Genomic DNA, 60,987 nt, shown 5'->3' with positions numbered 1-60,987 from the left:
TTCCATGAAGGATTTCGAATATTAGCAATGTGAATTTGGTGTAATATATCTTTTTATCAAGAATTGTGCAAGAGCTTTATAGTAGTGAAGTTAATGCCACTTGTTGCTTTTAGAATTGTCTTTTTTGAATACAAATATCTTCAAACAATTTTTTGTTACCATAAATTCATAAGATAATTTTGTGGATGAGCACGTCTTTGGATAAACCAAATAATAATTGTCATTTGGTTGTGGACTTGTGGACTTGTGGGTCATTGACTAGTTTATTGATGATAAGATTTGCCTTGTAACGATAGTGACTCATAGAAAATGGTCATCAATTTTTGAGATAATGTACTAGGAGGCAACCGAAGTATTAGTTTCATTTACGGTATTCATTGAACCGTTCAAACTGGCTAATTCTTGAATTGTTAAGTTTAATTCAATGTTTTAAATTTTGAGAACTCAAGTTATTTGGTTCGGCTATGATTTAAGTTAAGAAATACCGTTAAAACCATACATGTAATGGGGAACCCTATCCCCGATACCACAATTGAAAGGTGTGTGTTTATCAAAACAGATTTTATTTTTGTGAAAAATAAATATGAAAAAGTGAGAACTAATCCACTGATAGCATTAAAACATGATATAAAAAATTCTTCCTTTGTTAACAATCTATCACTTTTGGTTTAGAATGAACCCATATACAACTGCAAAAGATACAAATATTTTGGTTTGTAGTGCATTGTAATCTGCAATGGATACAAATGTTTTTGGTTTGTAGTGTGTGTTAAGTTTCTTTTTGACACAATCTGAGACACGAATACATAAGATTATATAGAAAAACCACTTAAGTGGTCAATTGGCCCGAAGGTCCTTTTGAAAGAAGTGTTGAAGGGCTATTGACTTAGAGACCCACGATTCAATCTTAATTCATTGTGGTTTCGGACATTTGCTTCTTGAACATATAGGCATACGTGTTATCACTCATGTTGTACAAACTTCGAACTTCCAGAAGATTGCCCACATCAAATGTCATTGTTAGAATTCTAATTATTAACATCTAACCCTCGTTTCAATATATATATATATATACACACGCGCGCGCGCATAGGGTAGGGTTAACGTAAGAACCACAAATATGGAGAGAACCATCAGTTTTCCTCCCTCTTTCTTCTTTTTTTTGTGTGGTTTTTTATTTTTTTAATTTTTATCTTTCATTTTTTTAATACTTTTTTTTGTTTTTTATTTTCTTTTAATAAAAATCCATTCCAAAAAAAATCTTTTTTTTATAAAAAATCATATGGGTTACATACTTACATGTTGAGAAAATGTATGAATACGGTACGGGCGTTGCCCTCATCCGTTCTAAAAGGGTTGTCACTGGACGCATATGGGAATGGTATGGATTTAATGGGCGGCGATCCAAAAGATGGTGACAGTTGTTACGGTACGGACGTAACCCTTAATTCTAAGGGAGCAAAGCCCTTAGAGATAATTTTTTAATGGTTCTCACGGTTTTCACCGTATATGTTGATTCTCACTTAAACCTTTCAATATATATATATATATATATGAAAAAAAGGGTCAAAACCGTCCAACAAACCGAATTACATGGTTTGGTCAAATCTGGTCAAATATAATACTTGATCTTATCTGGTTTGATACATGTTGACCAAGAAAGTCAGTTTATTTTGAAATGTAGTCAAAAACAGTAACAACCAGCCGTGTGAACTAGATTTAGAAAGCCCAAACATATTTAGCCGTTGAAAAAGAAGCCCAAACATATGCATCTAAAGACTCGTCCAAAAGAAAGAGCTAATAACTTTAGAAAATGTTTGATATATTTATTAAATCTAATTCACAACCAATGAACCACATGATCTCAAGTCATTAAGATCGTTTTTGTAATCCTTCCTACTCGATAAAGTTTGATGCAATTAATCCGAGTATCCACAAAACCCAACTCACTCACTATTATTTTCAACCATAGGAGTGGCAGCCAGTGTATTTCAGCATCTACATAAGCAAGAAACAAAAGAAGAAAACAACCACATACCCTAAGGAAATTTGCAGCCGTAAACCAGATAATAAAGCTGCATTTTATCAGATCCCCAACAAGACATCACAAACATGGTAGAATTAAATTCAACATACATCACGAGTAAGTAAAAGCACTCAAGGTTCACGGCCCAAACAGAATAGTCAACAATAGTAAAAAGTGCAGACGATGGCAGCTTGCTAGTATAACAGAAAAAATTCTGCTGATGAAGAAAAGAGTTTACAAGGATGATACTACTTGGGGCCAATATCCTTGAGAGCACAAATCTGCTCCTCCCCCATTGCAGACATCACACTCACGACCAGGTCCTTTCCCTCTGCAAATCCATCCTTGATCTGCATTCACACGTTCAGTTAGGATTTAAACAGTAGCTTCTTGAAGGTCAAAAAGGTCAATTTCATTGTGTATTCATCTACAATCATTATCGCATATAGAAGTGATTTGAATAAGAAAATATTTGGTGTCTTGTCTTATCTCTGACATGTTGTCGTTAATATATATAACTACTAAAGACGATATTTCCACAATAAGATGTAGAAAAGTTGATGTAGGAGACGCAACTGTATGTTCCCCGTAACACCGTGACAAATATAATGGGATTTCTCTTTATATTTTACAAAAAAAAATAAGAAGCTAAATCACATAAGCAACACAATAAAACATCATAGATTGTAGCAATTCATCTATATTATATATACTGTACCACAAGAAATGCAAGATAAAGTTGTAAGGCGTGACACGTACCTGGGTCAGGAGAGCATCATCAGTTGGGAGCTTCAGGTCATCCTTGGTGTTGCCATTTTCAGTCAACAGACTCACCTGAAATACAACAATTATAATTAATTTCGATAAATAATTTGAATACTACGAAAATAAGTCACAAATAAACTAAATAAAACATACAAATCCATCCTCGGAAATATCAATTAGTTGGTAGTCGGTACGGTTGACATGAGGAACCTGAAAACAGATGATAATAATAAAAAAAAGAAGTTAAATATAAACTGAACCCGTAACGAGAAATGAAACAAGACAAGAGAAAAACATGGACTTTACATACATCACAATTGTGGGAAGAGGGCACAATATCTTCAAGCTTTTTCCCATTAAAGATGTCAATTGCAACAAAGTGACACTTAGCATGACCATGCTTGCCTGTCTTGGAGGTAGAAACTTCCACAACCTGCAAGGTACGTAAATCCCCATGCATAAGTCAATTGTCAATGTAATCCATTCAACAACATACAAACCATTTAGTGCATCTATCAAAAACATGTGATGCAACGAAATTAAAAAAAAAAAAATGTAACAAGAGAGCAGACCTAGATCAATATTCACCCATATATATAAAATCATTGCACATCCAAGAATTAGAATATCAAGTAAGCATAGGAGAGGATTACCCACAAATTACAAATGAGCAATCAATTATCGCAACTAATATCAACGCACCCCACAATATCTCATACCAACATTAACGAGAGGATCCAAATTACGTATGTGATCCTTACACCCAAAAGATTTAGCTTGATCATAAACACCACAAGAATAGCAATAACATATCAGAAAGTCATTCACTTCGGGAGCGTTTGGAATTGGTTATTTTAAAGAACATATTCCTTTTAAAATTAGCACATTAGCAGTTTTCAGGAGAGTGTTTAAGATTAGTTATCCGCCTAAAAGCATATAAACACTTGAATAAGTTATGCTCGGAGTTCTAAGGTTGTAGATTTAAACTCATTATTCTGGTCTAATAAACTTGTAACATGCTTGTCAAGTAAAAATAACCAAATTCATCCTTTCATCAAGCTCAAATCTCGTGTCTTGGGTCACCGTAAGTGGCGCGAGTTTTTTTCCCACTCCTTTTGTAATCCTCGCAGGTAATGTTTCGGGATGAGTCTAGATTTTGTCGTTTGTTGTAACTTCTAGATTTATATGTATTTGTACTCTTTGGTTCTAGCACCTTGCCAGATAATTATTAATAAAACTTCTGCTGTTTTAAAAAAAAATCTTTCTGCCTTAACATTTGGTCACAAAGCTAAGTTGACAAAAAAATAATTCGTTTTTAGTTATCATACTGCGCTTCTTACCCAAATTGTTGACATAAACAAATTACATATTATTTTATATTTTAATTTTAAGACTATATATGAAATCTATACATACAAAACAAAAAAACTAACGAATAATAATAATCCTAACTTCAAAAGTCAACACAAAATCATCATCAAATCAAATCAAAGGGAAATGATAATAATAATAATTATAATTATTATTATAATAAACCTTGCAAGCGCGGTTTTTGATAACGATGTGACCGCCTTTACGGATAGTACCAGCTTGCTGAGGGTAGGTTTTGGAGGCGCCGGCATCGGCTTTTGATTCAAACTGATGCTCTTCGTCCGACATGTTTTTCCGATCTCCGATTTATTATTATTTGATGGATTTCAAAAGGAGAGCAGAAGCTGTGTAGTGTGTGTGTTTATGTTAATTTTGGGATTTTATATTTTATTTTAATTTTTTAAAAATAATATAAGATATAGATATAGGATATATCAAGAACGGGCTGTATGCCTGTATGTATAGTCAGTATAGACGTGCCACTGGGCCGGTTAGCGTTTGTTTTAAGCTGAGTTTAAGTGAGTTGCCCACATACGTTTTTATTTTTATTTATAAAGAAAAAAAAAAAAACTAAAGAATATCATCAATTTTCATTTGTTTATCATGATTTTAATTTTGATAAGGTTATCATGATTTTAATTGTCACATCATATTTTTTTAAATTCTTGAAATTCTTTTATTTTACTTCCTCTCATATAAAAATCCTTTCATATTCTTATTTCATATACAAATAAAAGATATTTATTCTATAAAAAAACGTGTTCTTAGCATATATACCCTATGAATGAGCAAAGAAGGACATGATTCAATGATATGAAGAAGGAAAGACAAACAAAGATACGGAAAGACATGTACAAACATTACCATTAGAAATAGCCTAATGAGTCTGGCAACTTGTGAGAGATGGTCAGATGGCATGAGATACATCCCATACCATATGAGAACATCACTGCCGATCCCGTGGTGAGATGTGGTATGGAGTAAGGCAGTATGTCGTGTGAGAGAAAGAGAAGATGACTCTTGCAATAATTATCTTTTATGGAAACTAGTCCGTTAGTCGGTTTTATGATTCATTAATTATATTTAGCTATTCAGGTATAAAATGAATATGATATGACATTGTCTAACAAATTTATAGCAAGAGATGAAATTGAAGTTGAAAATGATGTAGACAGTCTTAACACCCTCTAAGTAAGCACCTAATGTTGTCTTCCACGAGATTTAAGTCGTAATACCTCGACAGTGTATGGGTAAGGTTAAGATGATTGTAGACAGTCTTACCAATATAATGTCGGGTTACAGAAGCTGCTGCTTTCAGATATAACTAAGATCGAAAAGAATACCCGGTCTTGCAAGACATAAGGATAGATCACTGCTCTATCTCCAGAGACAAGGGGCAAAGATGACCACTTATCCAACCTTGTTGGTTTCGCCACCACCACCGTCACTCACCAACAAAAGTTATCTCCATCACATCATCTTGCATGCTATAAAATAGAGTAAATTATAGACGTCGTATAGCACTGGGACCAAACTAGTTTTTTGATGTTTGCGACTATTTATGCATATGATGAATAACCTTTGATATATATTCGATTCACAACTAATTAATGAACATCTAAATTCAGTAAAATTACTTTTGTAATACGTCCTACTCGATAAACTTTGATGCAACTAATCTGAGTACCTACAAAGCCCAACTGACCCACTTTATTATCAACCACAGGAGTGCCAGCCAGTGTATTTAAACATTTTCATAAACAAAAATCAAAATGAAGAATACAACATAATACCATAAGGAAATTTACAGCCGTAAACCAAATAATCAGCTGCATTTTATCAGATCCCAAGAAAACATCACAAACATGGTAGAATTAAATTCAGCATACATCGAGAGCAAGTAAAAGTACTTTATGTTCATGACCCAAACAGAAAAGTCAACAATAGCATGAACTGTAGATGATGGCAAATTGCTAGTAGTATTACAACAGAAAAAGTTCTGCTGATAAAGCAAAGAGTTTATGAGGAGAATACTACTTGGGGCCGATATCCTTGAGAGCACAAATCTGCTCCTCCCCCATTGCAGACATCACACTCACGACCAGGTCCTTTCCCTCTGCAAATCCATCCTTGATCTGCATTCGCACAAACAGTTAGGATTTAACACTAGCATCTTGAAGGTCAAAAAGGTCAATTTCATTGTCTATTCAGCTACAATCATCATCGCATATAAATTGATTTGAATAAGAAAATATTTGGTGTCTTCACCAACAGTCTTATCTCTGAAATGTTGTCGCTAATAAGTATAACTACTAAAGATGGTATTTCCACAATGAGATGTAGAAAAAGTGATGTGGGAGACGCACATATATGTTTCCTCAAAAAACCGTGACATATATAATGGAGATCTCTGTTATAAACGCTGTTTTATAACGATTCTATCGAATACCTCTAAAATGTTGTCACTAATAAATATAACTAATATATCCACAATAAGATATGGAAAAACTGATATGAGAGAAGCACATATACCTTCCCCATAACACCAAGACATATGAAATGGGATTTCTCATAAATTTTGAAAAGAAAAAAGAAAGAAGCTAAATCATATAAGCAACACCATAAGACATCATAGATCGGATTACTATGGTAGCATTTATCTATATTGTACCCGACATGACATACCTGAGTCAGAAGAGCATCATCAGTTGGGAGCTTCAGGTCATCCTTGGTGTTGCCATTTTCAGTCAACAGACTCACCTGAAATACAACAATAATACTCAATCTCAAATATATAATTGTAATACCACAAAATTATTTTACCAGTATTAAACTGAATAAAACACCAGTATTAAACTGAATAAAACATACAAATCCATCCTCAGAAATATCAATCAGCTGGTAGTCTACTCGGTTGACATGAGGGACCTGAAAACAGATAATAATAACAAAAAAAATTAACTTTATAAAGTGAAAGGGTAAAATGAAACAAGACAAGAGAAAAACATGGACTTTACATACATCACAATTGTGAGATGAGGGCACAATATCTTCAAGCTTTTTCCCATTAAAGATGTCAATTGCAACAAAGTGACACTTAGCATGACCATGCTTGCCGGTCTTAGAGGTAGAAACTTCTACAACCTGCAAGGAAAATCCCCATGCATAAGGCAACGTAATCCATTCAACAGCATACAACTATTTAGTGCATAAACAAAAACATGTGATGCAGCAAAAAAAAAAACAAGACAGTAGACCTAGTTATATTCACCCGTATCTATAAAATCATTGCACATCCAAAAATTAAAATATCAGGTAAGCAAATGAAAGGATTACACACAAATTACTAATGAGCAATCAATTATTCCAGTACAATTACCCAGGCATGCTGCTATAAAAATATATGTGATCCTTTCACCTATAAGATTTAGCTTGATCATAAGCACCACAAGAATAGCAATAACATATCAGAAAGTCATTCACTTAGGGAGCGTTTTATATTAAAGAAAATATTTCTTGTACTGTTAGCACATAAGCAGTTTTTAGAAGAATGTTTAGGATTGGTTATCCGCTAAGTAACGAGCAACAATTAAATAAGTAATTCCCAAAGACCCTCTAAAGCAAAAAAGAAAAACACTTGAATAAGTTATGCTCAGAGTTCAAAGGTTGTAGATTTATACTCATTATTCTGGTCTGATTAACTTATAACATATTGACATGCTTATGTACTAACATTTGGTCCAAATCTTTCTGCCTTAACATTTGGTCCCAATTCCCAAAAGGACATATTCAGATCTACGTCAGATCAGCTCCCATCTAAAAATAACTTATTAGCATTTTCAAACTGGTTATCACACCTTAAATATAAGATTAATTATAAAGTAAATTCAACAAATAATTTTTTAAATAATCAGTGTTTAGTCATCTACCTGTGCTTTTTATCCAAATTATATATTAATAGATTAAAATCAAATATTTTATATATAAAAACCTATAGATACACAAAAATCTAACAAATAATAATATATAATAATAACCATCAGAACCCTGGCTCTAATCCTAACTTCAAAAGTCAACACAAAATCATCATCAAATCAAAAGAATAATAATAATAATAATAATAATAATAAACCTTGCAAGCTCGGTTTTTGATAACGATGTGACCGCCTTTACGGATAGTACCGGCTTGCTGAGGGTAGGTTTTGGAAGCGCCGGCATCGGCCTTCGATTCAAACTGATGCTCTTCGTCCGACATAATTTTCCGATCTCCGATTTACTTGATGGATTTCAACTGGAGAGCAGAAGCCGTGTGTGTGTGTTAGGTGTTAATATTAGGGTTTTGTAAAACACTAGATATAGATATATCGATAACGGAGTGTATGTAGAGAGGTGTGGGGAGTGGGGACTGTGGAGCCGGTTCGACCGTCTGTTTGGATATACTTTATTTTTACATTATTATTAGCGTTTGTTGTAAGCCACAGTTAAAGGCATTATTACATGCACTAATTTGAGATGCTATAGCACTCACAGCGACCATACGTCCGTACCAAACGACCCATTAGTCCATTACTAATTTTTTTATGTGTTCAATTTATTGTATATAAAAAGATACTTGCATAATACGGTGGTGATACGGTGGTGATAGTGACAACAACATATGGTAGTAATACTGTAATTGGTAACTATGTAATTATTAATCTAAAAATAATTTATGTCATGGATAGTATAGTTATTTTATAGGTTAAGAGATATATGTTATAAATAATTTCATTTAAGAGTATGTTAAATGAAAATATTTTAATTAATGAATAAAAAAGGAATAGTCTGTATAGATTCTGTTGGATTATATATTAAGGATATTTTGATAGATTTAATGTGCAGGTTGAACATTTATTGAAAATTAAAGTTATTTTGAGTTTTATAAAGATAAAAAGTTGAAAAATGAGATAACTTTTTTATGAAGGAGTAGAAGAAGAAGAGAGGGGGGGGGGGGGGGGGGGGACAAATGGACTATGAGTCGGGGTCTAAAGCCTATTGGTGTTGGCTCGTGGTCATAAGAATAATGAGTTCACAAGGACGTTGTATTAACACTTTCACACTTTAATATTTAATTGCTCAAAAAAATTATAAAAATTTTAACACCTTCCATCTTTAAAAATAGTTACATATGAAATTACTGATAATAAACACTTATCATAAAAAAAGATTTAATAAAATATCAAATTTGTTCTTAATGAGTTAATTTACACTTTAAACCTTTATTTTAATATTTAACACTTGAAACCTTTATCTTCTAAAAAATTCCACTATCACAATTACATTTAACTACACCACTTGACACCGCTGCTAGTATCATCACCGACACCACTAGACCACCGTCAGCGCATTGCGCGGGTGCCATGCTCGTATACTATTATATTTTTCATTTTACCCAGACTATTAAAGAAAAACGAATTTAGTTTTAAAAATAAAAGGATATATTACCGTTTAGTTAACTTTCACGAATTTAAGTATATGCTTCTTTATTTGTTCAAATACATATTACGAATTTAAATAAAATTGTTAATATTTCCAAATTCTCCTTGATAAAAATCATTATGCAGCATACTAGTATACTGCTAAACAATAGCCATAAGCATAAGAGTGCCAGACTGTCGGTGTATTTAAACACCTTCATAAGAAAGAATCAAGAAAAGAATACAACCACATACCATAAAGAAAGTTGCATACCGAACCAGATAATAAGCTGCATTTTTATCAGATGCCCAACAAAACATCACAAACATATGGTAGAATTATATTCAACGTACATCAAGAGCAAGTAAAAGGTACTATATGTTCATGGCCCAAATAGAATAGTCAACGATAGTACAAAGTGCAGATGATGCCAGATTGCTAGTCGTATTCCAACAGAGAAAACTCTGCTGATGAGGCAAGGAATTTAAGAGGATACTACTACTTGGGGCCGATATCCTTGAGAGCACAAATCTGCTCCTCCCCCATTGCAGACATCACACTCACGACCAGGTCCTTTCCCTCTGCAAATCCATCCTTGATCTGCATTTACATAAACAGTCAACATTATAAAACTATTATCTTGAAAGTCAAAAAGGTCAATTTCATTGTCTATTCGTCAACAATCATCACTACACGTATTTGAATAAAAACATATATTGCGTCTTCGCTAATAGTCTTACTTAGAGCTACGAAAGATGATATATCCACAAAAAGATATAGAAAAATTGATGTGAGCAAAAAAAGGAGGCAAATCATATAAGCAACACTATAAAATATCATAGATAGTGCGTTCATCTATCCAATGTGAGATAAAGTCAAATGACATGACATACCTGAGTCAGGAGAGCATCATCGGTTGGGAGCTTGAGGTCATCCTTGGTGTTGCCATTTTCAGTCAACAGACTCACCTGAAATACAACAATTATAATCAATCTCGAATATATAATTTTAAATATGATAAAATTAATTCACCAATATAAAACTGAATTCAACATACAAATCCATCCTCAGAAATATCAATCAGCTGGTAGTCAGTACGGTTGACATGAGGGACCTGAAAACAGATAATAAAATTAAAAAAAAAAAAAGAAAGTTAACTATATGAAGTGAATGGGTAATGGGAAATGAAACAAGACGAGAAAAACATGGATTTTGCATACATCACAATTGTGGGATGAGGGCACAATATCTTCAAGCTTTTTCCCATTGAAGATGTCAATTGCAACAAAGTGACACTTAGCATGACCATGCTTGCCGGTCTTGGAGGTAGAAACTTCTACAACCTGCAAGGTACGTAAATCCCCATGTATAAGCTAGTCGACGTAATCCATTCAACAACATACAACCATGTAGTGCATCTATCGAAAACAAAACATGTGATGCAACAAGTAACATTTATAACAAGATAGCAGACTTAATTCAATAGTCACCCGTATATATAAAATCATTGACTATCCAGGATTAGAATATCAAGTAAGCAAGGGAGAGGATTACACACAAATTACAAATGAGCAATCAATTATTGCAACTAATATCAACGCACCACATGATATTTCATACCAAAATTAATGAGAGGATCCAGCATTACACATGCATGCTGTTAAATTCATTATTTTTGTCTGATAAACTTATATATCTCTACTACATTATAAAGCATTTGTTCCTTCAAAAATTTCAACTTTCAACTTTTCAACCAGTCATTTTCATCTCTCTCCTTAAATCTCAACCACTCATTTTTTTTCTCTCTCCTCCATAAATCATTTTATTCTTCTAACTCATTTAAAATCTTTTATCTCAAAAACCGTACATCGATAAATTATAAAAATTATATGGGTGTTCTTAAAATTTCATGGTCTTTCATTAGAGAGGTCATTCGATATACTTTCGACGAATTTTTAAATCCGAGGGAGGAGCCCATACGGCTAAGGCATTTGACTATCACACTCTATGACCTATCACCTCCTATGTGCTATCAAACTCTATAACCTATCACCCCCACCATCTTACCACCGCAACGTGCGGATACTTTATAAGTATATATAATTGGGACATGCTTGTAAAAGTAGAAAAAGCAACCAAATTCATCCATTTGTGAGTTCAAATCTTTCAGCCTTAACTTTTGATCCAAAGCAACCAAATTCATCATTTGTGAGCTCAAATTAATAGATCTAGGTCAGATCAACTACCATCTTAAAAAGGCTTATTAGCATTTTCAAACTGGTTATCAAATTGTATACACAAGAAGCTAACAAATTATAACAACAATAATAATAATCAGAATCCTAACCCAAATCCTAAAAAACTTAACACAAATCATCATCAAACAAAGAAAAATGTATCAAAGAGAGATAATGAAAATAAAAACCTTGCAAGCGCGGTTTTTGATAACGATGTGACCGCCTTTACGGATAGTACCAGCTTGCTGCGGGTAGGTTTTGGAAGCGCCGGCATCGGCTTTTGATTCAAACTGGTGCTCTTCGTCCGACATAATTTTCCGATCTCCGATTTACTTGATGGATTTCAATTGGAGAGCAGAAGCCGTGTGTGTGTGTTTGTGTTAGGTGTTCTTGGGTTAATTTTGGGGTATTTTTTTTTTTATAAATATATACTAAAATGATTAGATATCGATAGATGTCATATGTCCTGGGCTGTCCGGCTGTATGCATCGATGTGTGTGGGGACGGGGAGTCGCCGGTTCGACCGTCTCGTTGGAAGATTGAGATACCCAACTTTATAATTAAAAGTTGATCCAACTTTAAATTTAACTTTAAATTTAGAAAATTTTAATCCTGTCTAGATTATTTTACGGTTTACATTATTTATCTATTTATGTGAGATAATGGTTAATTTTGTTAACAAAGCACCTTAAAAATGCTCTTAATTTACATTATTAAATAAATGGAAAAGAATAGTCAATTTCGAAAAATAAAGAGTTGTGATTAACAGATAAGTTATTAGAGCAAATATGTTTTAGTATAATAACAAAAAATTGTATAAAATATTCTTAATAATTAAATTACGCTACCAGTCATTTATTTTTTAAAGTATCTTCATTAACTCTTTACATCAATTACTTTTACATCAATTATCAACATCACTCGACGCCCTTTCCAGTCTTCACCTCCACACCGTCGCCGTCATGACCACCGTCGCATTGTCTGGGTACCGTGCTAGTTATAAAATAATGACACGTGTTAAAATCAAAATATAATTAGAAAAAATAATTAGTATAATCCACATGTCATAAATTTATAGGTTAAGAGAATTTTTTTCTAACTTTTAGGTGGATATATCATTTCTCTTTTATTATTATTAACTATTTTTATCAAAAGAAAATTTTTTTCCCCTTTTTGAACGGCATTGTCAAAGATAATATATGTATCTCAATTACAACTTATTAACAAGAAACTCATATGTTACGATAGCGATGTCACTTTACATCGCTATACTCATTGTTTGTAATTTACCCATTCTATACATTGTATAATACTTTTGTTAGTTTTTTTTATTCATATAAACCGATTAGCAATAATTTTGAAACTGTGTTGTGATACACTCATAAACCTTTCCTCATTTCGTATAAACAATGATTATTGTTAGTAGTTTACCCATTCCCTTATGATACACTGTATAATACCTTACATCAGTATATGACTTAAAGTCTGATTGACAGGTCAATTGCAAAAAAAATGTCTTAACCTCCCTCCTGCATAATCCATGGTTAATACTCTCAAATCCATAGTAGGGATTTGATCTATAAAAATTATCTACATGATATTTTCAAATTTTAGGAACTCATTTAAACCATATTTAACTCGCTTTCGCTGAAAACACAATTTTTCCCTAATTCACACATTTATCAACATTGTTATTTAAAATAACCCCTCCCATCATTCTCGCCAAGTTCCCCCATTTTTTTACTTCAACGGTTCAAGCTGGAACACGAGATCAATTATAAGAATTTCCAAATCTTTTCATAACCTTGCAGAACTCGTTACTAGCGTGACACTTTTTCTACTTATCTCGTTTGAACAAATTCGAGCATACCTTTTTCAGTGGCTCATCACAAACCCAAAGGTCAATCCAAAATCATAATATTTGACTTTTATACCATTTGATACCAACTTAAACGTCATACAAATTCAATTACATCCGAAAAGAGGTTTTACTTTGTTTGGTATACTATACATACTAGCTAATCAACCCGGGTGACTACCCGGGCATGATTAGAAAAATATTGATAAAGCTTTCTATATATGATTATACTTAAACCAATTACAACTTATTATCTAATCTAAATCTTGTAAGTTAAAAATTGTAATAGTTACAGTCGCAAATATTGATATTAACTCATAAAGGTGGTTTAAGTTGACCAATAAAATGAAGTTCCACATATACTTAGCTTCAAAGTCTACAATAAATTCATTTGATAATCGAACTGACGAAACAATGAAGATCAGATAAAAAGATTGCAAAATCACAACTATGAAAGACCAAGTAATTCTAGTAAGGAACTTTGAATGCTGTCAAAAAATGAATAATAATAAAATAAACAACTATGAATGACCAAGCCATTCTAATAACAGATTTTAAACAAAGTTAAAAAACAAAAAATTATCAAAACAAAATTGAAAAATACATTCATAATCCAATTCATGTACATCCTAAATTTTGTGGCTATGTACCTTTAAAAGAATTATAACAAACTCAACATCTAAATTTTAAAGCATTAAAAAATGTAAAAGATTAATAAGTCGTCTTTTATTGAAGATCATATGGCAACACAACATGGAAATAAAAGCACAAATATCGATGGGTGGTTTGATGATATGCCTACTGAGAGGCAAGAGCCATGTTATTCTAATGGGTGTCTTCCAAGGACATACTTATAAAGGTACTTAACTCATCCAACTTGGTTGAACCATTTAACATTCATGCGTTATTGATGTCTTTTAGGAGGTGTTAAGCAACCACATACCTTTCTCTCTCCCTTTCCCTTTCACACACAGAGAGAAAGACATGTGGTTGTTTGACACCTCGAACTTGGGAAACCATGGCTTCCAAGTTTCCTTCCTTCTAACAAAATCATCGGCCTCCTCCTCCACCGAGAACGTGAGTAATGCATCGAGGCCACCCATATATCTCAACTCCACCTTATCAACTCCTACCCCCTAGCTTCGATTTCAGTTATAGAGCGAATCAAAATCCACGCACTTCGCAACTAACGCCCTTCCATGGAATGAAGGGAACGCCGCAACTTCTTGATCAACCACTAAGCTCCTGAACACACTATCGTCACCCTGGGCCTTTCACAATGTCAGCGAATGATTTATTCCCCTGATCTGTACCCCATCTGGTCGTTACAAACCTTCTTGGTAGAATCTGGGGATTAGATTTGAACCCGCTTTTCTTCTCTAAACCCACCGAATCAACGTTTTCCAACGCAAACTTGGCAACATTAATTTGTAGGTTATACCTTCCCAATTTCGCCTTCCTTAGGTCGAACTGCAATGCTTTCCAATCTTTGACTCCTTTGAAACTTACAAATCCGAACCTGAGGCCTTCCTTGTTTCTTTTCCTCGCTATATAGACTCCCGTTATCTCCACGAAACCTTTAAGGCAGGATTCCAGATCCCATTTCTGCAACCCTCGGGCAGATTTAAGACGAAAAACTTGATAATCTTATTGCCTTGTACCTTGATGTTGTCGTTGCTGTTCTTCCCATCTTTGTCTTTGTAGCCTTTTTGTCTTGTGACTTCTTCCCACCCAGAATCAAACGGGACAGAAGCCCATTAGCATCTTCAGCGTCGAGTCTCTTCCCACTGCTACAAATTCTATATGTACTGTTTTGTAATGGGGTCGCTTGTGCTTTGCAAGGACCAATGTGAAATCTGAATATCTTATTTTTCAAAAAAAAAACCTAAAAAAAGAAGGCATACTTATTATTAGTTACTTATTCATCTAAAAAGTATCAAACATATTTATCAAATACCAGATTTTGTGACTTCACATCCATTGGAGACAAGCATCATGTAACTGTAAATCAAAAATTTCTAACCTTGAAATATTGAACATACTTCATTGTGGCTCGTGACTGGGAAGGAGTATATAAAAATAAGTGAAGTAGTACACAATATAAAGGAAATTGCAGACAAGCTTCTGCCACACACCAAAAAAATTGCATACAAGTTAACTATAAAAAACAAAAATTGTTATTTGTAAACCAAGCCAGTTAGCAATGACGACTTGGACACCCACACAAGGATGATACTTAATCAACTTGTTAGCCTCCATGGCAGCTTGACTTGCTGTCTTTCTAGTAGGGCATACGAAAAGGACTAAAATTTTACTACTACATATATGATACATGACTGAAAAAGCAAATTCATTATTACCATTACATATATGACAAAATGAAGAATCAAAGGCTCAAAGCCCTTTATATTACACATGTGCACCAACTATTATGCTCTACTTTAGGAAGGTTTGGTATGGTATCGGTAATCGTACCAAAAACGAGAAATACTGACACCAAATATATTAAAATCCAAATCCCGATATCATACCGAATCCACTATTTTCGTACCAAGAATTTCAGTATTGTACCTGTCTGTACCCAATTTTAAGATTTAGATAACCAAAATGACACAAGAGTCGATTATGCCTTTTGTACTAACTTGATCTAAAGCCCCATGAAAATGAAAAATGACTTTGGTGAATAATCGAATGATGGTACAATAACTCTAAAATCAGTTCATAGCATATCTATATATATAAGTACTTACAACCATTAGTTCGATGATATAAACCAGCTCGAAAAATTTTTATGCATATAATTTGGAGTTTAGCTTGGAGTGATAGATTAGCAATTTGCGGCAGACTCATGTATATAACACAAACCAATTTATATGCATTCGAGGCAGCCTTCGTATACACAAACCAAAAAAGTTGATGCATTTAATTTGGAGTTCAGCCTCCAATTCATATACTCAGTCATAACACAAATTCATATGCATTTAAGCCTGCCTCCATGTATATAACAGGAAAAAAAACCCTTTAAGCAAACATTCGAGTGTATATGATAGCATGACAGTAGGGAGTGTGATACATATTTAAAAAACCCCACCATTTCGCTCATCCCTACTCTCTTTCACACAAAAGTTATTTATCAAACTTTCTTTAATGGTTGATGAGAATGTGTCTCATTGTTTAATGGCTATTGATATGAAATAAGCACATACTGAACTACTAAACTATTTAGACTACTAACAGCTAACAAACACAAACCTTTGAGAATGATATAAATTGTTGCTTCCAGCACATCAATCATCTTTCATAGTCAACATCCTTAATTTTTTTTAGGGAGTGAGGAAACCTCACATTGATCAAACCTACACTAAACTCAGTTGCATTTACTTAAAGAAAAAACACTAACTTGGCTCAACCCGAGTCTTTGGTAGTTCTAAATATAACAAAATTTATAAAATCAAGTACTTCTAACATCAAAAGTCATAACTTTCAAACTCTTTTTGTACATACAGGAGTGCTTTGCATTCATGAAGTTCTATCTTTAACATCCATGTCGAAACTACTATGGATTGTTAACAAAATTATCCAATTTTCATCTATGAAGTATGAACCATTGCATGTCAACCCTGATCCCCTTTTTTATATACGACGAAAAAAGTAAAAGTAAACTAACAGAAAACTAAAACATAATCTAGGTCACTTCATTATATATCACCAAAATGAAACTTACAATTTCAAAAAGTAGATCCAAATATTAGGGTTTCATTTTTCTTTCCACTGAAATGAACTGACACAAATAATAATAATAATAATAATAATAATAAACCAAAAAATCAATTAAATTTCAGGATATCATAACTGTAAACCTAATTCATCCATGAAAGTACATATTCGCATTGAACCTGTAATTCAACTTTCGACAAGTGTTGGCCGTCTTTGACCTTTGATAGACACAGATCCAAATCCGTATGGTGTATGGAAAACATACCCTCAATTCTGTGTGTACAACATCGATGCATACGAAAAAGGAATCATAATAACTATTTTATCTTCATAAAAGTAATTGTTTGATTTCATATTCATATAAAAAAAAGATCGTTCCAAAAAGAAATAAGAATAAAAGAAATAGAAAGAAATTATACGAAAGAACCGTAGTTGAAAAAATGTTAGAGGGGTTTTTTTGAAACACAGGGAACAACTGCCAGGTGGCAAAATTGTGAAGATAGTTTGTTTTTGGGATCCTCTTTTATTAGAAATGAAGAAGAGTACATTTTCTTTATTTAGTATATTTAGAATTCTATAATATATATTTTGTTTATGCTCAAAATATAATATCTTTTTGTTAACAAGGTCATCATATATAGTCGATCGATATATATATATATATATATGTATTAAAAATAATACCCCCTCCGTCCCATTTTAAATGTCATATTTTGACTTTTTAAGTCTTTTTCTTTAGACTTTGACCGTAAATATATTAGTTGATAGAATCTATATCAATGAAAAATATATTTAAAACTCAATCCCTTCATATATTTTATAGCACGTGTTATGAAATACAAACAAAAATATATAGAGTCAAAATTGAAGACGGAAGATTTGACAAGTCAAATTCGGATAATTAAAATGAGACGAAAAGAGTAATCTATCTACTATAGTACTATATATATATATATATAAGTAAAAGAAGATTTTGCTTACATCATTATTTATAAAAAGAAACTTAGTAGGCATTGTTAAAAAATTTCTTATAAATTTTTTCATTTTTACTAATTAAATGATTTATGACATCATTTATTAGTTAATTTTTTAATTTTTTAGTTTTTTCATTAATATAAAAGAAATTGGATATAGCTAGTTAGTATATATGCATTATTTACTAAGGTTAATTATAATACGTTTTACATACATCATACATAATTTCTTTGTTAGCTGTTCAAAGAAAAAAATTCATATTTACTAATCCAACATAAAATATGTAAAATTTTAAGAAATAGCAAGTAATTTCATTTTAAAAATATTTTAATGTTAATACTTATAAGATGTATAATATTTATTATGTACATATTTAGAATGATAAAATGACGAAAATTATTTTCTCATTAAAAATATAAAAAGTTTTATACATTTTAATTTTAATTTATGTTGTTATGCATTTGTAAAAACATGACATTTAGTATTATAGACAAAGCTGTATAACTTTTTGAAGCTTTTCTTTAAACTTTCTTATTTTTAATAAATTATCATTATACAGAGTATTATTTAAATGATTTATCATTATATTATTTTAATGAAATATTCTATAATAGATTTACAAATATTTAAATTCAATGATGAAAAAATGCTTCAATATTTTAAAAAGCAAACAATTTATGAGTTGGCTATATTAATAAATACGCAAATAAGTTACATGTTTTCTTTTTAGTCATATATTTCTGTTATTATTACATTATATGACATATAACAAACATTTTTCAATATATCAAAATAATTTTTTTTTTATTTGCCCGGGTTACTAGGGATAAAGTCCAAAATGCTAACGTATCTTTTACTTTGGACCATAATTGTACCATAAACTTTTTTTATTGCCCAAGTTTCTCAATAAACTTTCCATTTGTATTTATACCATATCGTATCTTTTCTATTAACATCAAACCTTCAAATTGTTCTGATATAGTCATATAGTCATTATACTTTCAAGTTTTGTACGAATATGATTATTAGATAAATCAAAGTTTTGATGACCATGTGAACAAATTTTGAAGGCGTATGGCTGTTTTTTAAACAAATTTTGAACGAGTTTTGATTGACCAAATTTATCAATATATCTCTTTATCTTTATCTTTACTCTTTTATAAAGCATTTTGGGTTTTTATTTATGGTATGGCTTAAAAAATTAAACATATTTGTTTTTTACCAAAAAAAAACCCTTTCAGCATATCCGTGGTTCTCAAAATGCCCCTTCACACAGTACAACACTAAATTATCATATCTACCCTTATAACAAATTGTCACTCCTAAAACAAAATCATGTCGCAACGCACGAGTATTATGCTCGTATATATATAACAAAGTCATAAATTCATTCTTAAACGAATAAGAACTCTTAGATTAATTCTATCTAAATATCTATGTGATAATTTACTAATACAGTTTTAATGGAAATTTAAAAAACCATCTATAAATAATTAGAGTTTTTTAAACATAAAAACATTTTTATACAAAAATTACATCATAAACAATAAAAATAAAAATATATTAAATTTTAGAAAAAAAGTATTTATGACATCATAGGTAAGTTAAACAAAAAAAAATTAAGCTTTATGAAAAAATGTAAAGGTGACACATAAACTATTTTTGTAAAATTTTTTTTTATTATATATAGAGATAAGATACGGAGTATAAGGTAAGATATAGTTGTTCCAAAAAAACATTACATTAGATATACATGTACAATGAATCAAATAATTAACACACGAAACATGAAATTAAATATTAGTTGTGCAAATGGCCGTACACTCATTGTTTGTCAAACATGTTTATTTGCCAGCCAAACCCCTTTTTCTGCTTTCTTTCCTTTCAAATATTCTATTTTTTTGCCTCTAGAAAACAATGTAATGACAGTTCACACATAACCTTTTCTCCCAATATTTCCCAACAAAACGAAAGTTCCTTCCAAGGCATATATGATCAGATTCTTATATAAACGATCATCATATCAAGTATCACCACATTCATCACAATGGTAGTAAGTGAAGAACAAATCTGCATACTCTTAGACACATATTGGTACAAACACCAAATTCTCACAAGCAATACACCACCGGTTTCGGTTTTTGATAATGCTAAAGGAAAACCAAGAGATGAAATCATTTCTTTAAAGATGATGAATTGTAGAAATGAAGTCGAGATGAAAGGTCTACTTAGATTTTGGGCTCATTCTGTTGCTTCTTCCGTCTCTTAATTAAGTCGTTCTTTAGTTGTTCTCCCTCGACATCTTCTGATTTTCATCCATTTTTTAGGCTGAAAAGTTGGATTCCAAATTTTTTATTTATATTTAATATCTAAATACTGTAGTACATACTAAAAGAATGAGATATACTCGTAGTGGTTATAAATTTATTACGTGTGTTTGTGTGTGTGAATGTAATTAAACAATTTATGAATTTGTTACGGTTAAACATCGCATGTTTGCAAAGTATGTTATAATGATTGTATATTATGGCACTTTTATCATTTTATATGCTAACTTTTTCATTTCCTATTGTATACGAATGGATAGGTGTCAAGAACATATATCTATAATTTATACTACAATATATTTTTTCATTTTTTTCAATTAAGTTGTTAATAACCTTGAAATGTTCATAATGCATGAACTTAATTTAAAAAACACCTTTTAACTCTTATATAACTACATTGTTTCTCTTACATCAATTAATTTTTACATTAAAAAGAACATCGTCACCAACACCACCGCCGCCACCCGTCACCGTCATCACCGCTGCCGCCATTAAAATGCCGGAATGCACAAGCATATGACTATTATTATATAAAACATTTTCTTCTTATTTTTTTTCTTAAAAAATAATTTGATATACTTAAAATATCTCTCACCGTGATCATTATTAAAAACATCTTCACTTAATATACATATAATATTCGTATTAATTTATTAATTATATTCAGGTCCCAACTCCATTTACAAGAAGGACCCATTTCAAAAAAAAATTGTATTCGAAATCATTTTACTTACACCGGGTATTTGTATCTAAATAAGTCAAATCAATTTCATTCTCTGTACTTCAAAGGTCCACCTATTTGTTTATCCCGATACAAATGAGGATAGGTACGTCAACAAAGCAAGAGCGGCGAAAAAAAATCAAAGAGAGAATAACTATAAGCAAAGTTTAGTCGGGGAAAACACATTTGTTTTTCATTTTCAAGTAAAATAAAAAAATGAGATCAAATCATAGTTTTTTTAAAATATTCTTGAAAAATACAAAAAACACTGTTAGTTTGAAAAATATTCTTTTTATTGTTTTTCATTTTCTACATTTTAAAAATTTCAAATTTTATTAACTTCCCTCTACGTCTCCGTTGCTGTCCCTGTCACCCCACCCTCTAATTAACCAAGTATAATAGAACGTGTTTTATAATATAAAAAAGTAAAATAATATTTTCTAGTTCTGAACATGTTTCAAAAATTTTTATTTCTTTTTAAGAGATGAAAAACTATTTTTAATTTAAATAAAAATATAAATGAAAACTAAAAACACATTTTTTAGAATTAAACCGCCTAAATATTCTCTACAAATCATCGTCCTAATTGTATGTTGAGCTTTTGTAAATGAAGTTAGCTCAACTGGCAGAATTACCTGCAACGGCTTATGGTCTACATCTCGTAGTCTAAAGTACGTACAGGACTTCACTATTATATGGTGAGGTGTTCCTCACTGACTAACTGTTAAAAAAAAAAAATTGTATTGAGCTTCTCATATATCGAGGTGGACCATGCCAAATAATCTATTTGCTTAATTATGTCTCAAACTCTCGATCCCATAATCAATCATGATCATCATTCTTGTAATCTTTCTAAAATTTTAATATATCATTTGCTTTTGAATTATGACAGCCCTCAACTTAAATGAAATCCGTAAAATAAGTCAAACATATTCTTTCTATTTTTGTTTTTGGAAATTTTATGGTTATATGCATAAGAGATCTTGAATATTATGTTAAATCCTAGCTAAATCTTTTCCGTTTTTAAAAATAATGTTTTTTAAATTCATGTATTTTCAATTTCTATTTTAGCAAAAGATATTTAAGGTAAAGATTTAATGTGTTCATAATTATCATCAACAAAATATCTTTTAATTAATTAGGTGCTCATGCATATCTTCTCATACATCGTCCTATATAAATGATAAAGGTTGGATTGATCATATGTCACCAAAATTCTACATCTCCCATCTTCTTAGCACTATATATTCACAATTGACGGAAGCAATTTATGCATAATATCTCCTTGGTATACTCAAATTCATTACACTATCATTCATATCTTACATTCTTACATATGTTTTGTCTTGCTGATCTTATTACTTAATTTGTTTGTTTGACTACACCATTCAAATGTCATCAGATTTGTTTAATTATCTCTTTGTTGTTTTTTACAGGGTCACAAGATTTAAGCCCCCATTGAGCACAAAAAATGGTCAAACCGATTGAGTTGACAGGTACGATCACTAAACCTATCTGTTTGTTATTATCTCAACATCTGAATGATTATGTTCAACCAACTTGTTTACAGTTTGCGCATTCATGCTTGATTTAGCCTGCATACATTTCAATGGAAGGAAAATAAAACACGATAAATAAGCATTATGAAGTCTAACAAAAAAAGAAAAACACACAACTAGCACATAGAAGTTTCGAGTGAATCTCTTTCTATGTCATATCGCTAAATCAGCCTAGATTCCAAACCATACTACTGTAACCCATAAAAGAGACACATTGAGTCTTGATTAATTACATGTTTTCCCTCTGCAAGATTCTTATAGAAGTGCAATTTTTTTTTAATCAATTTACTTATTTCCTCTTCCAAATATTAGACACGTAACTTTGCCTTCTCAGCCCTGTTATATTTGTCGTCTCCAAAGCCATTAAATCTTGTCTGTCACTTTTTCTAACGAACACTCCTTCTTTAGCAACTTCGTAGACTGATTTTCCAAATTCGCATATTGCATTGCCGATTTCTGATTATCGTCAACCAACTTCTTTATAGCTTGTGCACAAAGTGTAAACAAGTTTGTTGAAGATAATCAGAATTTGGCAATGGAATATGTTAATTTCAAAAATCAGTCTAAAGCGTTGTCGGAGATGGAGTGTTGGTTATATAAGAGTGATAGACAATCTTTGTTGGGCTTTGGAGATGTGGAATATAACAGGGTTGAGGAGGCAGTATTACGTGAGATCTGGAAGAGGGAATAAGTAAATTGATGAAAGAATGGCACTTATATAAGAATTATGCAGAGGAACAATACGGCATTAATGATGACCAAACGTGTCTCTTTAATATAAGGTAATTTAGAAACATGACAGAGAAAAAGAGTCACTATGAAATTATATGTTCTACTTGTTTGCTTTTTTGCTGTTTTTATGATGCTTTTTTATTGTGTATTACTTTTCTTCCATTGAAATGTATCTGAGTGGAGTAGGAATGCACATACTGTAAACAAGTTGGTTGAAGAAAATCAATGGAATCTGTTAATATGGAAAATTAGTCTAAGGAGTTGTTGAAGGAGTGTTTGTTGTATGAGAGTGATAGACAAGTTTTAATGGCTTTGGAGATGAGGAATCAAGTAAAATGACGAAAGAATTGCGTTTATACTAGAATCATGCATAGGGACAACCGGTAATTAATCAAGACTGAACGGGTCTCTTTTCTAGGTTGGAGCAGTTTTGTTTTGAAAGTAGGTTAATTTAGCAACATGACATAAAAAAAAGATTCAATAGGAACTTCTATGTTCTAGTGGTTTGGTTTTTTTGTTGTTTTCATGATGCTTTCTTCCATTGAAATGTATGTAGGCCGATTTGAGCATAAATGCACAAACCCTAAAAAAGTTGGTTGAACAGAACAAAAGGTTGGCAATGAAAAATGCTAATTTGGAAAATCAGTCTAAGGAGTTGTTAAAGAAGTAGTGTTTGAGAGTGATAGATAATCTTTGATGGGCTTTAGATACGAGGATCATGACAGGTCTGAGAAGGCAGAGTTACGTGTCCAAGATTTGGAAAAATTGATTATAGAATTGCACTTTTATAAGAATCATGCAAAGGGCCAACAGGTAACTAATCAAGACTGACGTTTCTTTTATCTAGGTTGAAGCAGGTTCATTTAGCAATATGACATTGTTTTTCTTTTTTTGGTTGCTTACTTACTGTGTTTTACTTTTCTTCAATTGAAATATATGTAGGCTGAGTCAAACATAAATGCACAAATGTTGAAGGAGAGAAGTTGAAACGAGTGTTCAAGTGTTATATTAGTTACCTGTTGGCCACTTATTTAAGATGTCAAAGGATTTTATGAAATGGGAGAGGGAAACCGGTAGAAGTGGAGCATCGAATGGCAGTGGGGGCTATTATTCGGAGCATGGAAGGTATTTTTAGTTTTTACCACTTTTTACCCATTTATTAAGCTGCTAATTGTCATTTGTTTATAAGTTGATCATAAGTTTGACTTTTTTCTTCTTAAAGCCAATGAATGTCCACAGCTTGTACATATACCTGACACTTGACAAACTTTATTGCTCAGTTGTAGTCTTACATGATGAGCTTAACTGTTTGAGCTTCATCATGGTTGCCTACTTTCCTTCATAGCCCTTCTTGCCAAAGAGTTGAAATATGCCTTAACTTGTGGAACTGGATTTGCTTTTGTGAGTTCATGCTTGGTTTTAAAAATCACGCTTAGCTTAAGGCACACTAAGGCAAAATCCCACCGTTTTTGCACCTTTGGCACTTGGAAATGGACCTTGTCACTTTGGTGCACCTCACCATATTTATATCCATGGTGCACGCTAACATAAACTATCTTATATAGTTAAATGCTTATATGATTGGACCCCTTACCCACTAGGTCACCTTGAAGATAGTTACATAAAAGGCTCCGCGTGTTTGATGAAATATCTAAGTTGGTCACCTGGTTTGGTGTTTATGTTTAATGACCCACACACCCATATCAAAGTGCAGGGACCTCAATGTTCGTTCACTCTTATCTTAGTGTCAACTCGAGGTAAAGTGTGTGACAAACAGGTTGTCTAGGCTCATGGAATTTTGGCCCAGGAAGTGTTAGAGTGGCATGCCACCTCTATTATTGGGTGATGTTTTACACATTGAGTACAATCATAACGATTTTGTTAACCCTTTAAGGTTTCTTGAAAAAGCTTGGTGATTGCTTGTTTAAAAACAGCCCGACTTATCTAATTATAGTTGCACACAAACAGCTTAACAGTGCCTTAACCAGATAGAGGGCACCATGCTTGGTTCATGATTAATATTTAATTTCTTGTTTTTTACGCTGGATCCTGCAAGTTATCTGGCCACAAGGCCTGGTGACTAAGAGTTATTCAATTTTAAAGCCTTTGGGTCAATCAGTGAGGGTGCAACAGTATGACTACATCTTGGCAAGTGATCTCACAACCTGACCAGTATTCTTGTAGCATGATCACGCTGGTGTGCCTAATGGGACCCAATGGTACCTTGTCTAAAGTCCCCAATACATGTTTTGAAGGGCCGCATGACTGATGGCTGGTTCAAAGGCTTGGTGTCTGACTAAGGACCGGGTCTAGTCAGATAGCTTATGTTAATTTTAACAAAGAGTATTTGCATTTTCGTAATAGAGATTGCCTTCAGCCTTCAAGACTGGAGCATTTCTCACCAGGAGTTTCTATTTGCATTTTCGTTCAATTGCAGTAGCAATATTAGTTTAATAGCTTTTCATTCTTTTTGCATATCTTCTTGTCATCAGTACTGTTGCAAAAATTACTATTCTTCTTCATTGTGCCTTTTCAAGGAGGACCTGTTTCCATGATGTTTTTGGAATTTTTTTCTTTAATTTTACAAGTTGCACTGTTAGAGATGGCTAATCATTTCAGTGGTGTCCGAATATTGAAATAATGTCCAATATTCCATTACTATAAATCCTAAACTGTCTTTTGTGTTTCCTTAATTATGACAGGAAATTGCTGATATTATTTATGGACAATTTAACACGATGAATGAATGATGTTTGGAGAAGAGGCTCATGGCCAGTGAGATGAAGTATTGAGTTTTTACACCTACAGATAATAATAAAGAACAATTTAGTGCATAGATGTAAAAATAAACTATATATAGTGCATAGATGACAGGATATAGTGTTACGCTTTAAGTCACAGATGACAATGAGTTTTAGTTCTACTAATTTGTTGTTTTCGTAACCACCTTGTATATAGCAGTGCATTAATCATAAAAATGATGTACTCCGTACATTATAGCTGCATTTTATTCAAGTTCAGATAATCACATTTGTTGTTGTTTTGAGTCATTTCTATGCTTCATGTTTTCCAGATATTTATGATATGCTCAAAACTTGGATTGATTTTTGCCATTATAGCTTAGGGTTTCATCCGCTAATGTGCTGCGTTGTAGTTTCAATGCAGCGTTTTATCTGGCTAATGTGCTGGTTTCCTTTTATGGTTTAGAAAGTGTCTCTGTGCAGCTGCGTTTCCCTGTTTCTTGCTGATTTCAGCCATGCCCTATTGTGTTGCTTGGGGTCTGGGGGTTACCATTATTAATTTTTCATGATAAGCCATCATTAGCTTTACAAAGAAGCCGAAAACCTCTAATGCCAAACTACTCAAATTACATTACAAACATATTCAGAACATTTGTGAATCCTCAAGAGACTTGCTAACATTAAATGAAGGTTCGTATCATTTATTCAAGAACATAGAACTACCAATGAATAAGCATCAATATTAACATTACATATGCAAAATCACATTAATTTTTTTTTGAAATTTTAGGGGACCTTCAGAAATCATCAACTCGAATAGCATCACGAGGTGTCTCATAAGCGTCTCTAGGTCGTGATTTCTTGACGCCAGCCGTGAACCACACCTTATCGGACCTATAATTCTCCACAACCACACTTGTTACTTTCACCCAAACCACGATTTTTGTCTTCATTCCATCAATCACTGTGAACTTTCCCCTTGACATTAGTCCTTTGACTCGAGTAGCGTATCTTACGACCGACTGGTCCTTGAAGCAAACTTCACAAGGAGCAGGCAAGTGAACCACAAGCTGTAGCTTTGTCTCGTCAAACTCATAGCATGTTATGTTTTGTGGGAATAAACCAGGAGGAAGGTTGTATTCTCTAAGGAAATCTGGTAAAGGTTTCATTGGCTTGCCTGTGAAAAATATACTTTATCAGCATACAACAATGACACATATATTTACAAAGATACAACATTAAATCATTTGATACCAAGAGTGCAAGAATCACGGTTAAGGTTGGTAGTTAATGATGGAAGCTAGGAAAATTCTGAGGGGATACGGGGCTTGATAATTGACAGCATTATCAACAACTGAACTTGTTTTCTGATTCGAAAACTAATTTTCCGAATCTAAAAGTATGGAATATGATCTGAATCTAAAAAGGCCAACTTTAAGTAAAAGAGGCCAACTTTGAGTAAAAGAATTGCTTTGAAAATGTTAAACTAATTTTCCGAATCTAAAAAGGCCAAATTTAAGTAAAAGAAAAAAACAAACTAGTTCCTCAATAAAAGAAGCAATGAATATGATCCCATGGTTCCAAGTTCCAAGTTCCAACTTCTAAGTACTTAGTAATGGGCTAAAATTATATGTCTGTATATTGTCATCATTGATGACATTTATTTTCAGTCAAACAACATTATCTCAACAGATGGTAATTACGAGAAAGAGCGCACACAACTTATTTACGTTCAGAAATTACAATGTAATACAGTACCTTTTAGCTTGTCAAATACCCATTTCGCCTTTTTTTCCACAGTGTTTGAGAACGTCTGCGAACATGAAAGAGCACCATTCAATACACCATCAACTTGGGGTCAAATAGTCAGATAACTGTAACATCAACTATCAGTAACTGTAATCAACTTGTATACGAATACGATTATAATTATTCATATTGCACTAATCTTTGTTGGATTTCATCTCCAAACATGCCCTCATCAACCATAAATGACTATGAATGTCAGAAAGAAACCAACCATAACGACTTCACCTTAAATGTATATACGAAAAGATCAACTAAGTACATCAGTTCGGATACAAAAGAAGATAAAGAATGTAAGCCCGAAATCCTCTATTGAATCACCTTCCAATTTGATAAATTACCCTCTTACATCAAATTTGATGAAACTGAACTCACAATTGCAAAAGCAAAAAATAGCATAGCCGTCACGGATCAATCAAACACAGCAACAACTTCAAAAATGAATATATACTAAAATACATATGGTGGTATTAAGAATCTTTTACCATGAGTCTCTTAATTGGTTATACTAATTTTTTCACTCAAAAGAAGAAAAAGAAAGAAAAGATGCCTATTTTATCTTCCGGGGACAAGAACATATGCTTTCAGTTAGATACTAACTATTGAGAGAGCTTATTTTAAATGCATATAGCTTATTGCATTTTTCAGAAGGGTAAAAAGCACTTTAAAGTGTTTGTGTTTTAGCTCATACAGAAAAAAAAAAACGTACTTATTTTTAAGGGATTATTACCTATGGATGTAACTAACTATGCTAAAATGTCTATGTTATGTAAAGATCTTGTAAAATGTCTATGTCATGAACTTTCAGATCTATTGGATGTACCTGACCAATCAAAAACTTACACGTGCCAGCTTATATGGTTGACACATATACTCGGGTACATCCAATAACCAGAAGGGATAAGTACCTGGATATGTAATAAACTATGCACGACTGTTTATGTTGTGTAATGAACTACTTGGATGTTTATTGTATGTAATGAACTTTCAAATCTCGGTTATTGGATGTACCCGGGTAAATGTGGCAACCAAATAAGCCACTTGTAAATTTTTGATTGGTCGGATACATTCAATAACCTGGATTTGAAAGTTCATTACATACAATAAACATCCAAATAGTTTATTACACAACATAAACATTCGTGCATAGTTCATTACATATCCAGGTACTTATGCCTAACCAGAATTTGAAAGTTCATTACATTACAAAGACATTTTACGAGATCTTTACATAAGATAGACATTTTAGCATAGTTAGTACATCCATAGGTAATAATCCCTAATTTTAAAGCCAAACGAGTGCTCCTTATTTTTAACTATACAAGCACTTGAATATAAACACCCCTCAAATCCTACTATATATCACCAATCCAAATTAAACCCACAAAAATCTAATTTCTTTGAAGTTTCCTTTTTTTAAACCCATCTCAAATCCATGATCATAACAAAAAAGGAGTATTAAGTAACTAGTGAGATCAAATTGCACCTAATTATTAAACCCTAAAACCCCAAAATAACAAAAACACAAACCCAATTACAAAAATAAATTTTGACAAAATTTTCGGCACCCATCGACCCTAAACTTTTATCATGCATGTCTTCAACTACTAGGCTACTAACAATACAAATCCAATTAGTGTATAACAACAAGACAGATTCTAGATCCTACATTCCCATTTCACATACCAACAATTTCATAGCAAATTTTCCTACCCAAATTCCATATAAAAATTGAAATCAAGAAACACTAACAGTAATAATATAAATGAATATGAATATACATACGGAAAGATCTTGAGAAATGTTGGAGATCTCTTCTTTGGCTTTCTTTGAAACCCAAAAGCTTCCTGCTTTTATACTTCCAACTTTATTCAATGCTTTCTCCATTTATTTTTTCCTTGTTCACTTCACTTCAAAAAAGAAGAATTAATAGAAGGGTGTGAAAGGAATTGGGTTGTTTAGAGCATTGAAGTGTTGGTTTTTTAAATGAGAATTGATCTGCTAAAAGGAATTGCCAGCTAGCCAGCCATTATCTGTGGCTTGACTGGCTTCATTTTCTCACTTCACTGACTTTTTATTATTTGTCCACTGACTTCTAAACTGTGTACACTTTTTATCCTTGGAAAAGTTTTAAAATTACAATACAGCACAACTTGTCCATATACAGAAGCCTAAAAACATTACAAATTTACTTATGGCTCGATCAAAGCTCTAATTCAACACATTGGTTATAGTTCGTTTGTAAGTGTAAAGATCAACTCAATGAAAAATCGACTTGTTAGAAAAACTAATCCAACGGGAAGATCTCAAACCATATATTGATCAAGCCCAAAACTTAATATAATTCTGGTGAAGTTAATAATAAAATGTTGAAAGAACTCTTTTCTATTTTCGATTACATTAGAGTTTTTTGAGTTGTGCTAAATAATTTCAAAATAGAGGGGGATAAAATGAAAAACAAAGATCTTATATGAAGTGAGACATAAGCAAGAAGCACATTCATTTATATGGACATCAAAATTACAACCTCTCTAAGTTACATCCTACCAACAAAATTGACCCTTTACTTCTGTTCTTATCAACCACTAAATGTTTACAAGTTTACAACTTTAAACCCATAAGGCCATAGATTTGAAACAATGAAGAGATAAGTGGTGGCCCAGCCTACATTTGACCCGACCCGACCCAAATACTTGTATATTATTCTTGCAAATTATCCATCCAACTACTTCCAGGAACCTTAACCAAACCCTTCTCATGTATACACTTTCTTAGTCTCTTGGCATCCTCCCACCTGCCAACACTGGCATATATATTAGCAAGAAGTGAACCATAGCCGCTGGAATCAGCTTCCAATTTAAAGCAATGTTGGGCTGCAATTTCACCCAGCTCGACATTGTTATGAGTACTGCACGCAAGAAGCAATGCGCCCCAAACACCTGCATGAGGCTGCATTGGCATGTCCTTTATCAAGTTGTGTGCTTCCACTAGCCGTCCAGCGCGTCCCAGAATTTCAACCATGAGACTGTAGTGGTCGGGTGTGGGCACTAGCCCATAACTTTTCATGGAGTTGAAGCAATGATAACTTTCGTCGACCATACCAACATGACTTAACGCTGTTAATAGTCCTGAAAATGTGACCAAGTTTGGGCGGATGTTAGACTCCATCATTTCATTAAACAACTTGATAGCAATCTGTTCTTTTCCATTGATGCCGCAGCCCAAGATCATAGCTGTATAAGCAACAACGTCTTTCGTGTTCAGCTTGTGAAATAACTTGAAAGCTTTATCAATGGAACCACATTTTGCATACAAGTCAATTAAGGCTGTACATATATGATCATCCATTGTAATGCCCATTTGTTTCATGTAAAATTCTTCAACCCATGACCCGAAACTCAAGTCTCCCAGCTGGGAACATGCGGATATCACTGTAGCTAATGTCATTTTGTCTGGTTGAATGTTTACATTCGGTTGAACCATCTCAACAAATAAGCATAGTGCTTCTTTAGCCCGGCCATTCTTAGCATAACACGCAATCATTGCGTTATACAACAAATAATCCTTATTACCCATCTCACCAAATACCTCCCTCGCAGATTCAACATCTCCACACTTGGCGTATCCACCAATCATCGTAATACAAGATATACTATTTCTTCCATCCATCGAATCATAAATACGCCTCGCCAAATCCAGCTTCCCACACTCCACATAACCACTAATCATAGCATTCCAAGAACTCGCATTCCTCTCCGGCATTTCTTGAAACAAACGTAACGCTTTCTCCATATCCCCTCTCCTTGCATACCCAGAAACCATAGAATTCCAAGAAACAACATCCTTATCAACCAACCCACTAAAAAACCCTTGAGCCATCTCCAAATCCCCACATCTCAAATACCCATCAATCATCGTATTCCACGTCACCACATTTCTCACAGACATTTCATCAAACACCTTCCGCGCACTCCCCATATCATCAACTTTCGCATAAAACCCGAGCAAGGAAGTCTCGACATAAACATCCCCCGGAAAAAACCCGTATCTATAAACTTGACCATGTATCATAAACCCACCATTTATATAACCTAACCTCCCACATGCTTTCAAAGCAGATGAAACTATAAATGGTGATGATATATACTGCTGCAACTTTACATATAACTCAAATGCTTGTTGAAACTTACTATATTTACAAAAATACCGCATTGCGAATATTATAGATACTATATCAGCTGAGGGTTGTTTTAATTGATTAATCATTAATTCCAGATAGTGTGTGTTGTTAGAAGAAAAATTTGAGGTTTTCATAATTAATGTAAGATTGCGAATTATTAGTCCTTCAAGATGAGTAAGGCCATGTACCAGTATGACCCCATGAATCTGCTTCAATTGTTTGCAGCTTTTTTTTACAAATTTATGATGATTATTCAATAACAACCACCTTGTTATCTTTGAAACCAACATCATTTCTTATTATTTCCCTATCAAATATAAACTATAAATACAAGATATTTTAAAATAAAAATTTAATTTATCCATTCAATTATTTTATCCGTTTAACATTTAACGACCCGCGCGTTGCGGTGGTAAGATGGTGGGGTGATAGGTCATAGGAGGTGATATGTTATAGGGGTGATATGTTATAGAGTGTGATAGCCAAATGCTTTAACCGGGCTCCACCATCGGATTTAAAAATTTGTCGAAAGTATAGCGAATGACATCTCTAATGAAAGAGCATGAAATTTTAAGAACATCCATATAATTTTTATAATTTATCGATGCACGGTTTTGAGATAAAAGATTTTGAATAAGTTACAGAAATAAAATGATTTATGAAGAAGAGAGAAAAATGAGTAGTTGTAATGTATATAGATGTATTTTACATGATGCATGTATTAGTAGGTATACATTGTTGAGAAAAAATTTGGAAGAAACAAATGCTTTATAATATAGTAAAAATAGAAATAGAGATAAAGATAGTTTAAAAAAAACTAAGTCCTAATATTAGTTAAAAATCAAACTATATAAACAAGTCTTTTATCGTATTTAACTTATAATAGTCGTTTATATTTATAAAGCTCAACGAAATTATATGTTATCTATCATTTTCAGTGAATATATATACTAATACAACTACATATGATATTGTGATATTTGATCTGCACTTATTAAAAGGAGAAAAAAAAAGCCTATTTAAAGTGTTTAGCCCAAATAATTAAACTCCTTTTTATATACACGAGATTAAAATTATATTTCATATCAGTTATGAGAAAATCAATTTTATATAATATATGATTTATCTTATAAGTATAAAATATGGAATATGAAGCTCTAAATTTGTAATGAAATTTTTATATAATTTGTAGCCCAACATTGCAAATGGCCTAACCAAACTCCACACAATGTTGACTAGAAAAGAAAAAAAACAAAGTTATTACAAAGTTGACATCATGAAGTCAACCCTTACTTGTGTTACTAAAACTATACAGCAAAATGACTACCTAAAAGAAGACAATGAGATATATATAATGATATATACATGCAACATGTTTTAGTTATGAACGCTGGCCGGCAGACAGTTTTCGCTAGGTGGCACCATGACGACGGTAGCCGGCAGTATGAGCTTTAAGCTTTCTGTCTTACATGTATGCATTTATCTGTCTGTATCGTATATTCATACATCAAAGTCTATGCAACTTCTTAATATTATACGAAACTGCAGCATTCTTGTCTTTGTTACTATCGGAAACAAACCAAACTTTTACTAGAAAACGATACGTCCAATGGTTTTAACAGCATTTCCTTCTCATATTTGTTTCATATCCAATCGATCAACTTCCATTTACAACTTCCAGAAGTGCAGGAAGAATTTGTGTCGGTGATACTAATTTGTTAAGGAATTGAAGAAAGTATGGGGGAGGTTGATACAGATCCAATCAAGTCTGTTCGAGCATCTGTTTTCCATTTTGGAGAAAAATGTAGTCAGATCAGAAGTCGGTCAATTAGCGACGATGTAAGTTTCCATATTTTTGTCATCTCTATGTTCATGTTCATCAATCAAAATGTGAAAACTAAAATATCAAGTTGATAGCTTATTTTATGGATCACTGTTTAACAGGAATCAGAAAAAGAGAGAGGTCTTGAAGTTGTACTCCAAGACTTAGCCAACTGCAAGGTTCAGCTTGAAGCCATGGATGTTTCTCACAAGCAAGCTCTTCTTAATCAGAATCAGCTTGAAAAAACGATCAACGAGCTCTCAATGCTCTTGAAAACCTCGGAATTTGAAAAGGATATATACATAAACGAATGCAAGGAAGCAAAGGTTCGTGTATCAGAACTTGAATCAAAAATCCAAGAAATGACTAATGAGTTGGCTGAGTTAGAGTCAACACGGGCTGACCTTATTGTAGTCAAAAAACAACTCATGGAAGCCACGGATGCTAAACTTGAAGGCATGAAACAAGCTGAGGTGATGGAAACTCAGGTAAAGTATATCGAGTTATTAGAGATTGAGGTGACTCAGATGAAGCAGGAACTCCAAATCAGGGGCGAGAGCGAGTTGACCAAGTTAGAAACAATGAAAAGTGAGTTGGAAGAGATTGGTAATAGAGAAAGGGAAGCACAAGTCGAAATAGCATTGTTGAAAGCCGAGCTTCATAAAGGGAGATCAAAAACTGCAGCTGCAGAGGCTGCTGAATTAAAAGCAAAAGGCGAAAAATCCGCTGCTTATTTTGCTCTTCAACAAATGGCACTTGAAAATAAAGAGGTTAAAGATGAAAACCAAAGATTACAATCTGAACATGAAGAGATTCAGTTCCAAGATTCATATTCTGAACACGAGATCACCATATCATTAGAAGAATATGAAACTTTGATAGAGAAAGCTGAGGAAGCTAAAGTTAAACGACCAATGGAGTCGGAAAATGAACAAGAAATGGAACATTTGAAAAAAGATTTAGAGAATGCTATGGCAAGAGTGAGCGAGTTTAGGACAAGAGCAGAACAGGCAGCAACACGGGCAGCAGTGGCTGAGCAGGCAAAGGCTGCACTTGAAGAGCAGATAAAGGGGTTGAAAGAACAGAAGCAAAGGCGGAGGGCAGCATTAGCCGCTCTCCGAGCAGAATCAATGTCAAAATCGAGTCGCAGTTTTGATTATGATGTTGATCCTAAAACATATATGCCATTAGGCAAGTTTCTCAAAATGAGTATCTAGTTGGAAACCAACTCAGATACACTAAGTTGTGAAATTTAAATCATTATGTGGATGTTGACCAATGAATTGTCTATGTATTCACATAGAGAAGTGACAACTTAATATCTTTGTTCTTAATCTTCTATATATTGTTCATGGATGGTAATATGTAACAATATAGCAAATGGTGTGCACGTTCCAGTTTGGATATCTGTTGTTTATCTTTGTTGACTAATGACTATGCTCTTGGGATACTTTCTCGAATTTAACTTGACAGAACGAACTGTTTCATATTTATCATCAGGAAAACAAAACATTGCTGAGTCTTTGTTGAAGTGTTAGTGAGTATAATTTAGGCATATCTACAGTCTCATGGGTCAAAAGGATAAAATATAACTATTGAAAATGCATCAAATGGATCAAAGGGTTAAGAAGTCGTAAGTATTTAACACATATAACTTTCTAAATAACTAAATTCATTTAATCAAAGAATTGTAATATTATCGAAAAAAATATTATCTGATACGCAATATATGTACAGAAAAACTGAAAAAAATAGGACAAAGTGTCTCGGTTAAGATGACCGGTCTTGTTTCCACCAGTGGCATAAAATATGACCTGTTTATACCCTTACAATGTTTGAACCAACCTGTTTTCACCAGTTATCCAACCCGCTTGACCCGCCCATATTGCCACCTCAATCTCACACTTACTTTGGTGTAAAAGGCTTGTTGTCGCACCAAGTAATCTGAAACTGTGGTAATGGGTTTAACATACACTAAGAAGGGATAAAGATTAATGAGGTGATATAAAGAGATTAAGCAGAGTCTTTACCAACATGCATGGTCTTATCACCCATCATCAACCAAATAAAACCATGTGACTCATTCTTTTATAGGCATAATTCCTGATAGTAGTCCAGATCAGATTTGCAATATTTTGGATACGGCACAATATAACATAATAATCCAGATCCTGGTCACCATCCATGAAATTTGTCAAGCAACAAGAATTGGGACACCAAATTTGTCTTGTAAAAATTTTAAGGTAAATGATATGAACAGACCCTACATTTGTCTTCAAATAGTTCCTGATATGTTTTTTATTTGTATTTATAACATCCTATAATGTGTCTAATTATGCATTATGCAAAAATTGGGAGGGGCACAGATGGGGACATGTGTTCTGGGGAACATATATGGATAGACTAGTGTTGTCAAAGGCGAGCGCCTCTTGCACCTAGGCGCAAAAGGCGGGCGAGGCGCACCTCCAGCGCCTGAAACCCTAGGCCCAAGTCGACCATGAAAAAGGCATCAACAACGGTCAACTCTGGTAGTCAACGGCGATCAAATTGGTTAAATGGGTCAACATTCGACTAAATCATTCAATATCCGGCCAAATCGTGGCTAGATCTAATTTTTCTGGCCAAAATGAGTGACCATAGTTGTTTAAGAAGATAAAAGAAGAGATAGAAAATATAAAATGGGGGAAGAAGATACAGAGTAGTGACCATAGTCTAATAATTTGAAGTTTTTGGTTGAAAAGTTTGTATTTTTTGAATGATATTTGGTTTTATAAATGACATTTGATTTTTCTTTTACCATTAGTTTTCACTATATATAAATATTTTATAATTACTTACTTAGTGCGCTTTTTTTTTCCCGGGCGTGCGCTTTTTTTGCGCCTCTCGCCTTCGCCCTATTTGAGGTCTTTGCGCTTTGACATCACCTTCGCTTTTGACAACTATGGGATAGATACAAAGAAATCTATAGCTTTATGTAAAACAAAAGTGTCCTTATTTTACACAGCAATACTGATATATATACACAGACAACTTGTTATATTAGCATGCGTGTTTTGCAGTTGGCACACCAAAAGCTAGCTTGGTGATACAGTTAAGATGAAAAACATGTGCACGCAATCTTTAGAGATATTAAGTTTGATGATAAGATATCGAAATCGTCACAAAGGTACAAACTGGGGTCCTTTGTAGATGACTTGTTTTATTTTTGACAGGTTTCTCCAAAAATTCAAAGGTTAGCATAACACTCACAAACATGACCGAAATTGTCAATAGACAAAAAAAATAATAATAATAACACATAGTTTAAATAAAGTGCATTACTTTTTGCGCAAATGAAAGTTTGGTTTCCAACATATAATACTCTGAATTTTTTTTAACATCAAATCTAACTACTACCCCAACTACAACTAACTCCGTGTCAAATATTAAATCTTGGTCTTTATTCCGAAAGGCAGAGTCTCTACTAAGTGGGCTAACCCCATATTGGCCTCCTTTGATGATTGTAATACTCATTCAAAGTGGGGGTAAAAGAAGAAACTAGACTATTAATTCAAGTAGTGGGCGATTATTTAGGTATAAATTAAAATGGTAAGGTGGACAATAATTTTGGGACGGATGGAGTAAAGTAATGGCCATTAACGTCGTGTGTATCCCGTGTTTCCAATTCTTCATGTGTGGATAGGTAATTTAGTTGTGCTCATCACCTAGGTGAATCTAAAGGGGATTGTCAGTGACATCTAGTCACTCAAACTTCAAAAGAGAAATAAACATCCTCATACCCCACTCCCGGGCCCGTGCTCTGTTTCTCAAATACCAAGTTAGCTATAAAAGGAAGTGCAGAATTCACCTAAAACACACAAATTGGTCTAGGATCTTGGAGATGGAGAATCCACAGCAGTTTCAGAAAAAAGTCAAGGATGTCTCGTTGGAAGAACTTAGAGATAAGCTAGCACAATTTGCTAAAGTTTGAAACTGGGAAAAATATCATAGTCCAAGAAACCTACTCTTAGCTTTGGTAAGTTGCTACTTCTAAATTCTCATAATCAAAGCTTTGGTTTTTCCTATCAGAGATAACAATGTGATTGTACTTTTATATTATCAACAACTATACAAGTTTTCCGACAGTATGTTCACAAGCCACTAAACCTCTGCCACAGAATCCACCAGGTTATCACATCTACTTGTATCATTCAAATTTCAAATGTGTAGATACTGATTGTTTGAAGTTTCACGCATTAAAAAAGTCATTTAATAAGATGGTTGATGAATTAATGGGTGCATTACAGGTAGGGGAAGTTGGAGAATTGTCAGAGATATTCCAATGGAAAGGAGAAGTTGAGAGAGGTTTGCCAAACTGGAGCAGCAATGAAAAAAAACACTTAGGAAGAACTCTCAGACGTCTTGCTGTATTTGGTTCAGCTTGCTGATGTTTGTGGCCTTGATCTTGGCCAAGCTGCTCTCTCTAAGATTGTCAAGAATTCCCAGAAATACCCTCTTTGAAATTGAGTTTTCATTTTACGGTTCTCAAGTCATCATAGACTCATCTATCTAAGCCTAACAGTAAAATCTGATATATTTCGGTGTCATTTGGTTTCCTGCTTCTATGTATCACCTAGTTGTCATCAACCTTTTCAAGATTTTCTTTTCTTGCATCATATGAGATGCTACTTTAAGTTCCCTGTCCATGGCCTTAAATCTTTGTTCGAGTGCTCTATCTAATATTGTCAAGATAATCAGATATACCTATTCTCAGTTTGTTTGGATTGTCTATTATTTTTATTTTGTGGATCATCTCTTATATTATACAGTCTATGAGAGTAAGTCTTCTTTACTACAGAGCGAAATATATGAAAAGATTCATAGATATAAACCTTTTCATGTCATCATATACTCGGTCTCACTATAGAAGTTTACATTTCTATGAACCTATACTGTTGTGGATGCCCTAACAGGCATTTGATATAAAGTTGGATTAAAACATATGACATAGAAAGAATGTTAAAACAGCATGCATTTCGCATATAATCCTACCATACTTCCACGGTCATTAGTAAAAAATAAAAAAGATCATATTATTCGGTGCAAAAAGCTATGAAAAAAGCTTATTACTTTCTCTAATAGACCATCAACAAACTGTAACAAGTACTCGTCATGAGCCAATCTGTGATGATAAACTCATCAAAAAGGTTTACTTTCAAGTTTAAATGAACTGGATGCTACCTGACGAAAATGAAACAAAACGTTACAACACGGCTCTTCGCCTCTTCCCAGTTTTAACGAAGACATCACTAAGACCGCCACCAACTGAATCTACAATACCATATCTTAATCCAAATAGCATATAACAGAGTTCACTTCTTGGACTCATTGCTCAACAAGTACTTTTTTAGCACATCCATCACCGACCCAAAATCAGCTTTTACGTTCACTGGAGGATTAGCCAGCTTACAGGCCATTTCCGGAATATCTTTAGAGTGGTAATCGATCTTTGACTGAGTGAACTTCAACCCGTGAGCAGTACTAACCACAACAGTCCTATCAGTAGGACGAATCACACCGCTATTTCTCAACTTGGCTAAAGCCGACAACGCCACACCAGTATGCGGACAAATGAACATCCCGGTCAAATCGGCCTGCGCCATGGCATCCATCAACTCCTCTTCAGTAGCTTCCTCAACAATCCCATTGGAATTCTTGAGAGCATAAACAGCCCTGTCAATGGAAACCGGATCACCAATCTGTATCGCAGATGCAAAAGTGGTCTTCGCCTTCACTGGACTAAAATCTGACCACCCTGACTTATAATGCAGATACAGCGGGTTAGCATTCGCTGCTTGAGCACAAACTAGTCTCGGTATCCTATCAACCAACCCCAACTCTTTACACATATGGAACCCTTTATAAAAAGCATAAATGTTCCCCAAATTTCCACCCGGCACAATCACCCAATCCGGGACTTCCCAATCAAACTGCTGCAGTATCTCAATCGCCGCAGTCTTTTGCCCCTCCAACCTCAAACTATTCAAAGAATTAGCCAAATATATCGGCAACTCAGCAGTCACCTCCCTAACTAACTGCATACACCCATCAAAATCCGTATCTAGACTCAAAACAAACGCCCCATTCGCAATAGGCTGCACTAACTGCGCCATAGAAATCTTATTCGCAGGCAAAAAGACTATACTAGGTATCCCTGCAGAGGCACAATAAGCCGACAAAGCAGCTGAGGTATCCCCAGTAGACGCACAACCCACCCCGACAACCGGCCTATTCATTTTTCGCAGTCTATTAACCTGACTAACAAGTACAGTCATACCTAAATCCTTAAAACTACCAGTATGACTAATCCCACAATGTTTAACCCACAAATCATTCATACCCACAAACTGTTTTCCAAATCTTTCAGCCCAAAACATATTAGAATTACCTTCAAATGCCGAAACGATATCGTCTGAGTCGATTTCTGGCAAGACCCATTCTTTTTTAGACCAAACACCTGACCCATAAGGCCAAGTTGTCTTACCAATTCTGGAATCAAATAAAGACCTCCAATAAGCACCATCAAATTCTTTCAAAGCATCCATATCATGTTGTACATCGAGTAACCCACCTGATCTTGACCTGTACACAATTTCATCTAAAGAATATGATTCAGTACAAGATGGGTCAGCGTTAAATGGGACGTATTTGGCTGAAAAAGTGTTGGTGTGAGGTGAGGTGCGGCGGTGAGCTTCTTCACGGATGTTTTGGTCGGCGGGACGGCGGTGTTTGATGGATTGTGGTGGTGGGGTTTGGTTGTCGGATGGTGATGATGAGATTGTGGCTTTGATTGTGTGGAATTTGTGGGTTCTGGTGGTGGTGGTGTTAGGGTTTTGGGGAGTGAGAATGAATGGGGAAGATCGGAGAAGAGAGGTGGCTGCCATTGGAGGAGACGGAGAGGGAGGCGGCGAGTTGGGTGGAGTTGTGTTTAGGGTCTGAAAAGTTAAAAAGGGATGTGAGTGTATCTGTGTTTTGTTGTATATCTATAGTACTTCGGAATTTGGATGGTTGAATAATGAAATACCAATCAAGATATTCGTATTCAATGCTATTTTAATGAAAAAAATATCAACTATCAACACAAAATCGGTATATTACCGAAAAATCCACCATCATCATTTATGTTTTTCTTTTTTTTTTCAACGAAAATGGTCGAATATAAAAAGTTTTCATCATTATATGATTAGATTTTTGATATCTTATCTCGATTTAATGTTTGGAAAATATAAAAACAACACGTTTTTATTATTTAAAAATGATCTATTATATCAATTAAATTGACTTTAAATGAACAACTTAACTGATATGTATATATATATATATATATTTGATTTTTAGTCTTGTGTTTAACTCTTTGGATGATAAATTTTTAAGTTTTTTTCGTGAATCATTTGTAACGACTCATAATTTATATATCGTAATTTATAGTATGTGTAGGGCTTTATCATTTTCATGCTAAGATGTTCTCTAATGTCGAATACTTGACTGGTTGAAGAAAAAAAAAATTATTTAGCGTTTCTGAAATTCCTAATAAAACTGTTAAAAATATTTTATAATTGTGCAAAATCAAAGTGCTACCTTATTCTGCACAATTTCAAAATTATGACTTGTGATTTTAACTAACGAGACAAACTACTCGTGCATTGTGACGGTGAGATGGTGGGGGTGATAGGTCATAGAGTATGATAGATGATAGGAGATGATAGATTATAGAGTGTGATAGCCCAATGCCTTAGCCGTCCGGGCTCCGCCTACGAATTTTAAAAATTCACCGAAAATATATCGAATGACATCTCTAATGAAAGAGCATGAAATTTTAAGAACACCCATATAATTTTTTTTATTATTTATCGATGTATAGTTTTTGAAATAAATGATTTTGAATAAATTAGAGGAATAATTTGATTTATGGAGGAGAGAGAAAAATAAATGGTTGAGATTTGAGGAGGGAAAAAAATGAGTGGTTGAGATTTATTTTAAGGGTATTATATGAATGTTGCAAAGTTGAAAGTTCAAAAGTGAATTTACTCTATAATATAGTATAGATATAAATCATTAAGATATTCCATATGATTTTGTTGTATCTTGTATATAAAAAGAAGTCAAAAAAAGGTTTGTTAAAATTTATAGTTATATACTTAACTACTTAAGTAAAAGTAGCAAAGTGAAAATTTATAATGGGCCAAACTGTAAGCCCAATCCAAATAGAATATAACGATTAGGCAAAGAGTGAAGTAAAGACAAAGGATCAATTTTGATCCGCACACTTGTAAGTGTGAGCAGCAGCTTTATGTGGTCTCCGTTAAACTTCTTTTCCTTTCCCCCTTCTCATGTAATTTCTCTCTCTCTCTCTCTACAAGAGAAACAAAACAACTTAATATACAATTTATTTAATTATTATCTTTACTTCTTTACTGCTATATATATATATATATATATATATAAATATAAAAATTATGCTAACCTTTGTTGAAAAGTTAGAAAAAAAAAAGATGCAAAATGATTATTATACCCATAATAAAATAATTTACATTATTAGTCCTTTATCTTCTAAAATATTTCAACTACTCCTTTAAATCAATTACTTATATATCAATTACATTTACATCAATCTAGAACACCCGACACCGCCACCAATATCAATAGTCGTTATCATCACATGTCCCCAACATCACCAGACCGCCGTAACAAAAAACCGCCGCATTGCGCGGGTACCGTGCTAGTATATATATACGAGGATATTCTAGAGAGTGAGAGAGAAAATAAATCCAATACACACACTCTTGTGTGTTATAAAAAAAATAAATTGGATCTCTATCTCCGTCGGTTTCATCGATTGTTCATTTTCTTATTACTACTACGAGGTATATATACAAATTATTATATATGTATATATTGATTTATTCAATTCGGTAGAATTAAGTTAGATTTTTAATGATATATATCTATTTTGTTGTTTATATCTATATCTGACGGAAATGCTCTATCATGATTTTTTTAACAATTTGAGCTATTTGATTGAATCTTTTAAGCTAAGGTTTCCTGGTTGTTTATATATATAATTGTTACAATATTATGTATCCATATGTAATGTGAAATATTTTCTTTTTTGTTATAATGATTATTATATGGTGTAATATGTATCTTTAAATGTTAAATAGTTGGTGAGCTAAAATAATTAATAGTAATAGATTTGTATAATGTATCTCAACATTTGATGTTTCGTGTAAAAAAGGTCATATGATTATTGGAAATTATTTTGATTGGTATGAGAATTATTTTGTAGCTTTTTTGTATCTTCAATCTGTTTGCTTAAGGTGATTTGTATATTGTTCGTCAGTGTTTTGGTAATTCTCGTTATATGAATCAATTGTGAACTTATTGAATATATCCTGTCTAATGAAGTAATTCTAATTTGGAAGTTTTTTAATTTGCAGGCATGGATCTGATGTGCTGGTACGTGTGCTTTTGGGAATAAAACTTCCGTGTTAAACATGTGGGGTTTTGCTTCAAATGCTATTGCTGGTACATCTGGCCTAAAGCATAATTCGTTAAGACCACCCACTCAAGCTTCTCCTGACTGCTCAGATGATGAGATCTCAGAAAATAACAGTGGAGATGAAGGTTTTGAGTGCCCAATTTGCTGGGAATCTTTTAATATTGTAGAAAATGTACCTTATGTGTTATGGTGTGGGCATACACTCTGTAAGAATTGTGTCCTTGGTCTCCAATGGGCTGTTGTGAAACTACCAACGCTTCCTATTCAACTCCCATTTTTCATATCGTGTCCATGGTGCAACCTGTTGTCGTTTCGGCTTGTTTACAAAGGGAACCTCAAGTTTCCTAAAAAGAACTACTTTATTCTTTGGATGGTTGAGAGCATGAACGGTGGTGATAAGGTTAAATCTCATTCCTCTTTCTGTGGAGACCATGTACCAGTGTCTGCTTGGTCATGGAACCGTGGTTGGACAGGTGGTCGATCTAGCCGGACTAACACGGCAGTTGCTCCATGTACCCGCGAGTCAGATCATAACCATGATTCTCATGCCACCCATTCCAACGCAGAAAGACTCCAGTCGTCTCTTTGTAAGTCACTAATCTTTTTTGTTCACTTGACGGCTAAGTTTCCATTGGTCTTTCTATTCCTCCTTATCGTACTATATGCGATACCTGCAAGTGCAATCATCTTAGCCGTGTACATACTCCTTACAATTTTGTTTGCCGTCCCGTCTTTTCTTGTTTTGTATTTCGCGTATCCAAGTCTTGATTGGTTAGTTAGGGAGATTATCAATTAGGGTTGCAATTGGTTTTTCTTTTTTTATCATCAATGACCCTTTTGTATCCCCAGATGTGCAATTTGTTGAACAAACACTTAATTACGTTGAAGAAGATGGCAATATAGTTAAGATTTTTGGGTAGGTGTTTTGATTGTTTATGTTTCTGTTCATGTAGTTATCATTTTGCAACTTAGATTGTTTCATTAAACTTTGGTCTGTGTCATGTAGAATTATGTAATGTAATTAGCTACCACATGTCAGTGGGATGTCATGTTTTTGTTCACAAATTGAATGCAATATGTTACAGTTGTTGGTCTCATCCTTATGTTGGTTTATCCTTTTAACCTGATCACTAATCGCCTAATCGGGTATTAAATTAGTTTGTATTGGTTGGAACCCAAACTAAGGTTGTCATACAAAGTGATATAACGAACAGGCATGGGTCCCAAACACGACCAAAAGTGGGTGTCGATCTCGATCCTATATGAACCGCTACCAACCCTGGATGGAACCAGGATACGGTACCAAATCCCAACAAGTTCGGAATAAAATTAATAGTTAACTTGCTAATATAAAAACATGACATAATATATTAGATACTTTAACACTATGGTATACACTTACATAGGCTAAAGGAATACGAAAGCAATCATGATCATCATCATTATACCGGAAGGCATAAAAATGCAACTTTTTGTGAATGGAGATCTGCAAACTGGCATACCAGGAACTCAGGAAGTAACGTTGACTTTACATTTCATTACACCAAAAGACAAAGTTTGTATTTATCACATATGACTACATATATGTAATTTGGAGTTTGGAGTTAACTACAAATAGCATACTAGCATACGAGATTACCAGAAGGTCACTGTCCATCAAGTTTATTGGACCAGTCCTTGACGGATTTAAGGTGAACTAAACTAAGCGGCTTTGAAACTGGGTTATGTGAAAGTCAAGACCAATGGGAGTATGGGACTACTTTGGGGTTCTGGAATTTTCCCGGTACCGATTGGTTTAGTTCCGGAAATAAATAAAAAAAGGTATCAATACCGATCCCACTTAAGACTCAGTATCACTTCCGGTAACAAGACAAAACCAATCTTTTGGAATTCTTGCTCATCAAAAAATGGTTTTTGTGATTGCGTTTTGAGCTAATTACTGAATATTACATGCTTTTTTAAAAACATAATTTTTAAATGCATAATGTATTTTATAAACACAAACACCCCTAAATACAATAAAAATCATGTGAGTTTGGGTATGTTTGGTAAAAGTTGTTGTAGCTGGTAAGTGTAGCTTTTAGTTGTTGTAAGTTGTAGCTTTTAAACAAAGTTGTTAGCGAGAGCTTTTATCTTTTAGGGGTGTTTAGATGGTAGCTGTAGCTGCAACTTCAAGAGGTATTTGTGTATTTTTTAGAAATTAAAAGCTTCATCCAAACTGAAAACTACCAAAACGCTACTCAATTAGTGTTTCATTTTACAACTTTTTCTTTAAAGTAAAAGCTATATTTAATTGCATCACACAAAGTTTTTAACGCAATATGAATTTTTTGTTCAAAATTAAAAACTAAAACTCCTAAAATCTCTTAAAAAACTCTTATCAGACAAAATCTTGAAGAATATATGAAATAGGTAGTGTAGATTCAATAGATGTACATCGTGCACACAATTAATTTTTTTTTAATACAATGATCCATATTATTCAGAGCCAGATTACATTTTTGGATATTGATAGGTGGTAGTCTTAAAAGTGGTGCTTTTTATATAAAACCACATAAAATTTCTGTAATACATATATTTTGACACGAGCATGGTAGCTGCGCGTTGCGGCGAATACTATGGACAAAGTTTCTCAAGTCATGATTACCTTGTTTTTGACTATTTATTTTTAGTCAGTTTGTGTATTACTTCTTTGTTGGGTTATATAACTATTATCAAATCAAATCACAAAGTACTCTATGTAGTTAAAAAACGTGTACCTTAAATTGGAGATAATAAAGTAAGAAACTTTATAATAAGGTTTAAAATTAAACCTCTCTATGATCGCACACACAATGTTAGAATGTATGTATGCTAGTACCTTGATCACGAACTCACCTTTGTTTAAAACCCTTTACTCGAAAATCCTATGAATCCGAAAACCATGTATTCGACTAAATACAAAGTATAATTAATATATACTAAGCATTTATTGTTGAGTTTCCATATAGAATTCAAGAGTTGCAAAATCAAACAACTCTTTGTAAGAGTTGTCGACCGAACCATAAAGGGAGAAAAAAGAGGAGGTTTTTTCTTATATGAAGAAATGAAAAATCTTTGAATTAAGCCTTCTATATATAGGGATTAATTAGGGTTAATTTGACTTGGAAAACAAGTTAAATCAAGGCCTAGAAAGCCTCTCAAAAAACGGCCCCCTAGTACAAATTAGAGTCCAACCCTAATTAACTTACGAGTATTTCACAATTAAACCATTTAAATACAATTAACCCTTTAACTTATTTAAATTAATCATTTAGTGATCAAACTAATTAATTAATTATATTAATTAATTATAATTACATTCATGTTGAAGTGTGACCCCGTAGGCTTAAATACTATTCAGACACACGTTCATTTTACGTGATCATAATCTAACATTCTTTTATTGTTTGTTAAAGAAAGAAAAGAATGTTTCCCAAAGAAAGAGAGCTATAGAATATGGAAGAGCAGGGGTAGAAAATAATGAGTGTGTAGGATCAAATAAGTAAATTTGCATGTCCTAAAAATTCTAAACTTTCAACACCATCCAATAATTTTTATAAAAGAGTACGAGTATGGTACCCGCGCGTTGTGACGGATACCATGGACGGCTATGCCCGGGGTGTTGGTAATGATGGACGACGGCGGTGGTTATTGACAGAAATAAAGGGTGTGTGTGTTGTTTTGGTATATAGAAAGATAGAATCATTTGTGTGTGTGTTGTTTTGGCAGAACGAAATAAAGAATGGGGATATTTGTGTTTTGTTTTAAGGGAAAAGGTAATTGATAATTTTCCATGTCTCAAAGTTTCTAAACTTAACACCACCTCTATAACTTTTATAAGGGAGTATAGATAGATAAAAACTAGAGTTAATTACTGAAATGGTACCTCACGTTTGCGCCATATTACTGGTTTCATACCTTTCATTTCGAGATTACGCTGATCATACCCAACGTATGCAAATCTCCACTCGGACCATACTGGAGGCTAACGCCGTCAGCTGACCGTTAAAACCTCCCCCACGTGTCTTGCACGTGAGGGGTAAATATGTAATATCGCGTTTCCTAATTACTGAAATGGTACCTAACGTTTGCACGATATTACTGGTTTCATACCTATATGTTTCTTAATTACTTAAATGGTACCTAATGTTTAGTTATTAATTTATTAATTTTTTTTTTTTAATTTGTTTTATTTTTCTTTTATAAAAATTCTCCAAAATTTGTTACAATTTAATGAAAATAGTCAGAATACACTTATAATCCACTAAAAAAAAAAATACCAAATAGCTATTTCATAACAAAATATCAGTTTTAAAGTTCATGAATAACCAAAAATAGCAATAAAGTATCATAAAACAATTTTAAAAAAATTTGCGAGGAATTTTTTTTTTTTGAAAAAATTCCAAAAATACCGCAATGGTAATACCTGAAATACAAGTCAGTATTTACTGCAACACGAAGCTTAAAGCAATGTTTTAAATACCCGTAAATACCGGCTGATATTTCTGATATTCCTGGATATTTCTGGTATTACCGTTGCGGTATTTCCGAAATTTTTAAAAAAGAAAATTTTATTATTTTAAAAAAATTATTTTTATGATACTTTATTACTATTTTTGGTTATTCGTGAACTTTAAAACTTATAGTTTGTTATGAAATAACTATTTGGTATTATTTTTTATTGGATTATAGGTGCATTTTGACTAGTTTCATTAAATTATAACAAGTTTTGAAGAATTTTTATAAAAGAAAAATAAAACAAATAAAAAAAATATTAATAACTAAACATTATGTACCATTTAAGTAATTAAGAAACATATAGGTATGAAACCAGCAATATCATGCAAACGTTAGGTACCATTTCACTAATTAGGAAACACAATATTACATATTTACCCTTCACGTGCAAGTCACGTGGGGAGGTTTTAACGGCCAGCTGACGACGTTAGCCTCCAGTATGGTCCGAGTGGAGATTTGCATACGTTGAGTATGATCAGCGTAATTTCGAAAGGAAATGTATGAAACCAGTAATATGACGCAAACATGAGGTACCATTTCAGTAATTAACTCTAAAAACTATTATACTTTTCATTATAACTCAGTGGTTAAGCACTAACTTTACATGTTGGGGTCTCGAGTTCGACACATGGGAAGGACATTTGAAGGAATTTTACAAAAAAGTCTTTAAGTGAAACAAGTTTGAATCCTATAGAATGGACATGATTTTATTTCAATTAGATGTCGTGCTGTTTAGTTGGGAGTTCTCCTTCTATAACCGACTTCCAACGCAGTCTCTACTTGCAACTTACTCCAAAGTCCAAATCAACAAACCAACCCACTCTTTTTCTTTCCCGCTTCATTATCCCTACTTGAAAACCCTAATAACAAAAAAATCGAATCTCCCCAGAAAATCAAAATCCTTCCCAAATGGAACCACACCCTAACCATGCCGATCTAAAGCGCAAGGCGTCAGCCGATTACGTCACCAACGAACCCAAATGTCAAAAGATATCACCTTCTTCCCCAAAATTCATGGTCCGCATCGAAATTTGCTCCCCTGATTCGTTCTCCGTTAAGCCGTTGCCTGTTGATGGCCACGCGTTCCCCGGAGAATCCGATTGTTTTAATAAACTAAGCCAATTCCTCCCTAATAAAGTATGTCAGATTATTTCTTTATTTCTTCAAATCATTATTATTGTTAATACAATTTCATACATTTTTTATTTGATAGTAGTAGTTATTAGTTTAAATAATCGCCACACGAAATGGGCAATGCGTAAAGATAAGTGTGTCGATCAGCCTAGCACGTTATAGTTAATGGGTCTTTCGCCATTATTAAAAAAAGTTAATGGGTCATGTTCAGGTTAGGGTTTAGATAAAGAGATCGACCCGTATTACTCGTTTAAAGTTTAAAAATTGGAACTTTAAGAAGTTGGTCCACCTGCCAACCCGTTTGGCTTGTTTATATTAAACTAACCTGTTCAACCCGCCAACATATTTGACTCTTTTAAGTAAATGGATTATGCGGGTTATGTTTGGGTATTGATATTGAGTTGAATTATGATTAAAGCATGCAGTTGGAAATTTCTGTAGGGTTAAAGTTTATCGGCTATACATAATTTTAAGGTACTTTATGTTATTAGGTGATTCCATCAGATTACACGCAAACCAATGTTGGCGAAGAGGCTTTTGTTTTCAACTTGAAAGATTATGATGTGGTTGTTAGGTCGTTAAGGACACAGCGCATTGATTATGAAGATATTCCTTATCTTACACGTAGAACTTTAAACATACTTTCACGCTCTTGTGTTGACGGGAGATGGAAACCTTCCACGCCAGAACATTTAACTGATGAAAAAGTAGGTGAGTTAATTGGACGAATTCCAAAGTCCTTGTCAGAGGTATTGCTTCCTTTCCAAGTCGAAGGTGTGAAGTTTGGCTTGCGTAGGGGAGGCCGGTGTCTTATTGCTGATGAAATGGGACTTGGAAAAACTCTTCAGGTGAACATTAGAAGAAAGAATTAAGTGTGACGCTAGTTTTATATGCTTTACACACGATTGCTGATGTTCTTCTTGGTCCGTCTTCTAATAAAAAAGTTTGCTTGTTTTTCAGGCCATTGCAATTGCAAGCTGTTTCATGGATGAAGGTCCAGTACTAGTTGTTTGCCCTGCTATTTTAAGATATACATGGGCAGAAGAATTGGAGCATTGGCTTCCTTCATGTTTGCCCTCTGATATTCATCTAGGTATCTTCCTCAAATATGGCTTTACTTAATATTCTATGATATTTAATCATGTGATACTTTAAACTAGCATAAAGATTATATGATCATTTGAATCGGCTGTGAGCAACTTTTGGTAGTTGATGCTTTGCACTCATTTTCCAGTTTTCGGTCATGTAAACAATCCTATGAACCTGGCAAGGTTTCCAAAAGTTGTCGTTATTTCATACACAATGCTGAACAATTTGAAGAAAAGCATATTGAAGCAAGAATGGGCGGTGATGATCGTTGATGAATCACATCATGTACGTTGTACGAAACGAAAATCATCAGAACCAGGAGAGGTATAGTTTATATTATTATTGGCATTCAGTTCATCTTGATTATCTATTATATTTCATGCAAGTAAGCCTTCTGAGTTGTCAGCTGAAATCTGAGTGCACTTTCATTTTCAACATCACACGTGACTCCTGGCATTTCATATTCTAATGAGTATGCAGGTTAGAAAAATTAAAGAAGTCAAGCATCATTTGAGTGCTAAATGTAATGTATACATTTATTCAATCCATGTATGAATAATCAAATATATGTAAGCTGGGATTTCTTAATATGCATCAATAGCTCCATGGATTTTGAGTGCAGTTAAAGCTGTACACAGTTGGCCAATCACCGCCACACATGGAATAGGATCTTGTGACTTTTACTTAATGTACTATTTGTAAAATCAAATGGCACTAGCAATCTTTTCATCGTTTTTTTCTAGACAAGGATTATGGTTAGGTTCCTTGGTGTGACGATTGCTATATGCAAAGTCATAACCTTTGGGTGACATTTGCTTCAATTAAAGTTGGCATGCTTGTTTCTAATTGCTTATCGCTTTTTTGATCCCTCTCTCTCTTTCTCTCTAAATTTACAGACGCAAGCTGTAATTGATGTTTCATCAAAGATCAGTCGTGTAGTTTTACTCTCAGGGACTCCATCTCTATCAAGGTTGTGTGGCAAAACAAATGCTTCAACATGTTATAGCTTTATGTTATCAAGTCATGTAGTATTATGGAATCTACTGTCTTTTCGTACTCCAATTTATGTATCCTAATTTCTTTGGTCTCGTATTTCTCCTAGGTGCTAACAGGCCATTTGACATCTTTCATCAAATAAACATTCTATGGTAACTTCTATTTCTTTGTATATGTATTTTGTTGATTTTGTGGATGACTGTCAGATGATGCCATTATATCTGACCAAAGTTGCCTTTGGATAGGCCTGGACTGCTTGGGAAGGACAAATTTGCATTCGCAAAAACCTACTGTTCCATGAGTACTGTCCAAACTTATAATGGGGTTGTCTACCAGGTAGCATTGGTTTGATCTTACGATGCGTATCATATGTACTGGCAACTTCCTTTGCTCTTCCCAACCAGAATAGTTATCACTGTTATCAGTAGCTTTAAATTTTCAGCATACTTTGCATCCTTTCACCTTTTCAGGATTTTTCAAAGGGAACTCGTTTGGAGGAGCTGAATGTGTTACTGAAGCAGACTGTTATGGTTAGTTATCGTTATTTGTGGACTTCTTTATCGTTTGTTTGACTTCTGAATTTTCCTCTTCTGGATTGTTGATGCAGCCCGTTACTATAATTTATATCATCAAGTTTATTTTAAGGTTAAAATTCAAAGAAGGTTCTTTTGGGACAATTTTTAATAAAAAGTAATTAATGGGACTCCTAAAAGTACTTTTTAGCTTTACATATAAGGCCAAAGATTGAGAGAGTCATTACACTCACGTATATGGTTAATGGGTAGTGTAATCGCTTAACCTTGACTTTATTATTCACCATTAGACCTTGTACTTAAAATCCTGACCTCATTGATTGCCTAAATTATGGATATATCAGATCAATATGTAATTTGGCTATAATAATTTATTTTGGGATAATGAAAAGAAATTTGTGAAGTGGACTTTTTGGGATGCGGTAATATTTAAATCGGTTTGATCCTTGAATCCAGATTCTCGATATTCCATTTTTTACCTTTTGTTTTTGAACAGCAATGCCATGGTCTGTTATCGTTCTTTTTTTCTTCTTTCTCAGCATTGCTGTTCATTTATGTCATGTAGATAAGACGTTTGAAAGAACATGTCTTGATGCAATTACCACCCATACGGCGACAAATTATAGACTTAGTTTTGAAGAAGCCAGATATCGATTCCGCAATAGCTGTATGCAATATGACAAATGATGATTCTATGGGAAACGATGCTGAACATGGTCCATCAGGTGAGTTTAATAAACATGATGGTAAAATTAAGGTTTCAGCATAATTTTTGTTTGTGGCTGTCTTAGTTTTCTTGGCAGTCTTGGTTTTTTTAGTTGGGGGAGTAATCTTTTTCATCTTCTCTGAAATCGTAATGCCCTCAGTCTGCTTTGCTCCATCTAAGGCTAGGTCTGTATGCGTATTTATGTTCTATGTAAGCACATAATCATTTTCTCCTTGACAATCATTCATGCTGCTTATTGATGACTTATTTGGGACACTTTGCACCTGTTCTGAATTTTATGAAGTTGCTTTATGTCTTTATGATATCAAAAAATAATAATTTCACTTTATCGAGTCAAAGTTCTTGTAGGTTTTCATCTGCATTCTGGATCTGTGTTACAGTTTTTTGACCTATCTTGGTCATGTTCATGTAGTTTTTTAGCATTTTCATTTGTTTTCTGCTATATGCTGTGAATTTTTCATTGCTGCAATCTTGCAATTTTAAAATTTATGCTAGCATCTTTAATAAGAAACTAATGTTATCTTTCTCAATCTTGTGATGATTTCATTTCTGCAAGCTTGCAATTTGAAAGTTTCTGCTATAACTTTAATAAAAAATCTTGCTTTTTTATTGGTTTTAGAGGAGGATGCTGGTCGCAGCTCTTCAAAACTATCCAGTCAAATTATCGGTATCGCCAAACTATCAGGATTTCGAGAGTGGCTACTTATGCATCCAATCATTGCCGAATCTAATGATGAAAATTTTGAATCAAGTCAAAGCTCTCATAAAATGATAATTTTTGTCCATTATCATAAGGTTACTGATAGATTACAGGTAAGGAAGTCTTTCTTTTCTGGCTTGGTATATCATTCTTGCTAGTAAAACATTCGCTTCAGGAAAAGTTGATTTGAATATTAAAAGAGAGGAAATAACGAGAGAAGTTTTCTTAGAGAGAAAACCAAAATATTTGATGTCTTTTGGAGACTAATTAAACTTGATTCGAGCCATATGTAATTCATGGAACTTTTGTAATTAAGTGCTGGATCAAATGCAGATCTCCACATCTGAATATATACTTAGGCATTTTGCTTAGTACTTAACATGATGTCTTTCAACTTAACAGGAATTTCTAGTTGAGAAGAGGATTAAATATGTACGTATTGATGGGCATGATGGATCTGCTAGAGACAGGCAGCAAGCTATTTTTTCATTTCAACATTCAAAAGAGGCATGTACATTGTTTTTTTGGTACACTGGCAATAATTCTATGAGCAGTTCAATGGAATGTCTAGCCGCCATTAAGTCTCTAATGAATATAAACTATCCCAATGAAACGTAGTGTAAGATTCCCAGAATGGTGCCGCAGAAAATTCTGTTGAGATATTTTCAGTTTGGATTATAAGCTCCTAAATAAACAATGCCATGAATGAATAATCTTTACAAAAAACTTTGATTTTCTTTATACTTTATAGTAAGAGTGCAACTTGACCCTCCAGGTTAAAATTGCATTGGTTGGGATACTTGCCGGGAGTAGTGGACTTGATCTTTCAGCTGCACAAAATGTGGTGTTTTTAGAATTGCCTGAGAGAATATCTGACTTTCAACAGGTGCGTCAATTGTAGGGCTTGTTAGATCTAGCTCAGGCTTATGTATTCTATATTTTAAATAAATTAGTTTAGCCACAAACATTATCACATGCATTTATAAAACTGGCCAGCATGAGAGTGTTTCCTATCATAAATCTTTTCACTCCTGTGGCTGCTTGATGCAAATATTCAACCTTGTAGGCTGAAAGTCGAGCTCATAGGCGTGGTCAAACTAAAGCAGTGAATGTATATATATTTTGTGCCAGGGTGAGTATACTAATCATTTATAGTTTGTTTCGTGTACTCAATCATTTGAACTCGATGGTAATTTCTTTGCAGGATACTTCAGATGGGTCCCGCTGGAAAAGATTGAATAGAAGTCTGCATCGTACGTCATCTACTGTTGATGGGAAGTGTGGCTCAAAGGAGGAGATTATGGTACTTTTATCAATTCTTTGAACTTACTTTTGGCTAGTTGTATATTTTTTTTTGCTTATCTTAGATGGTGTATCCTCTTTGTAATAAATGAAGGCAGCGTAATAATGGATTACTGGGATTCATGAGACTTGTAGATCTATGGAGTATAAATGTGGACCATGAGCCAATTTAGTATTAACCGTATATAATCCTGAAGAAGTAATGATACGATGGCACCTTATATTTAACAGTAGGCATATCGTATACCCAAGAAGATCAATGATTAAAAACCAACAAGGATGGATACTATAGCTATGAACCGAATCTTAGGCTCTTAGTAGGCCTGCCCCATTACATTATAATCGCCATAGTGTTTCCACTTAAACGACAACAAAAAAGAGGTAAATCGGAAGGAACCCCTTAATCCCTTGCACCGCATTGGTACCTACACAACCACCCTACAAGGTTTCAGTGTACCGAGCTAGCAGTTATTATAGTATCGGTAATAAGGTTTTCATTACAGGCAAACGTGGATTCCTTGAAGACTTAGATTCATTAAAGTTACATTTTGACTTGCAAGTTCATTTTCTGTGGGCCCCAGTCATGTCAGATGTACCATTATGTATAAACTGCCTGAATATATAGCAAGTCATTCATAGAATGTGGAAATTGTTCTTTTGGGGAAGTCCGGGGTTAGAAAAGAGTTAAGCTTGACATCATTCTTTTGGTATACCATTTAATCAAGGAGAGAATCATGTGTTTCACATGCTGAGTTTGGGAGGAAGCATTTTGTTAAAAATTCTGATTAAGAATGTTGTATCAAAGTGGATTATCTCTTCATAACTTATGCATCACTTGTCTTTGTACTGCACGCGTTACGGAACAACTTCACTTTTGAGACTTGCTTTCCGACAATTACAAAGTTTATCAGAAGTTGTCTTGTGTTTCTGCAGGTTGAAGATGTTTCTTTACTTGGATCTGTTGAAGAAAGACACAAAGAGGATAATTCGGTCTTTGAGGTGGAAAGCGATGATGAATTTTCTGGTATTGAGCCAGTGAGATGCTCTCAGTATGAGAGCGAAAAGATGCAATCTAATGAAGTAATCAATGGAGTCGCAACTTCGACAAGTGAAGAGATGCAATCTGATGATGATGCAAACTTTCATCCATTTCTCAAGTATTGCTACAAGAGAACCGTACTCACTCCAAACTGTTTCAGTTACAAGTTCATTCAAGCAACTTGTTTAAATTAAATGCATAATTTTTATAATTATTGATTGACAGGGTCACATCATTCCTGATATGAAGAGTATGGCATCCAATGAAGCAGTAGAAGAACAGAAACATGAAACCAGGCGTGAAAATAGTTTTCTTTCACACACTTTGCTAGAGGCTGAGAAGGAAAATATAGTGGAAATACCAAGTGATCTGGAACCTGACGATCAGGTTGAAGCAGATCCTGGTTGTCTCCCAGCACATTCTCTCCGTTTTGAGGTATGTTTTAATACACATTAATTAAGCTGAGAACTTTTTATATATTTATTCACTATTTAGGGTTCTTCCTAATGTTTTTATTGTCTCTATTCTAATATTTTTGTATTACAATTTATTTGATTGGTATTTGTAATAATTGCTGAGAAAACTATACACTACTTAAAAGTCGAATTTGTGCAACAAATAGTCAACCTATTTCAATAGTGATTTTACGTTTATGCAGGTCAGCAAATACACTGGAAGAATCCACTTGTATTCATGTATTCATGGAGTAGAAACAAGGCCTACCCCATTGTTTAAAAACTTTCGACCAGAGGAACTTGAAACAAACGAGCCTCCATCTGATGACAACTTGCCTCGTAAATGTTTCGAGGATGATTTGGTATACAGGCCTGCTCTTCTCAGTTTCGTTAAAGAATGGAGCAGTCTCAGACCTATCCAGCAAAATAAATTATATAACAAGCCTCTTCAACTTCCATTGGCTGTTGAGTTGTGTTTGAATGAAAGCCAAAATCATGATAAAGAGGTATGTCTGACAGGTCTTCATTCTTTTTTGGTAGAGGTGGCAAAACAGGTGGTTGGGTAACACCTTCTATTTTCTGGATATTCATTTTTCATGTATTAGGTGTGAAGTTAATTATATATAAATGTATGTCGATACACGCTTGGAGTAACAACTGACTTTTATCAAACAGGGATTGCTAAAAGGAGGAAGCAAGAAGCGCGGTACATCGCTAGATGATATAAGTCAACCCCTCCCCGCAGATGCTGTATGGAAGAATGTTTCCCTCTTTCATGACAGAAAAGAAAGACAATACCTGCAGGGTTGGACACTTGTTAATGAACCACTCTGTAAACTGTGTCAAAAGATTTGCTTGTAAGCTGAATTGCAGTTGATAGATAATATAGAGGTAGAGGTGGCAAAATGGGGGGTTGATCAACTGGTCAAATCATGTTCTTGCCAGAATGGGAATTTTTTAGTTGGCTCAGTTAGTGAACGTATTATTGAACTGCTAGTATTTTTTCTTAACAAAGTAGTAAAAAAGGGTGTAAACGATTAAATTCACTTTAGTTCACATTGACCTTTCCAACCCAAAGTTTTTGAACTTCACTCGTTTGTAAGTAAATGAATGAAATTGCCACATCTACGTAAAGATAATCGCCATAGGATATAATTAAGTCTATTCTCATTTACAGGAAGGATAGTGCCAAGAAGCCTGAATTCTTTGAGGATTTGTTTTGTGATTTGGACTGTTACGAAGAATATCGCTTAAGAACTAGCAATAGATACTTACGCGGGGTCAGTTATTGGATTTCAAATGTCATTGTGGATTTGTATTAATTTTTTTCCTTTCTGTTTCTATTCGACGATATGTTATTTTAGTCTTGACAATAAGATATGCAGGGGCTTGCTCAAATTGAACATGGCATATGCACAAATTGCCGCCTTGATTGCCGAAAACTTGTGAAGAACATTAAATCTTTGTCACTTGAGAAACGTAAAGAATTTATCATAAAAGAAGCCCCGAAGCTGGCAGCATGTCAAAATTTGTTAGTTTGCATCGATTGTCATATATTTCATCTTGCTTTATTACTTAGAATTAATCTGATTCCAGATAAATCTTTTTCTTAATCTTTGTAGACTTGATAAGCTCATCAGTGATCCAACAGAGGGCAATGCATGGCATGCAGACCACATTGTGCCGGTATATCGAGGCGGAGGTATCTTATAATATTACTCGAATTTTGTTTAATATTTAGCTCGCTGCAATTGTATAATTGACTCATGATTTAGGTTTTAACCTTCACTTGAACAGTATTAGTGGGAATGTTTGGATTTGCATTATGAAATATATTATCGCACTTTGTTGGTTGCAATGATTAGTTTTTTGTTTTTAAAGCACAAAATCTAATCAGTTTTGGATATACTTGGTTGCAAACCTGCTGGCAAATAAAAACTGATTCTCACTGGGTAAAATAAAATCACCTTATTACCCTTTTTTCTAACCTAATTTGAGAGACTTACTCTCATCTCAGAAAATGTGTTTCCTTTTTTTCCCATACAGTTAATTTTTGGTCATTTTTTTGTATTCGTTTCTTAGATAATTAGAATGCACGAAACACTCCATCTCATCTTTACAGCTTAAATCTACAAAAGTCATTTATAAATCTATCTTCTATGACCTGTTTTTGTATACATACTTGTGTTATTTTAATACAATTAAACATGAAACACCCCCTAAATTTTACTATATTATTTGGAATAGGAACTAATCCTAGTAGATCCAATACTGAAACTTCTACTTGCATTTTCTATACTTTCCACCTGCAGGTGAATGCAGACTAGAGAACATGAGGACTCTTTGTGTTGCGTGTCACGCTGAAGTCACTGCGGCTCAATGTGCTGAACGACGCTCTGAAAGAGCCAAGGCTAAGAAAAAACTTAATCGCTTGTTGGCCAACCTTAAAACTGTTCATGCCACTACTAATTTTGGCAAGCAAAAGGTAATTTTCTTGTTGCTTCTTACTCTTGTTTTCACCAATTCTAGAGATATAGTGTTTACTAGGGATGTCAACACTTAGAGGTGGCACAACGGTCAAATGGTTGTCAATAGTTACATGTTAATTACGACCACAAGAACTATTGTTTTTATAATCTTATTAAAGTGAATGATGAGGTTTCTAATAATTTACACTTTATTGTCTCTTCTTTAACTTTTAAGGTCGTTACAAGTTAACATGTTAACTACGACTACAAAAACTATATTGTTTCAATGATCTGTTTTTATTAAAGTGAGTTAGGAGGTTTTATACATTCAATTACACTTCGGGTAACTTTTGACATGTTTGATCCATCTGCTTCGTCTCATTTATGGTTATATCTTTGGGCTTATAACCCGTTTGACCCATCAGAGACATAAAAACACAAACTTCTTTAAATTTTTGACTCTTTTCTATATAAAAAGATGAGGCATCAAGCATCAATCAACTTTTTTCAATAATCTTGATAACAAAAAGACATGCTTTCAGGACCATGATGAAGACAGCATGCTCGACAGTGAACTTTTTGTCAATGTCCCAGGAAGTGCCTATAACACAACAAACTTAGTAAGTAGTAGAATTGAAGAGGGCAAGAAGGGTTCAGAAGACACAAGTTCTTGAATTTCATTTACTTTGACTTTTGAGGCTCCCTTCATCTTGTGGTTTAGGATCTGGTAGCTTTTGTATGTAACATGTGTATTGTGACTGCAAGTAACTGCAACTTTGTGAGGCATCGTGGAAAGCCAGGGTTCGGTTTGCATACCAGTATCACCCTTGAGCAGGGATAGGTTAGGACCAGGTTTTTGGGCATTTGTAAATGTTTTTGCTGATATTGGTGCAAAACAAGCTTCAATATATAAATAATAGGTTACTTATCATTCATGGTCATCTTAATCGGGTATGCTAATGATACATTGTTTCTTCATAATCATGCCAGTAACATTACCTGTTGAATTTGAGTCGAATATATGACATGCATCTTGGAAATCTCAACCGTGTTTGGTTGTCACAAAAAGGTGGCTGCTTTTATCATTTTATGCAACTCTGGAGCACAACTGCACAAGATGCTTTAGCTCTGGAAGACATTTGACTTTCATTGACCACTGTAAAAAATAGTCAATTTGCACCATTCCGCTCTTTGTGAAATATATTTTTCACATAACGTGGTATCTAATGAGTAAACTGTAAACCCATGATCTTCTGGGTAGCTTTTACCCCTTCAGCTTTACTAGGCCAGAAGTCTATTTTGGTACTTGTAATTACATGTGTGAAACATAACCTCACATGGGCCGAATTCTTGCCATACCCCGGCCCCTTAATTTTAACGTGAAACAATGGGTGTATCATGTATGGCCGGTTGGGTTCATCGCCATCTTGCCAACTATTTTAAGCCAAATAATTTGTACAACACAACAATCACATTATCACAATCAAGAAAGTAATTAATAGAGTTGAACCAGGATCATGCGACATATCTATTATACTTTCTTGTAAATTGTCAAAGTACTAGTAAAATATAGAAATTATCATTTAACCCCTTTACTTCTTCCTATCAATTCAATATTCATTATGTAAATTAACATAATTAATCTCATTGAATATATCAAAGGAAAAGTGAGTATGAGGCTGTTATGCACCTAACTTGGGTGAAAAATATCTCACATACTAATATTTTAATATTTTAAATAAATACATGCCCCCCATGATTTTTACCTTTTAAAAAAAGGTATGTGAGGGGTTTTTCATCCAACCTGGGTGCCTAACAACCTCATATTCCCTTCCCTCATATTTCAAAAAGAGTTAATATCGGATTAACATTAAAGAAAATTTTTTTGATGTAAAGTTAACTAGGACTAGTATCGATAAATGCCAAGTTGTATGTAGTACATTTATCTTTAAAAAAGACACATGGACAACAAACCCTACATCATAACATAGATGGGTGGGGTGGGAGGTGACGGAGGAAGATTCTGGTTATAAGTAACATTTTACCAATATAATGCGGCGTAACGACAATGATGGTGTGACAGGTGATGGTGATAGTGATTATTTTTGTAAAAGTAATTAATGTATAAATAGTAGTGTAGTTATTTTAGAAGTTAATGGCCTATGTTGTAATG

At 33.7% G+C, this 60,987-nt stretch overlaps 9 protein-coding genes and 2 long non-coding RNA genes across 11 annotated transcripts; 5 read left to right on the top strand and 6 right to left on the bottom strand.

Annotated features, from left to right (window-relative positions):
• Nucleotides 1-2,058: 2,058 nt before the first annotated feature.
• On the bottom strand, nucleotides 2,059-4,611 carry LOC122611324 (eukaryotic translation initiation factor 5A). Its single transcript, XM_043784337.1, has 5 exons — nucleotides 4,328-4,611; nucleotides 3,102-3,224; nucleotides 2,945-3,001; nucleotides 2,786-2,860; nucleotides 2,059-2,376 (listed from the first exon to the last, which is right to left on the bottom strand). Exons 1-5 carry the CDS (start codon nucleotides 4,448-4,450, stop codon nucleotides 2,275-2,277), a joined length of 480 nt encoding a protein of 159 aa, XP_043640272.1. The 5' UTR covers nucleotides 4,451-4,611; the 3' UTR covers nucleotides 2,059-2,274.
• A 1,364-nt stretch (nucleotides 4,612-5,975) lies between these two features.
• LOC122578706 (eukaryotic translation initiation factor 5A-like) lies at nucleotides 5,976-8,575 on the bottom strand. The gene is made up of 5 exons (XM_043750723.1): nucleotides 8,295-8,575; nucleotides 7,184-7,306; nucleotides 7,034-7,090; nucleotides 6,848-6,922; nucleotides 5,976-6,297 (listed from the first exon to the last, which is right to left on the bottom strand). Exons 1-5 carry the CDS (start codon nucleotides 8,415-8,417, stop codon nucleotides 6,196-6,198), a joined length of 480 nt encoding a protein of 159 aa, XP_043606658.1. The 5' UTR covers nucleotides 8,418-8,575; the 3' UTR covers nucleotides 5,976-6,195.
• A 1,314-nt stretch (nucleotides 8,576-9,889) lies between these two features.
• Nucleotides 9,890-12,282, bottom strand: LOC122578707 (eukaryotic translation initiation factor 5A). Its single transcript, XM_043750724.1, has 5 exons — nucleotides 12,045-12,282; nucleotides 10,840-10,962; nucleotides 10,677-10,733; nucleotides 10,513-10,587; nucleotides 9,890-10,219 (listed from the first exon to the last, which is right to left on the bottom strand). Exons 1-5 carry the CDS (start codon nucleotides 12,165-12,167, stop codon nucleotides 10,118-10,120), a joined length of 480 nt encoding a protein of 159 aa, XP_043606659.1. The 5' UTR covers nucleotides 12,168-12,282; the 3' UTR covers nucleotides 9,890-10,117.
• Nucleotides 12,283-24,481: 12,199 nt separating this feature from the next.
• LOC122609752 lies at nucleotides 24,482-26,740 on the top strand. The gene is made up of 3 exons (XR_006325387.1): nucleotides 24,482-24,558; nucleotides 24,688-24,870; nucleotides 26,448-26,740. It is a non-coding gene; the product is annotated as an uncharacterized LOC122609752 (long non-coding RNA).
• Nucleotides 26,741-27,096: 356 nt separating this feature from the next.
• LOC122609666 (uncharacterized protein At5g01610-like) lies at nucleotides 27,097-30,315 on the bottom strand. The gene is made up of 3 exons (XM_043782620.1): nucleotides 30,078-30,315; nucleotides 28,245-28,299; nucleotides 27,097-27,663 (listed from the first exon to the last, which is right to left on the bottom strand). Exons 1-3 carry the CDS (start codon nucleotides 30,177-30,179, stop codon nucleotides 27,284-27,286), a joined length of 537 nt encoding a protein of 178 aa, XP_043638555.1. The 5' UTR covers nucleotides 30,180-30,315; the 3' UTR covers nucleotides 27,097-27,283.
• Nucleotides 30,316-30,790: 475 nt separating this feature from the next.
• LOC122610648 (pentatricopeptide repeat-containing protein At4g22760) lies at nucleotides 30,791-32,765 on the bottom strand. Its single transcript, XM_043783618.1, has one exon. The coding sequence runs from the start codon at nucleotides 32,763-32,765 to the stop codon at nucleotides 30,993-30,995; it is 1,773 nt and encodes a 590-aa protein (XP_043639553.1). The 3' UTR covers nucleotides 30,791-30,992.
• Nucleotides 32,766-34,209: 1,444 nt separating this feature from the next.
• LOC122610647 (filament-like plant protein 3) lies at nucleotides 34,210-35,511 on the top strand. Its single transcript, XM_043783617.1, has 2 exons — nucleotides 34,210-34,311; nucleotides 34,417-35,511. The coding sequence occupies exons 1-2, from the start codon at nucleotides 34,210-34,212 to the stop codon at nucleotides 35,509-35,511; spliced, it is 1,197 nt and encodes a 398-aa protein (XP_043639552.1).
• A 2,595-nt stretch (nucleotides 35,512-38,106) lies between these two features.
• Nucleotides 38,107-39,066, top strand: LOC122611282. Its single transcript, XR_006325502.1, has 3 exons — nucleotides 38,107-38,309; nucleotides 38,409-38,461; nucleotides 38,581-39,066. It is a non-coding gene; the product is annotated as an uncharacterized LOC122611282 (long non-coding RNA).
• A 320-nt stretch (nucleotides 39,067-39,386) lies between these two features.
• LOC122611280 (threonine synthase, chloroplastic-like) lies at nucleotides 39,387-41,353 on the bottom strand. The gene has a single exon (XM_043784281.1). The coding sequence runs from the start codon at nucleotides 41,215-41,217 to the stop codon at nucleotides 39,646-39,648; it is 1,572 nt and encodes a 523-aa protein (XP_043640216.1). The 5' UTR covers nucleotides 41,218-41,353; the 3' UTR covers nucleotides 39,387-39,645.
• Nucleotides 41,354-43,098: 1,745 nt separating this feature from the next.
• Nucleotides 43,099-44,768, top strand: LOC122579013. The gene is made up of 2 exons (XM_043751092.1): nucleotides 43,099-43,197; nucleotides 43,771-44,768. Exon 2 carries the CDS (start codon nucleotides 43,828-43,830, stop codon nucleotides 44,626-44,628), a length of 801 nt encoding a protein of 266 aa, XP_043607027.1. The 5' UTR covers nucleotides 43,099-43,197; nucleotides 43,771-43,827; the 3' UTR covers nucleotides 44,629-44,768.
• Nucleotides 44,769-49,180: 4,412 nt separating this feature from the next.
• On the top strand, nucleotides 49,181-59,749 carry LOC122609734 (DNA annealing helicase and endonuclease ZRANB3). The gene is made up of 23 exons (XM_043782681.1): nucleotides 49,181-49,508; nucleotides 49,997-50,353; nucleotides 50,466-50,598; nucleotides 50,740-50,918; nucleotides 51,491-51,564; nucleotides 51,707-51,742; nucleotides 51,836-51,926; nucleotides 52,061-52,120; nucleotides 52,689-52,848; nucleotides 53,470-53,663; nucleotides 53,953-54,057; nucleotides 54,326-54,436; nucleotides 54,617-54,682; nucleotides 54,755-54,853; nucleotides 55,786-56,028; nucleotides 56,117-56,326; nucleotides 56,550-56,852; nucleotides 57,022-57,203; nucleotides 57,524-57,626; nucleotides 57,732-57,877; nucleotides 57,969-58,048; nucleotides 58,659-58,831; nucleotides 59,357-59,749. Exons 1-23 carry the CDS (start codon nucleotides 49,281-49,283, stop codon nucleotides 59,486-59,488), a joined length of 3,465 nt encoding a protein of 1,154 aa, XP_043638616.1. The 5' UTR covers nucleotides 49,181-49,280; the 3' UTR covers nucleotides 59,489-59,749.
• The last annotated feature ends 1,238 nt before the right edge of the window (nucleotides 59,750-60,987 follow it).

Source organism: Erigeron canadensis, chromosome 8 (assembly GCF_010389155.1).
Source record: "Erigeron canadensis isolate Cc75 chromosome 8, C_canadensis_v1, whole genome shotgun sequence".
In the NCBI taxonomy this organism is placed as follows: Eukaryota; Viridiplantae; Streptophyta; class Magnoliopsida; order Asterales; family Asteraceae; genus Erigeron; species Erigeron canadensis.
Note: the sequence above shows the minus strand (reverse complement) of the source record. Positions and strands in the feature narration are given on the sequence as shown.

Excerpts from the sequence above, each read along its gene's own strand:
- LOC122611324 (XM_043784337.1), bottom strand. The coding sequence starts at position 4,450 with ATGTCGGACGAAGAGCATCAGTTTGAATCAAAAGCCGATGCCGGCGCC. Across the intron at positions 3,225-4,327 it reads TCAAAAACCGCGCTTGCAAG|GTTGTGGAAGTTTCTACCTC; the intron begins GTTTATTATAAT and ends CGTACCTTGCAG. Across the intron at positions 3,002-3,101 it reads CCTCTTCCCACAATTGTGAT|GTTCCTCATGTCAACCGTAC; the intron begins GTATGTAAAGTC and ends ATCTGTTTTCAG.
- LOC122578706 (XM_043750723.1), bottom strand. The coding sequence starts at position 8,417 with ATGTCGGACGAAGAGCATCAGTTTGAATCGAAGGCCGATGCCGGCGCT. Across the intron at positions 7,307-8,294 it reads TCAAAAACCGAGCTTGCAAG|GTTGTAGAAGTTTCTACCTC; the intron begins GTTTATTATTAT and ends TTTTCCTTGCAG. Across the intron at positions 6,923-7,033 it reads ATATTTCTGAGGATGGATTT|GTGAGTCTGTTGACTGAAAA; the intron begins GTATGTTTTATT and ends GTTGTATTTCAG.
- LOC122578707 (XM_043750724.1), bottom strand. The coding sequence starts at position 12,167 with ATGTCGGACGAAGAGCACCAGTTTGAATCAAAAGCCGATGCCGGCGCT. Across the intron at positions 10,963-12,044 it reads TCAAAAACCGCGCTTGCAAG|GTTGTAGAAGTTTCTACCTC; the intron begins GTTTTTATTTTC and ends CGTACCTTGCAG. Across the intron at positions 10,734-10,839 it reads CCTCATCCCACAATTGTGAT|GTCCCTCATGTCAACCGTAC; the intron begins GTATGCAAAATC and ends ATCTGTTTTCAG.
- LOC122609666 (XM_043782620.1), bottom strand. The coding sequence starts at position 30,179 with ATGGAGAAAGCATTGAATAAAGTTGGAAGTATAAAAGCAGGAAGCTTT. Across the intron at positions 28,300-30,077 it reads ACATTTCTCAAGATCTTTCC|ACGTTCTCAAACACTGTGGA; the intron begins GTATGTATATTC and ends TCATGTTCGCAG. Across the intron at positions 27,664-28,244 it reads GGTATTTGACAAGCTAAAAG|GCAAGCCAATGAAACCTTTA; the intron begins GTACTGTATTAC and ends TATTTTTCACAG.
- LOC122610648 (XM_043783618.1), bottom strand. The coding sequence starts at position 32,765 with ATGATGTTGGTTTCAAAGATAACAAGGTGGTTGTTATTGAATAATCAT.
- LOC122610647 (XM_043783617.1), top strand. The coding sequence starts at position 34,210 with ATGGGGGAGGTTGATACAGATCCAATCAAGTCTGTTCGAGCATCTGTT. Across the intron at positions 34,312-34,416 it reads GTCGGTCAATTAGCGACGAT|GAATCAGAAAAAGAGAGAGG; the intron begins GTAAGTTTCCAT and ends ACTGTTTAACAG.
- LOC122611280 (XM_043784281.1), bottom strand. The coding sequence starts at position 41,217 with ATGGCAGCCACCTCTCTTCTCCGATCTTCCCCATTCATTCTCACTCCC.
- LOC122579013 (XM_043751092.1), top strand. The coding sequence starts at position 43,828 with ATGTGGGGTTTTGCTTCAAATGCTATTGCTGGTACATCTGGCCTAAAG.
- LOC122609734 (XM_043782681.1), top strand. The coding sequence starts at position 49,281 with ATGGAACCACACCCTAACCATGCCGATCTAAAGCGCAAGGCGTCAGCC. Across the intron at positions 50,919-51,490 it reads AATCATCAGAACCAGGAGAG|ACGCAAGCTGTAATTGATGT; the intron begins GTATAGTTTATA and ends CTAAATTTACAG. Across the intron at positions 54,683-54,754 it reads TATATATATTTTGTGCCAGG|GATACTTCAGATGGGTCCCG; the intron begins GTGAGTATACTA and ends ATTTCTTTGCAG.